This window comes from Prosopis cineraria, unplaced genomic scaffold (genome assembly GCF_029017545.1).
Source record: "Prosopis cineraria cultivar Desert tree isolate PC_DT_omini unplaced genomic scaffold, ASM2901754v1 PC10, whole genome shotgun sequence".
Classification (NCBI taxonomy): Eukaryota; Viridiplantae; Streptophyta; class Magnoliopsida; order Fabales; family Fabaceae; genus Prosopis; species Prosopis cineraria.
In genome coordinates this window covers 6,418,028-6,473,744 of record NW_026555341.1, presented here as the reverse complement: position 1 = coordinate 6,473,744, position 55,717 = coordinate 6,418,028, and the positions used below count along the sequence as shown (strand labels likewise).

Genomic DNA, 55,717 nt, shown 5'->3' with positions numbered 1-55,717 from the left:
TGTCTTCTCTCTACAGTAATTAGTCTATAAGTTTGGCTAGACTCCGCTTCTCATCTTTGTTGTTTGTCGGTGATCAATTAGAGGTAAGTCTTCTTCTACCCTAATCATTGTTATTTTTTGCGTGTGTTACTTCTCAGCTACTCGTGAAGTCTATGGCAAAATCTCCCTATTTTCCTTTACTGTTATACCTAGTCTCTACTGGAGTGCATCAAAGTCTACCCCCATACAACATCTAAAATCATGCCATAAATCATTGTTATTTCGAATAAAGAATAAATGATATAGAGATATTTTAGCACCCATACACACTTTTACAGTCTTAAAAAAATACTGTATCTTCAAAGAAAATCATTAATCATTAAAAATATTGTGGCTATTAAAACTAAAAATTCAACATCCTTCTTGCTAGATGTCAAGCTGAGCCACATTGGGAAGATGTCCAAAGGTCTTTTGGCACCAAAGAATCAACTTCTTATAAAAAGATTTAGCTTAAATCAAGATTATTGGAGTAATATCTGACACATAAGTTTAATTTAAAGCTATCAAAAAATAATATAAATCCTTATTGTTGAACTTATTGAATAACCATGCTAATAAACTGGCTATACTTTTGATACATTTGAAGGAATACTACCTTAGTTACAAAAAAAAAAAATCAATTTTGGCTAAGGAAGGCAATATCAGAGTATGGCAAAAATTTGTATGTTTTGCAATTGTTGGATAAAAGCCTACTTTTTATAGCATGAATACAAGCCTAATTCTCTCCACCATATATATATATATATATGAAAGGGGACACCCTAGGGGATAATTTACATAATGTTGGATATAGAATCAAATTCAGCTCTTAAATGTGGAGAACTTACTTGAGCATATAATGAAAGAAAACCTATATTAAGATTCATCACATGCACAAGGGACTTTTTAAGCAGAGCACAATAAAATCTACTATGGACTATAACGCAGATGTCTCCAAAGATGAGGAAGAATTAAGCTAACCTAGTCCTACATAGAATTGAAGGTTAATTTTTATTAATAGAGTGCAAATATTTAAAGACATAACTTTTGACCAATCAAATAGTGAATGGTTTGAACAACTTCAAGAGATACGTTGTTATAAACTTAGTGTGTTTCCAAATCATTTTCACATTAAAAATTTCTCCAGCATTTTCCATCACAATACAAAGCAAGATCACAATGTTGATCTTAGAACTTATAGACCAATTCTAGGATAGAACTTTACTATTATTAAGACTAGCATTATATATTTACAAGAAAAAATTACACGACACACAATTTTCAAAAATAGGTTAACAATCTCATGTCAGATATGATCTAACAGCATGAGATATTCTCGCAAGAGTTTATATTATGACTCATACAACTACAAAACTAATATTACCTCAGTAGAATAAACTTTTGCCTTTCTAATTGCAGGTTTTTCCCTAGATAAAGCTCCTTCACCAAATAGAGTGATAGCGTCTAGGTTTAAAAGCTTTAAATGAACAAAGGATGGCTTTACAGCAATTTGCTATTTTTTATACACTTAGGTGTTTTTCTTTTGAGCATGAGCAGTTACATTTTCAAGGCTGCCTCTTGATGCCTCGAGAAGTATTATCTGATAAGCTTTTATATGTGAATTCTTTCTTGTGTCTTGACTTTGCTTCCTTCAAGGGCATAAGCCTATTTACTATGCTGAGGGATTTGAAAGATTATTACACATTTGAAATAGCTCTCTACCTTTACTTCACATTTGAAAGATTATAATTTATAACTTTGTTAGCTGAAATAATAAAGAACAAGAAAGCTGCAATGAAAAAGAAGAAGTCTGGATATGACAAGTTTAAAAAAGAGTTTTTTAAAAAATGAAGGAAAATACAATGGTTTTATATAAGCTAATAATTCAATAAAGACAAAGTTGGAGTAGATTATCAAATGCTGAACAAGAAAGATACAAAAAGATGGCTTTACCATATGGAGTAGGAAAAGATGATTATGCTTGATAAACTTGGATATAACATTGCAAACAGTGATTTCCTCTTTTTGCCTATACTCGTGTCCAATCATTAGTTTTGTTATTATGCTAACCTCAAGAATAAAATTTTTTTTATCCTTAATTCATTGGCTAGGAAGTTATATAAAGAGAAAATTATGATGGTTGGATTTATGATATAGTTTTTTTGATACTTTTGTATTACCACTTTAGGTTACCTAAATTTTCAAATGGAAAATGTTATCCAATGTTGGGAACTGTTTATAGAAAAATAGCATAGTAGAGTTATTATAAGCATGCCACGCCTAAACATATGAAGATAATTTTCAAATCGAGATGATATTTAAAGAGTTCCCAAACAAAGTAATGCGCAAGTAACTATGAAAATAACTACCTTTTTATGTATTCACTTCAAATAAACATTTTGCCTTACCTTAACCGCTTATATTTGTAGAGATGACTGTGAGATATATGTCATAAAATACTGTGCAAAATGGGATGGTAGAAAAAAGAAAAGAGGACTCACAATGGAGAACTTTTCAAATGTATGTATATGTGATCTATAATTTTTTTAATTTTTTTCTTTCAATTATAAATGTTAAACTTAAAATTTTCTCATGTTTTTTTAGAAACAATTGAGACAGTTTCAAGTGGATGTGGTGTGGTGGCTGGTTATCACATAAAAAATCAAGTGAGAAATAAAGCTTTTACCTCTGTTTAGTGATGCGAGTGTAATGTAATTACAATGTCTAACAGCTTGTACAACTATCCTTCCCTAACGCGACTATGAACTCTATTGTTAACCTCTAATATTGAAACTCATTAAGTGTAAATAGCATCAAGGATTTGCAATCTTATAACTTAATTTTGCAACCAATTTGCATTTAATTTGCATCTGTCTTTCCTTATTTTAATTGGGAACTCAATTAATCTTTAATGTTCAAACTTAAATTCACAAATTTGCAACTTCCTTATGTAGATTTTGTAATTTCTTTTCACAATTTTAAGTTGCCAAGCAATCAAGTTATACATTGTGAGAGAAACATTCAATAATTTGTAGAGCCGTCAATTACGGGCTCGACCCTTTTAAGATCGAAAAAATTGAAGGTTGAGCCACTACTTCGATCTTTAAAAAGGTAAATCGTACTTAAAAAAGCTGGCCCTTTTAAGCCTAAAAATAAAAGGGCCAGCTTTTTTAAGCCCTAATACATTTTTAAAAAAATAACAACATAAAAATAGATTAAAAAAAGAAGACACCACATCACTTAAACTCAATACTTACTCTTCAATCCAGACAGTAAACACACACATTATTATTTGCTTACTTTAAATATTTTTGCATTCTTTAAATACTTTAAAGTTATGATTTTGGTTTATTATTTATTGTAAATAATGAGGATGAAAAAGAAAGATATGAAAAGCTTAACATATTTGCCATTGATGAGGATCCACAAGGAAAATGATCAAATTATATTGATGTTGATGATGATGAAAATCATCAAAATTAGCTAATGATGCTACCAACATGTAATTAATGTCGAAGTTAATTTTGGGATGTTATTTTTTTTATCAGACTTAAAATTTTTGTTGTGTGAATTGATTTTATTTTATTTTTTTAGAGTTAATGTGATGTACAATAATTTTGTTAGGATTTAAATATTTTTTTAATTTTTAAATTGAAATTTTTTTTACAAATAGGGCCGGGGCCCTGAGGCCAGGGCCAGACCACTAAAAATAGAGTCTTGAGGCATAATTGGGCTTAAAAGGGCCAACTTGTTTAAGCCCTAGCTCTAATTGACACCTCTAGTTATTTGCAACTTAGATACCTAATTTTACAATTGCCTTAAGATAAATTTGTAACTCCTTTTCAAAATTTTAAGTAAAAGACTATTGAATTCTTAAACTTGCAATGAAACCAAGTTATCATTCTATGAGATAGCTCTAGTAATTTGCAATTGAGATTCCCAAATTTACAACTCTCTTATGAATAATTTGCAACTTCTTTTTAAAATTTGGAATGGAAACACTTCATTAAATACTTGAAGTTGCAAAACAATTAAGTTGTTATTCTAGGAGATAGCTCCAAAAATTTATAATTGAGATACTTAAATTTGCAACTCCGTTAGGAATAATTTGTAACTTCTTTTTGAAATTTTAAATGGTAACATTTTATTTAATTGTTGAAGTTGGAAAGCGACCAAGTTGTCATTCTAGGAGATAGCTCTAATGATTTACAATTGAGATACCCAATTTTATAATTCCCTTACGAATAACTTGCAACTTCTTTTTGAAATTTTAATCAGAAACATTTTATTAAATTCTTGAAGTTGCAAAGCAACCAAGTTGTCATCCTAGGAGATAACTCCAGTAATTTACAATTAAAATACCTAATTTTGCAACTTCTTTACAATAAATTCACAACTCCTTTTCGTAATTTTAATTGGTAACACTTTACTGAATTTTTTAACTTGTAAAGAAACTAAGCTATTATTTTAAGAGATAGCTCTAGTAATTTACAATTGAAATACTCAATTTTGTAATCTTCTTACAAATACTTTGCAACTACTTTAAGAAATTTTAATTGAAAACACGTTAAATTCTTGAACTTACAAAGAAATCAAGTTATTACTTTAGAACATCACTCCAGTAATTTGCAACTAAAATACTTAATCTTGCAATTGCCTTAGAAATACTTTGCAACCTCTATTTGAAATTTTAAGAGGAAGCACTTTTAGTGACCATATAAAATATGAAATGTACATATAAGCTACATGTATTAATTCCTCTGCATATATTAGTTGTCCACATACTTAAAAAGCATCAATTCTATTCCATTTAAATCACAATTCAATCATGATAAAATTAATCCAACTAGTCATTCAAAAGACATTCCTTCTCTAATCATTCTTCCATTACAACTCCCCCTATCATAATGCATTGCTCCATGCATTATTTTGCAATGTCTTCACCAAAATAAAAATAACATTTCCTTTAAACAATTATTTTCTATCGTGCCCATTAATATCAACCTATAACAAGCAAAATAAGATATCATAACATATGACTCATAAATAAGTTACTTTTTGAATCAGCGATTTTTGCATTAGTGACAACGTTTTATCTTAAAATGTAAATACTGAATGATAAATTCTTACACTTTCAATTGCAAAATGTTAAATCTTTATACCAAATCTTTAGAAATGTAAAATAAAAAAAAACCTTTTATATTTAGTTGCAAAAAAACTTTCTTTTTGTTTACAAATGTCATTTGCAGGAAAAAAACTGTAATATGGAATAGACTCCAAGGATTTGCCAAAAGAAAAAGCCATATTTGAATGCATCAGTCAAAAAAACCAACATAGCCAGTTCTAGAGTTAGAGCTTTATGTGAGTCAGTGGTTATGGCAAGTCCACCTCTTCCATGTGCAATTGTGTTTTTGGTTAGATATTTTTCAACGTGTCTTTCCTCTACTTACATGCAGGTCTCAATAATAGTAGGAAGGAGCTTTACTTGAAAGGAAAATGTTGGAGCTGATATGATATGTTGAATGTTGATGTTATATTCAATCATAGGGGTATTTTAGTCATTTTTATTATAACTCAATTTCTCAAAAAAAAAAAGTATGGGACTTCATTAGCCTTTTCAGAATTACTTGGGACTTGACTGGATTTAATTAGTCCCTTATGAATTAATTGTCATTTTAGTCATTGATATATAAAAGTTTTATCATTGATATACAATATTACATCATTTATAAATATATTAAACTAGTCATAATATAAAATATAATAAATATTGGGCTGTTTGCTTGGTTTAGTCTTATAACAGGGACTATATTTGCAAAAGCCCCCTAAAAATTTAATTATTTTTTAACTTTATCCTTATAAATATACATACTTTAATAATATATTTTCTCTCTCCAATATTGAATAAAGGTCAAATGAAAAAATTTGCTATAAAAATTTAATTAAATGACTTATAAATAGTAGAAGAAAAAACCCCATTTACACTCTCCCATTTTGCTATTCCTTGTTTTTATTTTTTCGTAATAAGTGAGATGAATAATGGGTTAGTATTCACGCAAAAGGGATATGGGCCTGTTGATTCTTTCTATCACTTATTAAGCCCATTTACACTCAGGCCCATTGGTCTCCAGATTTGCCATCGGTTTTTTTTAAAAACCATATGTTTATTCTTTTTTTTCTTAACGATATAACCCATACATATACTCACCCCCCCCCCCCTTAAAAAACACGTTTTTTGCCAACACATGGCTCTCTTTTTTGGACCAGACTACACATGGCTTCTTGAATCTACATGCGGACCTAAAATAAAACCATGGAAAAGCACTGTTGTCTTCCTTGGATAAAAAATAAATTAATCTATTTTGATTACTGTCAGATATAAGTAAGTAGCAACTCTAGCAAGTTGCAACATAATTCTTATCGTCATTTCTAGTTAATAAAAAATCTATGGCTATAAGGACAAAATTGGTTTTTTTTTACTGGTTATGATGCATTTCCCACCATGGTTCCTGGCTAGCTTCGCCGGTAAGCTTGGTTCGCTGTCTTGATTGTGAGGCCTTTCATTATCCATGTCAAATTCGTCTCGAGAGATCTAGTAGACACCTTTTTTCTTCTTTATTAAAAAACGGGTTAATAGTTAATGCCCATACTTTGACGTGGAACGCATGAGAATTTTTTTTTTCCTCGCATTGAATACTTGAATTGAAATACCAGCCTATGCTTTTCTATGAAATAACCTCCATGCTTGTTGGCAACATGAACAAATAAATAACCACAACACAACTTTCGGGTAATAGTAGTATTTATAAGTCTTGGGTAACATGATTTATATTTATCATATTTCGTGCAATACATAAAATTTATATCTAAAATATTATCATAAAAATCAATTTTTAATCTATATTTGTTTAGTGATTTTAATCAAGCCTTCTAAAAGTAGCGTATTTTCAAAAAGTGTGATTTATTTGACTTTTAAATTAAATGGTGATTTTTCAAGATCTTTTATCATAATTTTTCTGAATATAAGTTTTTTAAAATAAAGAGAATTAAAGAATAAAGATAGAAAAGTATGCAAGACTTACAGATGATGGCAGATATGATATTGACAACAATAAAAAGGAAGTTTCAATTTGTAAGGGGAAAAGCGTTGGTATATTGGTAATGCTATTCTCTTAAAAGTTGACACTTCAATAGTTACTGAAAAACTTCAATGCTCTATGGTAAATTCATGGTGCTCTGATTGAAGAAAAATGTGTTTGGTGAAACATTTGGGTTGATTAGAACTTGAGTTTGTTAAAGTCTTGTGAGAAATTGTTTGTAGCCTTGTAGGTGTGAGTGATAACTTCCTTTTTTTTATAGGCATAAAGTGGCAACTTTCTCCACGCTTCACGCTTCACTTTCTAGAGGACATTATGTGCAATTTTCTTCAAAACTTCCTCCACTTTTATTTTCTGAAAATATATGTGAAATGATCAAGTCTCCTTTTCAACCATCTCTTTTTTGGAGACTTGGTGTGGAGTTTGGGCCACAAATTTAGATTTTAGACCAAATGTTAGGGCTCAAACCAATAATCATATTTTAATCCAAACAATATCATTGTTATTCAATTATAGTAATGATTAGTATGTTCTTTTTAAAGATAAATTTCACTATTCATGGTGTATCAATTATTATACGAGATTTTCACTAGGAAAAACTTGTCTAGTTATTATTAAATTGATTTGTAAACTAATGATGATTACGTTAGGTCAAGTAGCAAAGATTTGATGTACTTACATTTTCTTCTTTTTTTTTCACCTTTTCTTAAAAAAAGGGGCTCAATCTATGATTTCAACACATCAATATCTTGCTAGTAGAAGATACATGACTACATGAGAGCGCATTGGTTCATGAGAATTGCAAATGAGCATTGAGAGGATTCAAGTACCCTTATTAATAGGCCCTATTTGTCACACAAGCTTGAATTTGGAGAGATTAGCATGATTAAGGAGTAGGATTAGGGCTTTAAAATTATGTTTGGTATGGAGTAATAATTGATGGAAATACTTTACTTCATTTTATCTTACAATTAAACATGTGTTATGAAAAGGCTAAAATGCCTCTCATAATTAATAAACACAAAGTTGCCCTTAAACCTATCTTTTTTGGGACTCATGATTGAACCTAACCCCCTTCCCCTTGCTGTAGATTACCTTGTTATGGAGCTCGTTCGTGATGGATCTAGGAGCTTATCTTTATCTATGATTAAATTGAAGAAGATGATGATGGATCTGGAAGCAAACGCAACGATAGAGTTTGTCCGATGACTTGGAACTAGATTTGGGCTTTATTGAATTGAAGAAGATGAAGATGGATCTGGGAGTAAACGCAACGGTGAAGCTTGTCCAATGACTTGTTCCCAAATATGCACTCTCTCAAATTGAGGAAGATGATAATGGAACCTTGACTTCTGACTTGTCGTTAACACTGTTGAACTAAGTTCTAAGATAAAGACAAAGGAAATGGATCAGTTGCCAGACTAGTGAAAGAACACAATGTTGGATTTGGCACTCTAAACCATTGAAATATGAAGAAGATAGGGTGAATGGGAGGCAGAGATAAGGACACTTTAGTCTTTACAAAAATCAATTCCATTATTTATTTTGTAATATTAGGGGGTGATGGTAATAAGTAATTCCACTTAAGTGGGATTAGGATTGAGATTAAAATTTTTATTCTCACGTATCAAACACTAAAACTTGGGATTAGTCAATCCTAAGCCCAAGTCTCACTCTCTTATTCTTCTATACTAAATGAGGTCATAGAGTTATCACCTTATGGAACATCATCATCTCAAACCCATCCCCACCTTTACCTGCCAAGAGAGCTCATTCAATTTAAAACTAGGCTTAAATTAACTTTCACATAGGATCGATCATGACTTTTATCTTTAATCAGTCCCACCTCCATGTTTAAAAGTAAAAAATGATGAAAGGAAATCTACAAGTGGTAAGCCTTAGACTCTTTTTTTTTTTCTTTTAATATAAGGCCATGATAAAAATCATGCTAAAAAAATCAAAATTAAGTAATGTCAGACGTCATAAGACTTATACAATCAACAAGTGAATTGTCAAATAAACTAAAATCAAAATTACCAGTTGACATCTCGTGGGCCATTAGGTGGGCCGCATTTATTGGCTAACAAGATGTACTATCATCTCCCCCCCCCCAAAGGCATTGGAAGGGTTCGAATGAAAAAAAAAAAAAAGATGGATGTATTAAATCCCTAATTACTTTGCCGATTCACTCTCTAATTATTAATTAACAATAGACTGGACAGAACATAATTTACCTTTTATTCTTATGAGAGTATTTTACGGGACCAATTCAAGTGGGCTCTAGATGCGTGGGAGCAGGGGGGGAGTAATGTCCTTCGTTGTCAATGGTGGGAGGCATTTTGGTCCATTTGCATTTCGTTTAGGTTTTATAGCAGGGCCGAACAATCAAAACTCATTTGCTTTATTTCCTAAATCTGAATTCTGGACCACTCCCCACTAAGCCTCCCTGACCAAAAGCAGACTGTTGATTTAAATAAAAAAATGAAAAAAGTTAAATAAATAGGCTCCCCCAGACTTTCCCTGCTAAACTGTGACTCTGTTCTAAGCGGTCAGGACTCAGAGGTGTACTTGATAATAACAAAATGTAATAATAAAATTATCAATACCAATATTGAATAATACTGGAATACCGAGAAAAAAAATCAGAAGGTACAAGAATCTAGAGAACCAAAAACAAACTAGTCCCATCCTATTATTTAATATAAGACATTTTTTTATAAAAAATTTTGATTTAAAATATAAAATATATTATGATATTTAATTTTTTTTAATTTGATCTTTTTTATAAAGATATTTAATATAAAATAAAAGTATATATCATTTTTTAATACTATTAAAAAATTTTAATATACCTAAAATATTAAAAATGTTACCCACGACAACCCATATTAAAAAAAAAAAAAACAAAGACAACCCATATGGTGGTGACACGTGATGCACAAGCAACCGGATGAGGTGGCTTTACTTTACTGGCTGTAGCTTGCCAAATACTGAACGAATTAATTGACGTGGTCAAGCCTTCGTACGGACCATCGTTTCTTTAATTTTCCATTCCCAAAGGCCAAAGCCCCTTCCTCCCTGCATCTCTGTTCCGCAATAACTGGCAACCGACAGAGTTGTTTGCTGTTTTCTGATAGCAGCCCGCTCTCCAGTCTTGTCCCGATGTCTGTCACCGGTAGCATAAGTTGTCAGTGCCTTCTGCCACGTGTCGCCACGGTGGTCGATAGCACCGAGCCATTGTGAAAAGCTCCTCTGCGGGGACGGATTCACGTGTCTGCGAGCATTTATTCTCTGTTTTTTTTTTTCCTTGATTAGGGAAGGTTGGAATTTTTCTTCCGGTGCTTGCCAAAAGAAGAAAATAAATTAGGTTCCGAGACTTGCCCTTTTCCGAGAGTCGTCCAGATTTATGGTTTGAGAATAATGCTCGTCAAGTGCTTAGAGGCAAATATATTAGAATAACTGAATAAGATCAGAGGAGGGTGGGTGGAGCAGGCAATCTATCACTCAATCAATCAGCCCTCCTCTCGCCTTGTATTCCGTCTTCTCTCAGGAAGATTTTTCCTAGGGTTTCCAAGACAAAGCTAGTCACTTTCGCAAGCCTTTCTGGTTTCTGAAGGCAAGTTTAGTTTGGTTTAGTTATTACTACTTTCTTTTTATTGGCAATCTTATCTCATCTGGGCTCTGCGCGTTTATTTTAGCAAAATTTTGAAAATCATGTCTCTTCCTGCACACACACACACACACACACACACATGAAAACTAGAGCTAGAATATTTCTTGAAACTAACGCACCTATTCTGGTTTTTTTGGTTTCGAAAATCGTAAGCAACTAACCAGATCCCACTTATCTCTGTCCGTTTCAGTTGGAGATATACTGAGAGTTCAATCACCTTTGCAAGAATCGTTTTATTCGCAGATTAAGAGGTCTGGGGTCTATAAGGATGGTGAGGGGAAAAACTCAGATGAAACGGATAGAAAATGACACGAGCAGGCAAGTCACCTTCTCGAAGCGAAGAAACGGGTTGCTTAAGAAAGCTTTCGAGCTTTCTGTGCTGTGCGATGCCGAAGTTGCGCTCATCATCTTCTCACCAAGAGGCAGGCTCACTGAGTTTTCCAGCTCTCGGTATGTTCTACTACTGCCAACCCCAAAACGACACCTAGTATTACCAAAACTAATTAAAAACCAATTTATTTATCTGTTTCTATCTATTTGATTCAATTATCACGGTTCTTAATTTATGATCCCTAATCTATGTCAATTGTCAAGTCATGCACAGTGACAAGATTATACCAAGAAATTTTGATATTATTGATCGATCGGTCCCAGGTCCCATTATTACGCCTCGAAAGGAGCCTGTACACTAAGCTCAGCTCCTCCTTTGTAGGTCAAATCTTCTCCAGTCTCCGAGTCCACATTTGATTTAACTTTTTACATCCCTGCCTATCACAGGGATGAGGGAGGGGGGCCGGGGGCTGAAGAGATAAGAACGTAACAATGAGACATTATCTCTTATCTCATTTAAAAACTATACTTTAAAAGATTTATTTAGTTTTATTTATAAATTACAGTGTAATTTTTTAAATAATAATTAAAATATATTTTTAAAATTATTCTTTACAAAAAAATGATATGATATTATTTTTTAAATTTATTATATAAAAATATATTTAAAATTTTACATATTTTTATTTTTTATATTTATTTTATATTAATATTAATAAAGTTGGTAGAAATAATTTATAAAAAGATTTGCATAAGTAAATTTTATTAATCTGCACTGTCAAAGCTTGAAACGGAAGGTGGGTAGATTAGACGAAAAAAGTGGAGAGACCATCTCCAGATTAGACAGCCGTTCCCAAGCTTCATTATACGAGCACGTAGGTACCCAACTTTATGAAGTCTCAAAATTTCCAAGCAGTCGCACGGAAGAATTGGTATCTTTTTACTCAAAGAATAGTTGCAGTTGACCCCAACCCCTCTCCAGTGTCTTAACCCTTAAGAAAATCGCGGGGGCTCTTTGGCCTTTCGAAGTTTTTAAAAGACCAATTAACGGATTATTTGGTGTGTAAAACAAATAAATTTATGAATGAATTTCACTTAATCTTGCATTTGAAGAGCTTAAAAAAAGATATAATACTTTCAATATTCAATTCACAATATATTATTTTTAATGAATTAAAATTAAAAATCCTATTTCTGCCAATATAGTTATCAAATTCCTTTATTTATTATATCAAGAAGGTTTGAAATCTTAAACTTATATTCACATCTCACCTTACCTTTGCTTGAATTTAAATTCTTGTTCTATATGTTTTGCTACAGTAGTATTGATATATTTTAAAGCCAAATGTCATCCATATTACATTACATTATATAACCAACAATAAAAATAATTTTCCATGGTGGTGATAATTTCTCACATTTTGTATGATAAATTATATATATATATATATATAAAATTATATATATATATATATATATTTTTTGGAAGTATTTCAGAATGAACTGGTGTCGTTGCAGAAAACCGGTTCTCGATAGATGCAACAGAACAGATGGACATGATGCAATGTAGTTAACTATTCGAGTGAATTGTTCTTTGATCACAAGACTTTATTTAATTAAACTAACTTAAATTTAAATTTAAACTAGTAGGCAAATTGTTGGTTGTTCAAGTCAAGGTGCGTGACACGTATAAAAATAAGAGCTCTTGTCCTTGCTTTACCAGGAGTCAATATTATATGCCCATATCTTGTCGTGGGTAATTACTTAATGTTCTAAGATAATTATAAAAAACTCTGTCTCTTTCTTTTACAGCATTTCCTGTTCCCTGTTATTTGGTAAATTAACCTTGTACGTGGTGTTTAATATATGGGTGCGGTTTCCATGCTTTTTGGTTTTGCAGCATGCATGCGAGGTTAAAAAATATATGCAAATCCAACTTCTTTGGGATTTATATGATGAAAACCTCCCTTTGCCTGCTGGCCTGGCCTAAGCTTATATTTATATACCTGTCAAATCATTTTTTAACAATTTTTTGTTCAATGATTTAACTGCGTAACAGTGTCATAGGAAATTACTTAATTACTTTCTCTCTATATAATACCTTGTACTTAAGTATCTATATCTATATACTATGCATATGTATAAATAAAATGTATAAATGCAGTATAACTAAAAATCCATGCAAGTCACATAGGTATATTATAATTATTTTATATAAAATAATTTTTGCGTAGGTTTTGTATCCTACTATAGGAAGAAAAATGAATTTTTGAGACACCTTTTCCTGCTGTCTTGGAGGTGCTTCAGTGTGAATAAAACGGTTGAACGCTACCTAAGGAAAGTCAAGGACCGGGATCTTGGCACCAGAGGAAGCCAAGCAAATACGCAGGTTAGCCTTACCTATTTGCATTAACCGTCTATTGAAGATCTATAATTTGATTCTGTACATTCTCTCATGAAAGTGGTTAGTTGAATGCAACAGTCAATGAGTATAAATGTTGGGTTGAAATGATGCGTTTTGGCACGAGTTATTCATTTTCAGCATACCGATACAGTAATGACTGTTTTATGTTACAGCTATTTCTATATCATAGCATGTAATTATTTGTCCTATTGCTGTTATATACTCCCTCTCTCCCTATGCATAATTAGACAATTTTACCTTTGTCTTGAAAAATAGAATAGATTATTAATTGTATGTTTTTCTACCACTATCATGATATTAATTATGATATTATCGAGGGTAAAATTGAAAAATTATTGTGTTTTTATGTGAGTTCAACTAAATAATAAACTTTTACTGGTATGTAAAATTTAGTTAAAAACACTTTATATATAGAGACGGAAGGAGTATATTAATTATCTTAATTTTATGTTTAGGTCTGGGTTAGTTACATATTTGGCAAAAGATAAACTGTAGCCGCACTGAATATTATCTCCGAAAATGATCTCCTAGAAAAAATGGAAAAAAGATGATAATTGAGGTGTAAAACGCAAAGATGCGTTGAGCTGGATGCCAATACTGTCTCAAATTTTATGTGGCGGCCACCCATCAAGTTGTGAACATGTCTTTTAACTAGAATGGATGAATTAGGTTATATATTTATGACTCATAATGCAAAATTTAGTATTAGTCTATGAATGGATAATTAAGAAAGGCTTGCATTTTCGTGATAGCTCGGATTAACTTAATAAAATGTTATTGAGTACTATTTTACTCGTTTAAGTTTTGCAAACAGTCGTTTTCTGTACTTTAATTTTACTCATACGGAAAACCGTAGAGCCTTCCTCGAGGATGGGGTGTCTCTTTTTTCAGCTTTGATAATCCAGCGTTAATTGGAGTTACTTGTTCGACTATTTGTTTTCCTCTTAAATTTTGATGGCATGGAAGAGACGCACTGCCATCACGTTTGATTGATTTTAACGCATAATTTGATGGCATGTTGATAGGGACAGGTCAGTGCTTTTAATTCTTTGTTGTTTGCATGTTTGCATTTTAAGGAAGGTGCTGTCAACATGACAAAGAAGATAGAGAATCTTGAAGTTCTTAAAAGGTTCAGTTCTCATCAGCCCTTTATGAGTGTAGCTGGTCTCATATATATATATATATATATATGGGAATCACACGAACCAATGGTATTTATCATACTCGCAGGAAGCTTCTGGGGGATGGTCTGGATACGTGTTTCATTGACGAGTTACGTCAGATAGAGAAGCAGCTGGAACAAAGTTTAACCAAAATTAGGGCAAGAAAGGTACACTGGATCGCCTCATTGCAATTATTTCCTCTGGTCAGCTTTTAGATCAATTACAGCTGTTAGCATTCATTAATTGTTTACATAATTATTTGTTCGACATGAATAGATTCTAAAATTTAGAACGGCCAAAGGACTTAATGGTCGTAGTTTAATTTATCACTTAATCCACAATTTGACCACTTTAAAACTAAGGCTGAAACGCTTGACAATCCTGCCTCAGAATCAACTGTTCAAGGAACAGATCGAGAAGCTAAGAGAAGAGGTAATGCCGCTACTTGCACGTGCGCACGTATTTCCTCCTTGTATATATGTTTCAGATTATTGCTCATTGAGATTATATTCTCGATGTTTGAGCATTCTCCAGGAAAAGCGCTTACTAGGAGTAAATAAAGAGTTACGGGAACAGGTGAAATTCTTTCTCCCTTCTTATAGATTCTAACTTTCTGGGCAGAAGCATCTCTGACTAAATGGGAATCAGTCCTGCTTTTCTTCCACGTTCATTATATATATATATGCGCCCATTGACAAGTCACAAGAGAATCGAAATCTCAAATCCTCCATCTTTTGGGTTAAAAGAGAGCTTAATATTGTTTGGAATGTTTTCTCGATGTTTCGTTGTCACAGTGCGGTGATGAGTTACAGCGGTGGAATTCGCCTGAAGAGCAGGATGTTGAGCACTTGAATGAAAAAACGGATGGCGTGGAGACAGATTTGGTTATAGGACCACCTGAGAGACGAATGCCTTGAAACACGTCAGATATATATATATATATATATATATTATACGCGTGAATGTTTGTGCTTAATAATTCTTCTCTGGAAGGGTAAAAACTCACCCCAATAACCTGCGGGAATTTTCATGTGTGTCAGTTTTTGTTGTTGCACCTCTACCCTACATGTGAAACAGTGAAACCAAATAATTTCTGTTTACTATGGAGAACAAAAAGTGGTTCTTGAAATGATTGATTATAAGACTAACGGGGCTAAGGCCGAATTTTTACTGAAATAATTGTCTAGGTTCAGTAGTTCTCTTTGCAAATAAATTTTTTACTGACAAAACGAAAATGTTCATAGGACAAGTACATGTTCGCATGTTTACCAGATGTCTACTAATTTATAAGTATAGGTTTATATATTTACAATAAGAGGTTTACATATTCGTTAATTGTAAATCTGAATTTGTGTGTTGATATATACTTGTGAATATGTGAAACTGTAGCTATAAATACATGAACATGTAAATTAGTGAACATGTAAACTTATGAATATGTGATTCTTCTTTTATAAATATGTGAATCTCTACTTATAAATAAGTAAACGTCTAGTAGCAAATATATAAATATATACTTGAAAAATGGGGACATTCTTGTGTTTTAACTGGAAATCTTATTTTTAAAGGGTCTAGGCAATTATTTCAAAATTGAAAGGGCCTGTGGTGTGATTATTTCGCTTCAATAGACCTTAAATATAATGTATGGAAGCGGACATCATCTTTTTTAATTCTGTTCCTTCTTTTTGTGTTCCAGATTTCCTACAGGACATGAGGTCTTTGACCTCTAATTAGGTTCTTGCTATTTGCTTTCAAGTTTCTGTAACTTGCCTTATGATTAAAAAAAAAAAAAGACCTTAAATATGATTGTCCAACAATAATTCATTAGGACTCGTAGTATGAGGCAAGCCACGTTGAAGGGTTGTCGTGTGTCTAGAATACTCCAAAGCTTTGTGTAAGGTTCTAGAGTTCTGCTTGTACATGTAGCAGCGCTACTAGTCTGGAAAGGCTAAAAGCAATACATGAAAGGTAAGATGGGACTGGAGGTTTGGATAACTAACTTATATTATCGTTGTTGGTAATCTGAATTTGCAACTTTCGGTTCTGAAAATCCTACGTCAGTCAATTGCAAAACGCCGAGTTGTGTCAGTTTTTTCCTGGCAGTCGAGAGCAGACCATGTCATCCGCTTCGGTACACTCACCGAACCAAAACATTAGTTTCGTATCCGTGTTTTATCTTATCAGCGATTGATAATAATCTATATAACGCAAATATATATCTTCATATACAAGTGTCCTTCCTTAATTTTTTTTTTGGTGAAAAATAAGACCAATCTTAAGAAACGTGTAAACATACACAAGAAAGTGCTGACATTCATGTTTATTTGGTTTTATTGTGACACCGAGTTTATCAAAATTGTCCTTGTCTTTTTGTTGTGGAGACGATGACCTTCATACATAACTTCGAATAAACAAGCCGGTTCCCGTAATCTCATGGCCGACTCGATCATTTCCTTATATTATGTGCCGGTACTTCAATATGTATATACATATATATGTATATATTTACTCAATTTATTTTGCACGACTACTTCATTTGTTCCATCCTCTTATTGTCGTATATCTTTGGAAGAGTTCAATATGTATATGAATAACAGAAAATTTAGCTCGAGTTTTGGCAGACAGGAAATTAGGTTTATATTGAATAATGGTTTTTTTTTTTTATCGAAATCCCAGGGATCTTCTACCTGTCAAAATCTGATTGGCTGTCTTTCTTAATGTTATTTTTCCTCTCTTTTTTTTTCCTTTCCAAACTCTGAGACAGTACTGGCAACCAAATTCACAGAACATGTTTTTCTTTTCCTTCTAGGTTTTATCTATAAATATATGGATTTTTCAACTGTACATGTGTCCAGTGGCTCTATAAACCAAATGTTTTTCTAGGTTTTCCTTCTAGGCGTGTTTATCTAGGTTTTTTCCTTCTAGGCTCTGAAAAATAATCTCTCTCTTTTTTGAGGGTAAGTTTCGAAAAATAACATGCCTCATGTCAAAGCAATTCCTATTAAGTGCTAAATACAAATTTTAATGAAAAAAATTTAAGCAAGGTATTAAATATGGGTAAGAGGGCAAGCAAAGTTAATTAGTCAGATATCCATGTACAAGAAAAATTAATAGTTGCATACTAATATTGATGCAAACGAGGGGTCAGGCGGTCAGCATTTAAGGATGCGTTGCCTTGAATAGTAGTGGAAATTAGGCGCCAGCACTTCAGCATTTGAATATGCAAAACTTGTGTATTAATGGTAATTAACGGAAATTAGGCGTCTCTTTTTAAGAAATTGTTAAACTACATTATACTCGTTTTTTTTATTTTTTCTTTTTCAAATATGATGTTGCCTTAATTTTTGTATCAGTCAAATGAACATTATGCTACATTTATTTTGGAAATAAAATTACTTATAATATTATTTATCGTTGTATTAAAATTTAAGCGGTAATGGGCAAGGACGTGTAGGGTTCAATATTGATACTTGATAGTATTTAAATCTCAAATAACCCTGATCTAATCAAATAAAAAATTTCAGCTTAACTTTTCTATTGTCATCTCATATCACACAAAATCACAGCGATATATTATGTGAGCGAAAAGTTTACATCTGTGGCCAAAAAAATAAATTGAAATGTTAAAAATGAAATTAAAAATTAAAATGTTAAACCAGTGAAATATTGTCGTCGTCGTCATCAATATACTCCCTCGTTGTAACCCAAAATACCCTTTTCGGGATATTGTTGAGGATGCCAGATTGCATTTTCACAGAGACTGGAAAATTTATTCAAGTTACGTTTATAAGGATAATATTTTAGAGGCTAACTGCCTTGCCAGACAATTTCTTACAGGATTGAGGGAAATTTTTGTCTCTTCGACCACTATCACCACCTCTTCTCCAAGAGCCGGGGGTTGATGATTGAGGTCTTCCCATGTTTTGTTTTGTACTCCCATGCGAAAAAAGGCAAAGCATTCACCTCAATAAAGTAGTTGTTAATTGTGTTAAAATTAACACCATCTTATCATATTTATCTTTATTTAATAAGGTATTTCTCTTTAAAATAAATATAAAGTAATTTGTTTATTATAAGTACTTAAAAAAAACACATTAATTAAAACTTGAAACACTAAAAATACCCTATATTTTCTAACAAAGGGAGCATCTTGTTTTCTATTAGTTTTTTGTTGTTGAATCCATTAGTTCTTATTAATTAATAGAGATTGCAGTTTCTGTTTAAAAATATCCCTGTGATATTATACATAAATAACCTTTCTAGATAGAATTATTTATCAATTTTATAAGTCAGTTTTTCGCAAAAAGTTATATCATTGATTACTTTAATTTCTTCCAATTTCACTATTACATATTTTCTGTAAATAAAATAAAATGTTATATGAGAATAAAATATATATTTTTAATTATAAGAGGCTATAAATACAAAGAAGGTACACAATTAAGTAGGATCTAGAGAGGATCTCCTTTCATCATCCACCACCTTAACACAATAAAGGGTGGTTGATCAAAGGTAACAAAAGATTCCAACACCTTCCTAGCATTTCTAGCTAGAAAATGAGCACAAAAATTTGCTTTCCTAAACATAAAGTTAATCGATGCAATCCAAGATCTATCCAACATCAACCTAACATGATCAATGATGTCCCTATATGGGTGCTGTAGTTCAGATTTATGGCCTCTACACAATTTGTGAAGACTTTGATATTTCTATATCTTAAATCCTACAAATTTGCAGCCCCTTTAGAATTCCCATTATTTCAATTGAGGTAGCGAGCATATAATGAATACATATGTTAAAACCAACAACCTAACTAGCATTCCCATCCCTTATGATTCCTCAAATTTACCTAGTCCATTGCAAACAAAACTGTCAATATCTAAACTGACTTTACCCAACTTAAGTCTAGTCCATCTCTCAACATTCCTTTTTGCCTGCTTTCCTAATGTGTAAGACATCTGCAAGATATTAAGATTAGATTTTACTTTTTGGAATGTGGCAAGGCTTGACCCTGTTCTATCCACATCCTCATTGTAAAAAACTTTCTTACATCTACTACATCAAATATCTTAGCAAACATACCCAAAAAGAATGTGCCAAGTTACTTGTTTAGGAAAATGCTTCCTAACTTCTTGCTTTAAATTCCATAACAACCAATCGTCCTTGTTAAGTGATTTAAATTTTGCCCATGGTTTTGGTTTTACTAGCTAGGTCCACTAAATTTTAGCATGGTTGCAATCTGGAAGGAGATGTAACACATCCTCACTTGAGTCATAGCCAAAGGGATACATGTCTGAAGCTGCAAGTCCTCTCTTAGCTCTCAACTTCATTGTGTGCATCCTGTTGTTTGCCACAAGCCATAACATCACTTTAATCTTCTTAGGTCCATTTCAATGCCAAATCTTTGCTTTAAATTGCATCCTTTGGATTGTCATTACCTACAACAAGAAAATCATATGCAAATCGAATATTAAAATTACCATCATTTGATGGTTCTAGATAAACACATCATCTCCTCTCTCAACTCTTGAAATGGGGGTACTATATATCTATTGTATGACATGATTAGGAAGCCAAAATTCCATTTTTCATACATCCTAAGCACCATCCACAGTAAGAAAATAAGCAACATACTCCTTCAGGTCAAAAAAGCTATTAACATCATATAAACAAGAGGGATCCCACAAGGAGCCCAGGAGTTTATCCAGAACTTTGTATTCAGTCCATTACCAATTCTTGATCTGATGCTATAACATCCCAGTTTTTAATCGATTGATTAATTAAACCTAATTAGGATAATTAAGTAAGTTAATGTGGTGTGTGGCCATAGAGGTCTAATAAATATATTTGATTGTACTTTAGCCTAATTTGTGGGTCCAGTATCAAGGTGGGTCACTCGGGCATCAAAAGGAGAAGAAAATGAAGAGTGATGTTGTTGTGGTGCACAGACACTTCAAATATGAAAAAAGACCTCTTTGTGCCATGCGCGTGGCACATGTTCAATTTCTAAAATTTATTAGACACGAACCTGAGACAAAAAAAGAGAAAATAAAGAAGAGAACAAAGAGGATGCACCAAGCTCTACTAGGGCTTACTTATGGACAATATTAGGAGCATTTTAGAGGCTACAAACACCCAAGGTAAGTACCACACTCATTAATCTCTCCACCTTTTCTACATTTATGAGTTTATGGTTAGGTTTTGATAGTAAAAGTAAATTTTCGGTCCATATAGGTTATGAGTCTAAATTTATTAACTTAAATAGAATTAATGGGAGTATATTAGAGTATTTGAATATAGGTATAATGAATTTTGGTGTCTTGAGTTGTTGGACACCATTAATGTCCAAAATTTGCAATTAATACGGGTAGTTGAAAAAGTATGATGCCATTAATGAGAGTTAAATAGCTTATTAATGTTATTGGGGACTAAAGATAGATAATAAATTTAAGAGATAGGCTCAAACTCACATAGAGTGAATATTGAGCAATTTAGAAGTAAAAGGTTGAGCGTTAATGCTTGAGTTGATAATGTTAATGAAATTCAACTTGGTTGATTATAGTTTTTGGCTCTTGGTCACCCATTTGGCTTAGAAATTCAAGCTTGAAAGTTATAACATTGAGGAATAAACATTTAACCTCTTAAAGGTTTGAGGTAACTGGGGGAATCTTATTTTGGGTAGTTATATGTTAATTTGTTGTAAATTAATTTCTAGTTGTGAATGTGGCATGCATGGTTTAGTTTTCAATGTGAAAAGTATGTGTTAATTCTAATGAGTGTATGAACACTGAATGTGCATAATGTTATTGTGGTTGAAAATACAAATGCCAAATCAAGATGTTTTTGAATATGAACATGCATATATCTTTAGAAAGATGAATGTGATGATGTGTTATAAATGAGCAATTGTGATTGAAAAAAAGTAGGTGTAAGTGTTATAAGCAAAAGATAAGAAATTGATATGTACTTGGGTCGCGTACAGTCGTGAGCCCAATGTGATTATGGTGATAATCAGTAAATGAAAATAAAAAGGTAAAAATGAGTAAGTATTGATTTTGACATGATTAGTGGCGGGAGTTCGCCTAGGGATTGAAAGTAGAGAAAAATCTATATAGCATCTAGGCTGCCCTCCGGTGTATAGGGGTATAGCCTTGTCCCGTAGTTTGTTGAGGGGTTGTCCCATAGTTTGTCGAGGGACTAGAACCTAGCTATCTCCACCAGTTCAATGAGAAGCATAGTCTAGAGTATGAGACACCCCATAGATTTGAGAATGGGAAAAGTCGTGGTTCGAGAGTGAGTCCTGTGATCTTTAACTGGGTCACACCTCATAATTGGTGAGCTTGGGTAGTCTAGTCACGTGGACAGAACCCTAATCAGTGTGATAGCCCATGGTTTTGGTCTGAAAAAATAAAGAGAGTATAAAGTTAGTTAATCATTGCCTAAATAAATATATGACATGTCACATGAGTTAAGTTGTGGCAAGTCACGGGAATAATGGGTCGCGGTCACATATCTGAGAATATGGTGATAATGTATCTAATATATGTGAGATAAAGAAGTTATTAAATGAATAATGACATGTTATGATAATTGCAAGCATCTTTTACGTACTTGGTTTCTTATGCATGTACTTGATTTATGATTGATATATAATTGTATAGGATAGGTTTTTAGCTTTCTTACTGAGTGACTAGACTCACCCATTCATTTAACACTTTCAAAACTCTGGCTCTGGTAAAGAGAGGGAGAAGACTCAAGAGGCTAGGAATTAGTATATTCCTATTGTATGCCTCTAATTTTGATTTATTCTGTGTAATAGAATTTGAATGCTAATTCTAAGATGCATGCCATCACACTTGCATTATTTTGTTATTGCAAATGTCTGATTTATATTTTGGACCCTAAGTATCTGTGTATATTGAGTCATATATGTTTATAGAGCCAAAATACTAGTACAAGTATAGAAATGATGAATTGAACATGTTTTGATTAGATTGGGTGAAATGCAATGTCAATTTGCCTTTCCCTTTGTAAAAAATGGTTGAGGAGTACATTTTTGTTATACTATTATTTTAGTACTTGTGACGTGTTATACTAGTAGTCCTAAATTCAAGGAAAAGTTGTGAAAAGTGGTTAAAATATGTTTGGATATCTAACTTTCTAGTGTGACTTATTTTGAAAGTAAAACTTATGTCATTAGCTAGTTCATGTAAAGAGCTTTCGTAGATACTTAGATCATGTTACTTGGACGTCGGATGGAGAATTAGGGGGCAACGAAAGTTTCCCAATTCTACTGTCAAATGACAGCAAAATCAATTAATTTTTTGTGCAACACACTACAGTGCACGGTGCTTAAGTCGTGGCTCGTGGCACAGAGAGCAACATGTCATGGTGTAGCGTGCACGAGCCACAGTGCACTGCTCTGTCACACATTGTAAGTCTTTTTTCACTTGTTTTTGATTTCTTTCACTCCTTTGAGATATCCCATGTTTTCAAAACTTATTTTTACTCTGATATAAAGGATTTTGATTGATTTAAATTCATTATTATTTAGAAAACTTGAGATCCCTTAAATTTGAACTAAAGCCTGATAATCACCTTTTTAAGTTAAGTCTTTAATTACCATGAATTATATTGGTTAATTCTATTTAGTGGAGTGAGATTTTACAGATGTCTTCCACAAAGCGTTCCTAACTCTTATAAATACTTCTCTATGTCAAAGATGCTACCCTTTTCATCTTAACCACAGGTACACGTGCACTGCCACACTTATATTTTGACTTTAAAATTTGTACCCATAAGGCATTCTGTAGAATTCTCTAAAACAGTTTAAAAATAAATTTGTAACCATAAGTCTTGTTTTGTTTTTCAAGGTCTTTTGTACTTAATCCACCATTCTTCTTGTCACATTGAATTTTATTCTATGAAATTAGATAGGCTTTCTTTCTTTCCTCATCGGCATCTCAAAAGGAGACATCTACATAACTTTTCTAACTCTAACAAGAGCTTTTTTAGTAGTAGCATTGATTGCATGTAATAGATAAGTAGTGCCATAATAACAAATTTGATTAGAATAGCATGCCTGGCTGTGTTCAAATAGTTCCTTTTCCAACTCGAAAGTCTTCCTCTAGTCTTATCTAATATCAATGAGAATAGAAAAAAAGAGGCTTTGTTGTGTATAAGTGGGATTCTCAAATATTTTCCCAAATCTCCTGTAAGTCCTGCTTGAAGTAACCTGCAAAAGTGCCATGCATTGTTAAAATGCATATTAATTACCAGAACAACACATCTTTCTTTTGGATCTATTCATTCTTTGCCTTGAGGATTCATAATTCGTCATACACCGATTTATAACCTTAACCTGGTTTGTAGAAGCTTCCGCAAAGATCATTTGCAAAGAATATGCGAGATATCTTAGGTCCCTCTTTATTAAGTTTCATTGGCTTCCATTCTCTAGCATCAACCTCATCTTGTATTAAATGGCGCAATCTCTCTATACATAATGTAAACAGATAAAGAGATATGGGACCCCCTTGATAGAGACCCTTAGATGAAGTAAAAAAAATCAAAAGCTTTACCATTCCATAAAACTTGGAAATTGGCAGTACTAATACATGACATAATTAAATTACAAAAATCATTGCCAATCCTTAACATAGATAAAATGTCTCTTACAAAAGTCCATTCAACATGATCATAAGCCTTCTTAAGATCTACCTTCACAGCCATAATTCTTAAACTCTTCTTCTTCAAGTTTTTCATCAAATGAGTCACCTTTTGGGTCACAATGATATTGTCATTGCTCTGCCTCCCTAAGATAAAACTTGATTGATGATGTCCTATACTACCTTACTCATGAAAGGCTTAAGTCTGTTGGCAATAATCTTAGAGATGATCTTATAACTAACATTGTAAAGAGAAATTGGGCAAAAGTCTTTCAAAAATTCAGGTTTATCCATTTTAATAATTAGTACATGATAAGTCTTGTTTAAGCCCTCCACCCTTTGAGGTACATCAAAAATCTCCTTCGCCATCTTACATATAGTAGACCCAATATGACCCAATTGATCACGAAAGAAGAACGCTTCTATCTCATCAGGATCTGGGGCTTTAAAACCTCCCATCTTAAACACTACTTCCTTAATTTCCAAATCAATCACTTTTTGTTGTATCTAGAATAATTCAGTTGTAGATAGCCTCGGGAAGCTTTGAATAGTATTTAGCTGTCGTACAAAATCCATATTACTAAAGAATAAATCTTGATAAAAGTTTTTAGTCACCATTTTCAAGTATTTTTGATCAATAATCCATTGACTGTTATTATTTTTTAGGGCTTCAATCTTATTTCTCTTTTAACTAATGATAACCGATGCATGGAAGAATCTACTATTCTTGTCTCCCCATTTTAACTAATCACATCTAGACTTTTAAAATCATAACAAGTCCTCTTGGTCACAAGTATTATTATAGTCATTCCACAACTCCTTTTCGATTTGACACAAAGATTGACTATCCCTGGAAGATCTTGCTTTATCAACCCCTTCAATGCGTCTTAGAATTTTTCTTCTTCTAAACAATATTTCCCACTCTTTCCTTATTCCACACAGTAGCACACCAATCTCCTTCAGCCCAAGCGTCCCTAACTATATCAGTAAAGCTGGGTTCTAAGGACCATACAGCCTGACATCTGAATTGAGGCTTGAAATGTTGGCTCTGGGAATCATTCTTCAATTTTATTAAGACTAGTCTGTGATTTGAGCCAAATCTGCAGAGATGATAAGCTTTAGCATTTGGATAGGTAAGGCTCCAATCAATGTTGCTCAAAGCCCAATCAATTTGCCCTTTCGTCAAATTTTTTTGCCAGGTATATCTGTCCCTTACAATGCCAAGGGGAATAAGTTTGGATCTGCTCACACAATCCCTAAATTGTTGCATGGAGGAACAATTTGGTTCAGGCCCCCCATGTTTATCCAAGTCACTGAGATATGCATTGAAATCTCCCACCACTAACCATTGTTTTGTGACTCCTAAACTAATATTACTTAAGTCATTCCAGAGAGATTTTCGTAACCCCTGTGCCGGCTCCCCATAAATAGCAGTTAATAGAAAATTGGACCCATCCTCAAGATTTACAGTTTCACAGTGTATCAACTGAGTAGAAGAGGATATATGCTGTACAGAAACACAATTTGCATCCCACAATATCCACACACCTCCAGCATACCTTGAAGCCTCCAGACGTATCCAGTTGGAAAAACCCAGTTTATTAACCACTCTATCAGCTTTCCTTCCGCTAACTCTAGTCTCAATGAGTATCAAAATTTTCACAGGATTCCGTTTAATTAAATCTCTAATTTTGTTTGGGAACGTTCTAGCTGCCGCTCCCCTACAGTTCCAAGAAATTAAGTCCATAAATATAAAATCCAGCAGATAAGAGGCGCCTGGTCAGACCTGATCATCCCGAGGCTCCTCTTCATCACAGTCGACGAAGTTCTCATCCCGCGCCACTTCTTCCAGAACCATGAGCAGTTCTTCGTTAAGATTTCTTGGCTTCTACGCGACTTTCTTCGTTAAAATATTTTTAAAGACGACGTATTTAGTAAGGATAAAATGAGAAATTTTTTTCTCTATAAAACAAAATCATCGATAATTTAACTATTTTTCATTATTATTATTTACGAAGAAATAGCAAAAGTAACTTGCTAAAAGACGGTAGAGGGTGTATGTATAAAAGTCAGTGAAATTAAAGAAATTGAAGCTTTGATTAAAGGTTGGGTTGGGGTCGGGAAGAGAAGGCAGAGAAGGAAGAGGGCACGTGGAGAACTCAATCAACAGAATCGTGTCGAAGAGTGATAAGTGTCATCACCCCAATGGCTTTAAGCAACGGCAAAACCTTCCCTCCTGCAATAATATCTCTTCCCTCCTTCGTATAAAAAGCGTCTGCCTCTTTGCCTCCCACTACACGCATTTTCATGCACTTTTCATTTGTTCATTCATTCTTTCTCTAAACCTAATCCTCAAGCAACGCCACGAAGCTTTCAAGTTTCAACTCTCTGCGCGGCACCATCTTTATATATATTTGCTCTCACTTTGTATGCTATTTACTCATTACTCACCGGCCCGCTCTCACATGGCTACTCTGTCTACTGCTCCGGTTCTGCCTTCTGAGCTCAAGCCTTCTTACTCTAAGCTCCCAATCTGTGTTTGTCCTCACAGAAGACTGCCCATCCGCAAGAACAACCAACCGTTTGTTCCTGTACGTTTTATCCTTTTCTTTTTGTTTGGGGATGGTTGTTTGGATGGAAATATGCATTTCTATGTTTGTTTACTGTTTGGTTGGTTGGATCAGGTGGCTAGGTTGTTCGGGCCCTCCATGTTCGAATCTTCCAAGTTGAAGGTCATGTTCTTAGGCGTAGAGGAAGATAAGCACCCAGCAAAGCTTCCGAGGACTTATACCCTAACCCACAGTGATTTAACCTCTAAGCTCACCCTCGCCATCTCCCAGACCATAAACAACTCCCAGGTATTTGATTCATTGTTTCTTGATACTCCTCTGACACTCTGAAACACACAGAATAAATTGTCTCACTTTAACATAGGAAAACAAGATAACATGATGGTTGATGTGATGTCCGGTTTCAGAGGAAAGGGGGACATTCGATTGTCCAGATTTGTCAAGAGATTCAATTCAACTTATGGTTAGAACTTAGTGCGAGTTGAAAATAAATGTGGGAAATGGCGTGCAGTTGCAGGGGTGGTACCAAAAGTTACAGAGGGACGAAGTTGTGGCACAGTGGGTGAAGGTTAAAGGGAACATGTATCTTCACGTTCACTGCCATATCAGTGGAGGCCATTTTCTGCTAGACCTATTCGCCAGGCTAAGATACTTCATCTTCTGCAAAGAGCTTCCTCTGGTGAGTTTTATTTACTATAATATCACTCACTTACCTTACCCTAAAAGAAAACACAGAATGAAGGAGGATGTTGGCTGTGTTAACATTGTACAGGTATTGAAGGCCTTTGTTCATGGTGATGGCAATTTGTTCAACAACTATCCAGAATTGCAGGAATCTCTGGTTTGGGTTTTCTTTCACTCAAACTCTTCAGAATTCAACAAAGTGGAGTGCTGGGGCCCGCTGAAGGAAGCGTCAGCACCTAAACCCTCAAGTGGGTCCCACGAAGACAACGAGCAAGAAGCTTCTCCAGGTAATCTGGACCTGCCACGGCCATGTCAGGAAGATTGCCGCTGTTGTTTTCCTCCGGTGAGATCAATCCCACGGTGGCAGGAGATTGCCCCTCTCAATGACGACTGTGATGGGACCCAGCAGCATCACTCATACGACTCACTCAATTCTGGGAACCTCAAATAAAATGATGCGTCCTTCGCTAGGTTACCTATCATTTGATTGGTGGTTTGTAGCCAATAATGCTGACAAATTCTGCTTTCTCTTGTGTTCAAGAGAAGGAAGGCAGAACTAAAAAAATTAGTATATTCTTGAATGTAGATATTCTTTCTTAATCTTTGTCATTTCCTCAGCCTCCATTTTTATGAGGCATTCGAATGTTTATAGAATCCTACTGTTATTGGAAATTATGTTTCGTTTCTCCTTCAAGTTATTTGTTTTCAAGATTTGAATTATAGATATTGAGCAGTGAAAAAATCCGCTCTAGTAAAACGGCAATAGCTGGTATTGGCGGCGGAAAGTGACTGATTATAATAATAAGAACCGTGACAGAAATGGAACAATAATCAATTTTTATTTTAATAGAAAAATTATTCTTCCAATTCGTATATTTTTATCAAATTTTGAATCAGGTTCTTATGGTTTTTTTTTTCCCTTTTATTGGATCATTTTAATTCTCATTGTTAAAGATTTTAATCCTTCCATCCCAGATACCGTTAGTTTGTATTAAAAGGAGATAATGTGACATTAGATAAGCTTGGTAGCAGACAAAGATTGTCACGTATATGTTGGGATTTTGACCAGGAGTGAGGAGGTCAAAGTTGAAGCAAGAAGGTAAATTGAAGACATAAATTGATCCAATACCATCAATCATATTTACCTTTTGAAAGTTATTACTTTCATGGCGTCATGGGTGCGGCATCAGTGACAGTGATGATGGAGGAGGAGGGGTCGTTTGAACTGAAGTAAAAGAGAAAAAGGAACCAAGCAATGAAAGAGAGAAAAAAGAGAGGAGCGTACCGAATGTTAGGAATGAGAATGGAAGTGGAGTGGCGGGGTCTTTTAAGTTTGGAGAAGCTCCTGATTTGAAGGTTCATGGTGGATCAACTGAAACTAGTGATGGCTTTCTGAACAGGAGATAGAAAACGAAGAGGAGAGAGGGAGGGGGGAAATATGAAGAGCGAGAAGGCTGTGCCCTTACTAGAAATCTTTGTTTACTGACAAGACATAATTCAATGCCACGCGGCATCTTTTTTTAATGCAAACTAACGGTGTTTGTTACGGAAGGGCTAAACTTGTGGTAAAATTTTCATTTTAAAAATTGAAGATTAAATTTAAACATGTCACCTTCAAGTGTCGGTTCCTCACAAAGTTTAAGACAAAATCAGATGGCTGGAAGTCATGAGGTATTTGCCTTGTTCTGTTTGGTTGGTCCTTTGGGGCAGTGGGGCCTCCGTTAGGGCTGTTTGGTTTATGTGCGTCCACAACCTTGGGAAACAAACGACAAACTATAAGGAAGATGCGTGAAAAATATTGTTAGGAAAGGAAGCAGAAGGACCTAACGAGACATATGAAATTAGGCAATCGCCCGGGCCAAAAATTTTCACCTTAAAAAGACAAGATTAGATACATGATACTTTCTGGGGGGAACATAAGGAGAGAGAAGATACATATGAAATTTCATTTAATGTGATTAGATACATCAGAGCCCATTCCAGGCGTCTTTATGTTTCGACATTGAATGTGTAGTCGTAAAAAAGAACAGATAGTTTGGCGTATTTCATGCCAGACATGGTCGTCTAGAGGAGACCAATTATAGTGTGGTAGAATATATTTCGAATCTGTAAATTCAACATTGTTCATTATCGTCTAAACTTGAATTCCAACTTAATAAATAACGATTTTCCTCTGCGCGTGTTCAAATGCCTACGCTACCTGGCCATGCAGGAGAAAACAAAATTGAATAATAGATCTTGTTATTTGATATCGGGTTCTGCCTTCTAAACCACGAGATGCGAGTATAACAAAAGTAGAATACCAGCATCAATGGAAGCAGATATTTATGTTAAACATATCAACTCAAAAGGCAAGAAAGAAATATATACAGAACTTTTGGAAGTTACAGATGCGCTAAAGTCTCTCCTCTATTTAACTATTTTAAATATACAATGCAAGGAAGCATTGTTAAAAAAAAAAAAAGAATTAAAAAACTATATGGGAACAACAAAGTTGCCCATAACTCCCTCCTCACCCCATCTGCAAATCTAAGAATTCTTTTTTTTTTTTTTTTCCCTTGAATAAGATAGTATGAAACTTATGGGACTGGTACTTTGGTAGAGACATTTATCATTAGCGGCTATGTTGCAACTTCTGGATCCCTGTCAGACTTTCAAATTGGTCAGGCAGATCTCTCTTATTATGTCTAGCAAATTGCACAACACTGTTTTGAAGTCTCAGTCTGCAGTTACTGAAAGTTTGAGCTAAGAAATATGCCACAGGAGAGCTACCTAATAATAGTTCTTCCGAGGGACGATGCACCGATTTCACTGTCAGTATTCTGCATAAAAACCCGAGGGTCCCATATAAATTGTTGTGGATCTTTTTGTTGCAATTAAGCATGAATCCCAAACAATTAAGAGAAAAAAAGATACAAGAAAAGGTAACAGCACGGAAGAATGAACAAATTTTCAAGGGGATGCATCAGAAGATCATTCACTTTTGCTTATGTCATATCAGTCATCATATACTCGATCTAAGTCAAGGTATTAATTTGAAAAAAATAAACTTTTGAGGCCACGAAGATTGGGAATGCTGAACAACTGGAAATCCAACTCAACAAGCCAAATTTTAAAATAAATAAGAACAAGATGATGCCAATTATATTATAGGGAGAATTACAATTAAGTTCCATACAGAGAAATTAATTACTGCAAAATTCATTAACAGCTGAATTAAAGTACATTGACAACACGGTTACATTGTCAATGTAATTTAATTCAGTTGTCAATAGATCTTACAGTAATTAATTTCCTTATGCAAGACTTCAATATAATTCTCCCATTATTATAGATAATACACAAAGCCACTTTACCAGCCAGTAATATCTATGGAAATTCCAATACAGTTGCAAGATGATATGACGGACTCATATCTTCACATCCATGTTCAAGAGGTACATAAAAAGAGCAAGGAACGTGGATAGCAGAAGTTATTCCCCGTCTTTAAGTAACTAATTTACCTGAGATTTAGGAGACGGAAAGACATTCCAAAACCTAAGAGTTTCATCTCCAGCCCCAGTGACAATTGTCTGAAACAGTAAAAGTCATGGCAACCAGAAAAATAGCACATTAAAATCTAGCAAAACCCCATTGACTCAATCATAACTACTCAGTCAAATTGGAAGATGTGGTAAGATGAAGTACCTGCCCATCAGGAGAGATTGCAAGATAAAGAACTCTATATGTGTGGCCCGTTAGAGTTGCCAGCTGCATCGAATGACAGATTGCGTAAATGTGTTTTGACGAAGCAAAATAAAAAAAAAGAGATGCCCGCTGCATTGCAGAAGATATAATTTGTACCTTTGACATGGAGGGGTATCTCCAAACTATTATCTGGTTCTGGGAGTAGCCATGCGTGCTTACCAGTTCGTTGACATTTTTTGACCAAACAAGGTTGCAAACCTGTCAAACATTAGGTTTGATGATAAGTGCATTTGTGTAATTCAAAAACAGTAGTAAGGCGGGTTGGGGCAGGAAAAAAGGAGAAAGCCGGGGGGGGGTGTCCTTTCACCCCTTTCTCAATAAGTGAAGTCCAAATATAAAAATAAAAGCAATAAAAGATTCATATTTTAAGTCTAATAGTGATAATAATGCTATCAATTCATATTTTGGGAACTAAAAGCAATAAATAATAATGCATCACTTTCCAATGGCCATCAATATAAAAATAAAATTACTACATGTCTCGTATCAAAGTTCATAACTCCAGGATACTTGAGTTCCAAGATGTAACAATGACTTTCTTCTTCTTCTTTTCTTTTTATATATATAACTTTAACCTGTTTAAAGATTTTCAACGTAAAATATATTGCAAGACAATTTATTTCTCAGTAAATATCTGAATAAACCCCTTTAAAAAAGAATTATGTTGTCCACCTAGCCATTCACTAATCTTATAACCATTTTGTTTATTCTTTCTTGCACATTTTCTTGTACCCCACTCTAGTAGGACTAAACCTTCAATAAATGTCATTGGAATGTCTCATTCATCGCATTGATAGGTTTTGGCTTGGCAGTCTGTTGCACTTTCAGCTTTAAATGAGTTACCAAAGTTACTCTCCAACAAAATAAACATGTATTTTTGCAGTAATTAGTGTACTTCTCAATCCTTTCATATTTCCACAAAAAAAAAAAAAAAAAAAAAGGTCTTCAACAAGAACAAATTTAGAAGGCATGAATGTGAAGTATAAATACAAATGACAAGCAGATAACCTGACTTCCAGTGTCCATACAGCTTAAATGTGAGTTTGTTGTTGTATTCCAAAAACGAATACATCGATCAGCAGTTCCCCCACCTGACGCAAGAAGCCCATGAAGATGAGGAGACCATGCAATAGCTTTAACAGCTGCTGTATGCTCACAGTACTTGAGGACAGGATGGGTTGAGTGTGCATTCCAGACAAACAACTGCAAATATATGAAATAAATTAATGCTGGAGAAAAGGTAAAATAACAGAAAGAAAGGTGATTTGGTGAAAAGGTTAGCAATTACATACTCTGTTGTCATTTCCTCCTGACGCTAACTCACGGTTATCATAAGACCACTTCAGTCCACAAACCTTTGAAGAAAAAAGAATTAGCTTCAGACTAAATATTGGTATTGTGCGACATGTTTGTTCAAAAAGAAAATTGGTGACCATAAGTATGGTGGTCATTTTTAGCAATCCATGCCAAAAGTTGGTTTAGCATGCATTGCTCTAGTTTCAGAAACAAACTGGCATGAACCATAAGCAATCAAGCATTTTGTATCGGAACAAATAAAACAGAGACCAAGTCCAAAATTCAATTGAACATATGAAGCTGAAGAAAATAAAATAAAAATTCTAACCTCAGACTTGTGCCCTGATAATTTACAGACATAATCTTCTTGTGCACGTGTATCTCGTTGATAAATATTCTTATCTCGGCCACCAGAAGACAAAAGAGAAGAACTCCAGGCCAAGGCCCCAACACGTAAACGATGACCCTCCATAATTCTTATTTTCTTGCATCGAGAAGCATCCCATATCTGCATGGAGAATAGTTAAGAGGTACATATCAAAAATTGATGCCGAAAAACACTCTTTAAGGCATAAAGGTTCATAGAAACACATAATCATATAGTGAAGTTTGAGGATTGGTGATGAGATGACAAAATACTGAGATAAAACCGTGGAAAAAAATAAAATTAAGCATAAGACAGATTGAATTCATGGTTTCAATAGCAGAGTTTCAGAGGTAGCAGTGATGAACTCGCTGCCATCCCTAAAAGACCAATTGAGCAATACCAAGAATACAGCTAAATATGATATAAGCACAAAAAATGATTTAACAAATAGACATTTTTAAAAATTAGATAGAAGACAATTGAATGTCAGACATCAAATCAGGAACCAAAGTTGATTACACCCACTGTATCTGAAGGCTCAGCTTCCAACATAGAATCTATACAAATAAGGGAAGTCAGGCTAGTGGTACCAAGTAAGGAAAGTCAGGCTATACAAATAATGCACAAATTGCTATACCTCATATTTTCCAAAATAGATGAACTGACATTATGAGATAAAGATGGAAGAATTCATTGGATCATCAGTTACACGATTTTCTTTGGATTGCATTCTGTTTATTTCCCCAATCAACTCACATAACACATAAACAAATAGAGGCAACCAGTTTTTTTAACTACATAAAAAATCACAATTAAAAGGTCAATCAGGTGACACAATATCAGAATAGATACACAATTTTTCATATAGTATGCATTTGCCATCATCATATTTTGAGCATAAGGTCTGATTTTGATTGATGGGGCAAAAATAAATGAAATATTAAAAAAGAAATATACATATCCAATCATTTGTTTATGTGCAGTATGATAAAGGAAGAAAAGAAATAAAAAAAGCAAAGGGAAAGGACCTGATGTTTAAGAACAAATTAGGCAAAATTATATCTAGATCCCACAAAAGAGAAGTTACTACCGAAAAATCCCATAAAATTCACAAAATACTCTCAAATCTCAAATTTTGCGCAATGACAACTTGATTAAAGATATTAACAACTAAGCAACAGCCATTTACAACTTATAAAAGAAAATGACAACTTGTAATAACCATTGTCAATACCCTTAATCAAGTTGTAAATACACAGGACTTGGGACTTGGGAGTGTTTTATGAATTTCATGGGACCTCTTAGTAATAAATTTCCTTATGTGGGACCTAGATGTAATTTTTCCAACAAATTATACTTACTTAATGATTTTCCCCTTTAAGAGTGGTTGAATGGAAAAGGAAATAGAAAAGATTTTAACTTCTAATTTGTATGCCACCAATAAAAAGAAAGTGGTAAATAGCTCTTTAGCCTTAGTTTTTAAAAGGTTCTAAATGAAATTTTATGAACTGCCAAATCTGTACAACAGTTTTTTTTTTTAAAGCAAAGAAACAAGCTTTAACTGAAGTGTTAACCGTAGTTTCAACCAAAACAATACCACTGAACCAAAGTTCACACCCTACTACCAATGATCATAACTTTTAAATTGCATAAAGGAACACTATCAATTGAAGATTCAGAAACATTGAACGTGGTCATCTTCTTCCCAGAAAACACATGAATTCTTACAAACCGAAGCCAAGTTGCCTTCCCAAATAAACACGTGAATGATATTTCTTTCTTTAGAGGTAAAGTATCACACCAATCATCAATATATTCTGCCATCATTTTTTACACCTTACAGGTTACAATGCTCCCTTCTCTTTGCATTTCTTCTTGTTCGCCGATGGCGTGCTCACCACATAAAGGTTGAGGATCAGAAGAAATAACTAATTAGCCATCACAAAGCTTTGTGGTTATGTTGTTAAGCTTAGGTGCTTGTTATCACGTTATTGCCATTCATTTACAAGCCCTTCCTTAAGAAACAAATTTTTGACAACTTTTCCTTTCTCTTTAGCTTCCTTCAGTGGCAAATAAAGATGGTACAAGCACAATATGAAGTCAAGTAAACCTTGTAAGGAATAATGTGAGATAAAGAAAAGCAAGTGATTAAAGAAAATTAGTCCTGAAATCGCTATAAATATTCATGGAAGACAGGGCATGCTAAGATACCTAATATAATTGGCACAGAAACTCCTACCTGGACTTTACCATTGCTAGTTCCAACCGCAAGATGTGTACCATGATGAGCCCAGCCAACTGAGCAAACACTATCATCAATCCCCAAGTCACATAATTTAGTTACCTGCATAACGCATGTCAAAATGGAGTTGAATCACAAAACAATTTTTCATTTTGCATAAGTAAACAACAATCAGCTCATAGGCGTATTGGCAAACACGCATAGAAAGTTGATGCACTGAAATTCAGCAGATGCACTTCCCTCTAATCATATACAAAGAGAAAGGTATAAAGATCGAGTGCGATTTTCAATAGAAATGTAGAAAATGTTTAAATGGGAACCAGGACTCACCTTGCTGCTACAAGCATTCCACAAATAAACACAGTTACCCAGCCCCACAGCCAATACATTGTGCGAAGACCAATCCACAAGGTTCAGATAAAAATCGTCTTGCAGGGCAGGAGCATCCAGAACCTAGTTCAACATTATAATCTCCATAAACTCCAACAACACATTTAAAAAAACTCGTTGAGAAAAACAACTAGGACAGTGAATTTACCTTGTAAGGCGACCGGGGAACCTTCCGAGGAGCCTTAACAGGGCAGGGATTGGCACCTGGCACCACATCATCATCGAACATAAACGGCGAAAGAGAGTGCATAGACTGTCGAGTCTCGGTTTTGTAACGAAATATATTTCGGTTCGGTGGGTTCATAAGTGAGCTTCTTTTCTCGGGAGTAACCGGAGATATGACTCCGACATCAGGTCCAAATAGCGCAGTCCGCAAAAGGGTAGTATAGGCGCTGGAACTGTCTTCCCGTCCCTCCAGCGGTGAATTCGTCGGCGTCGATATATCAAAGAGAGCAAATTTAGAAGCAGATCTGCTCGGTATGAACCTATCGGAGTAGATTGTTCTGGAAGGTGACTTATAGTGGTTGGAGTTTATCATGCGGTCGACATGACGAGAAGGCTTTAGGTTGTCAAGGGAAAAAGAAGCTCGAGACATGTCAGGATGTGAATTGAGCGGAGCAGTCGGGGACGGAGAAATTCCTAGCGGTGATTGGCCAGTAGATTCGTCCATGGGGGCCAACGCGAGCGAGGAAGCTGAGCCCCTTGAGTCCAACTCTCTCGAACTGCTGGATCCGATGGGCATGAGTGATTCCCCGGCTGTTAATTTTCCCGGGAAATCCAAGGAAGCGTTATTCCGGGGAAAGATTACAGCTTTTTTTTTTTTTGTTTTTTTTTTTTTTGCCTCCCTCCTTTCGCGAGATTTTTTTTCCTTTTTTTTTTTTTTGTTCCCCTCAGAATGTCAGCTGCACATTGTGACCCCTTATGCGTGACGTGAACTCTCTACCCCTCACACCTCGAGACATATATACGTTCAATATATAAATCTACCCTCCCCACCCCCATTCACAATGACACTATTTATACTGCATCTCAGGTAATTTGTCTTGAAAAGAGATAAAATTAGCCCTCTTTAATTGCTTATTTTGTTTACTTTGTTTCATGGAAAATTTTAACTTTTTATGGAAGTTTGTCTGCTTTCCTGAATTAAATAAATCATGGAGAATCAATTCATCAGATTGTTGCTGTTTTTATTGTCCAATTCAAGAAGCTTAATTAATGCTAAAGATAAAAGTGATGTAAAGTATGAGCATATAATTAAAAAGACCACATCAATGAAAATCCAATCACATTAAACTTACCAAAAAGTATAAAAAGCATAATAAGTTGAGAAGAGAATATATGTTTTTGAAAAAAAAAAAATATAACTTTTGATTCCTAAAATTTTCTTTAATTATCTAATAGTTTTTAAATTTTAACTCGAAATAATTTAATTTTTATAATTTTTTAATTTAAAATGAGTTAATTTCTATAGTTTTGTAATTCAAAATAATTAAATCTACATAATTCTTTAATTGAATAAATTAAAAACTGAGTTATTTTAAGTCAAATTTTAGTAACTAAATTTTTTTGGGTCAGTTTTTAGTGACTAAATTAATAATAAGAAAATGTAACCTTCGGTCTTCAAATTTTTCCTCAATCATATAAATTTAATATCTATAACTCAAAACAATTCCATCCTTATAACTTGTTATTGATGTAATGCAATTTAATTTGTATAATTTTATAACTCAATAAACTACAAGAATCAAGTCACATTGAATTAAAGTTCAATGACCAAATCAATAATAAAAAAAATTAAAGAACTAAAAGTTATATTATTTAATTAATAATAAAGAGAAAATTTAGAAACTAAAAATTATATTTTTTATTTCTTTAATGACAAAATAAAATACATATTCATCCACTCACAATTTCATTGAAGTTATCTTCCCTTTACTAGATATTTTTTATCTTTCAAGATGTAATCATTATTTTTTTAAAAGTGCCTCTATTAAATAAATTATTTTATATTTATTTTAGAGTTAAACATCTTATTAAATAGAAATAAATATGAAAAGATAAAATTAATTTGAATATAAGTAACTACTTTATTAAAAGATAAAATTTAATTAAAAATGCTTTCTATTTTTTAACGGATGAAGTAACAGTTTTGTATTTTCTTAAAATAATATGATATGTATTACATTATACTTAAAAATAATTTGAGAGAAGATACTCGTTTATTTTTCTTGAAATAATATATATTCATTACATTACGTTGTACTGAAAAAACAATTTAATCTAACTTTTTCCGTAGCCGTTAATATAAGAATTGCTATGAATATATGGACAGATATAATATCTCTATTCATATATCATAACAAAAAATATTTAATAGAAGAGAATTAAAGATTTTTTTTTTTGACAATATAAAGTTTATATGAGTTGAGTTTTAAGAATTTGTCGGGCTAGAACATGCCTTCAGGCTTAAAAATGCCTATAAAAATATTTATAAATTGTCCAATAATAAAGGTCTTATATTGGTAATAATATTTAATTTCATGACCTAATAAGTTATGAATAAACACCTTATCAAATAGTCCAACTTCGTTGATAAAATTAAATTTTTTTTCATAGATATAGTATACAAATAATTATTTGTAGACAGCATGGCTGCAAAACAAATCCGGGGAGAATTCGCAAGCGACGGTTCGGTTCAGGCACATTTCAGCGTAGATATCCATCAGATATTTAAAAATTTCAGCACTATCACACAATTTGAGAAGTAAATAGGGTCAAGATTGGAATATTTAATGTATAAATATAAATAGTATTCTATACTGGTAAAAATAAATAAATATTATTTTATAATAGAAAGATAAATAAGAAATCTACAATTAAGCACCGATCTGATGCTATTCGAGAGCAAGGCACGTCCGTTCATGTGACGATATAATGTCTGTTTCTTGTGATGATAGACTAATACTGGCAAAACTATCATCGCACTTGTCTCTAGTGAATATATATAATTATAAGAGTTAGAATTTTCTAAACTCTCTCTTGATTCATGTACACATCAATATTAACAATATCATATGAAAAAATATATATGAAACTCAGTTTTATTCCCCCTTCCGGGAGTTACTATACAAGGGGAATTATATATGCCAACTTATTGACGTAAGTTGATGCTGATGAGTTGTTTTAATAATAAATGCTTCATACTTTTTTTCAAAAAAATGAAATTAAAATAATTCTAGGGGGGACAGGGGTTTTTTGAAAATCATATATGTCCAGCCTGTTATGAAAGATTGCTTATGGTTAACGTGTTGGCAAAGAGAAGCATCTAAGTTCAGTGATCGTCAAGCTTCCCGACCAGATGACTTGAAACAGGTTGTCTAGATCTCATCCATGTTTACAAGACAAAAATCAGATTTGGAGTGCTTATTAATTATGGAATTGTGTGAGGGAAGTAATTTCTGGCCAACCCTGCGCATGCACAGTACAGATTATAAACTCTTCTACTAAAATTCTAATTCTAGCTACTGACATATTTAATGGTATGTATTTCAACGGTTCTACCATTGATCACTAATTAATATACTATATCGAAGAAATTAACCCAAAGCTCTTCATTAATTTAATAGATAATACCAATCACGTCTCGCAGCATGCGGGACATTAATTGTATTGAGACACAATTGAGGACCTCTCGCACTATTCAAACAGATCTCAAGCGACGAATACTTGATTTAAAGACAGATCACGGATTGAGACAATTAGAGAAGCTTTTCTAAAAGAATCCGATGAACTCTTGTAAAATTATCAATCGTTTGAGAGTATAAGACATACATGAGAATATTATTGTAGGGAGGAACAACATTTCAAGAAAACGGGAGTGTGGCGGGAAGCGAAGTGTAGGAAGTGAGATTGAAAGACAGAGATCGGGCAGGCAGTGATGCAAATGCCTGGTAATCCCTCCACTCCTCACGAACCGTACTCTGCGTACGAACCAAGGTGCAATGATTAATCATCGCTTAATTCCTACTTTAGCTGCCTCAAGAAAGCATGTATTTAAGTGGACTCTGTATGATCACTCGTTAATCTAAAAGTTTTAAAACCATGGGTCTTTCTAGTTAATACTTCTTCTAGTCCAATTTTATCCATGTAAGGTTTGTAATTTGGATTAAGTCACACTATACATCCAAGCACTTCCAACACAGTTGATGTGATTTTTATTTGAGGATGAGATGTTACCTGCGATACAGGACGGGGACGACACGCCGGATGGTAGTAGGGGATTTTCATGAAGGCGGGCTCGGACACGTCGAAATGAGTGGGAGATGCGTTTCACCAGCCACCATTTGTCAGAGGATTGGGCCCACTTAGGAGGGCAAGTTAATGGTTTGGTGGCTGCGTGATATTTGATATTATTTCTATTTTAAATTATAAAATATTTTTAAAAAAATTTTTCTATCTCAAAAAATATAACATTTTTAATAAATTAAAATTTTATTAAATGTATTAATTTTAATATTATTCTTTTTCTCTTTATAATTAATTTTTATCTTTTTTTTTAATATATTAAATGATAGATTTTTTTTAATTTTATATTTTTATTTCAAAAAAAATAAGGTTGTGAGATGTATTTCAGAAGATTTATTGATATATAAAATTTTATTTAAAAATATTTTATAATTTAAGATGGCGGGAGTAATTAAGAAGTTGCCCTGCACGCGTATCCATTGTTGAATAATGTGGAGCTCAATTAATGCCACTGTGTCAGTCCCGTAACCCTTCGCAAACAAATTTCCATGCCCACATGCTGCTCCTATGCTACATTAAAAAGAAAGGATTACTGTCATAATAGTAGACATGCTGAAGATTAGATACGTGAATGTATAATGTTAATTATACCCATATCGGGGCGGGAGCAGAAGCCCATTGGCTTGGTTGAAATATTCCTGCAGGCTGCTGGTGCTTTTCCGATGAGTGGGAGCAACAATGAAACCAACAAGAAGCTACAAAATTGATGGGCGGAGGACATGACTGAGTAAGCTATCTCAGGCCCTTTATGCTCATAATGACACATGCATCGCATCGATATACATGTCTGTATGTATATCTCCCCAATTTCATTGGAGTAGCACTTAGCTTTCGTGAGATCCACCAACATAAGGTTTTTAACATATATAAAAACAGTTTGAGTCTACAGTTTGAGTCCTGCATTTCTATTCATCCACCGAGCATATATTGATTTCAAATATCATTCTCCCAATGAATAACATTCCTTATGAATGTTTAAACTATGAGTAAATATTTGTCCAAAAACAAAAAACTATGAATAAATATAACATTAATTGTGTAACTAAGATTTATTCAAAGTTGAAATTCAATCAACATTGACGTGTTGGCAAAGCATGTACATGCCACATACATTGAACTCGACACATGATTTCAAGCGGAATTATTATTCATTTCTAGTTTTTTGTATTTGCATTTTTGTTTTCATATGAATTGTAAAGTACTTTTGGTCCAAATACAAATTAACCCTAATGTCACAATTTACGATTTTTCAAGAAGTTAAGATGGTTTAAAACATTTTAGAATCTTTCAAAAGACTTTTGATTATCCTTAAGATGGCTAGAGTGTGCAAGACAATTTTAAAAAAATCTAGACAACTTTAGTACAAATATCTTGAGATAAAATTTAAAAAATTTCTTATAAATATCTAGATATTTGTTGTAAAATATCTTATAAAGAATTTTAAAAAATCAATGTCAACCATAGGATCAAATTAATCTCCACCTTCCATTACTAAGTGGGAATTACATCCCAAACATAAGAGAAAATCTATAAATACCTTACTTTTTTTCATTTGTAACCATCCTTAAGTCCCATTATTGAGTTTTCAAGGCAGTATAACTCTCATACTTCCCAAGCTCTTTCAATTATTTTTTGCTCTCAAGATTTTCAATCCTCAACTTTGCCAAAGCATCCTCTTCCTTAACAAATCAAGCTTATTTAACATCTTCCATCAAAGATTTAAGCGCTATGCAGGTCGAAAAAGTAGTCCCGTAACAATAAGCTGTAAGCATTAGAAACAACGTTGCTTCTAATTCGGTTTACAAGCATGCATTGGCCAGCACGAGCTGGTGCTCGCCTATTGACTCACTTTCTAATAAGATTCGGTTTTTTGGCAATGTTGCGAAGAGTGATCTCTCTTGTTCCTTCATCTGTTCTTAGATAAGGCGTCTGATTGGATCTCTTTCTGGTTTCAATCAATCCCACCTTGCTGAGATAAGTGAAAGGAAGCGAGGAAAATTTGCAACCTCTTCTAACATATGTAAGTACTATACAAAGCCCGTTTCTTTAGAAGTTACAAGCATGACAGTAACACAAAATAACAATATGGAAACGCCATCTATGGTGTGTGTGACTTGGACGTCTCGATGAGTACTTTTCATGGAAGTTTCTTCCGTCTTTTATTAATGAGCTGTTCCCAGTTCCCGGAAGATTGGCACCCATGTGTGCAAGGTGTCCCTACACAACAGTCAACAGATCCAGGTCATGTCCTCTTCCCCACACCTGTAATGCGAACCAAATAGGCAAATATGCTCCAATAATGGTTGTTTTAGCAGAGATTTTAAATTAAAGTACGAGTATGCATACCTTAACTTAAGCGTTACTCCCTTCTGGTAATGTGATCAATCTTGTACTTGAATCATATACCATATCAGTGCCGCAGCTGAATCAACAAGTTATTTTCATTTTTTAAACTTAAGCTCTTCAGTTAATTATAGTATCATATAGAGTACAATCTTTAGCCAATTAAGCAGCCACTGTTTCATACTTACTTTGAGCATTTGACTTTGTTGGTGGAACCACCACTTGAAATTGACAATATAGTCCCAAAGAACGAAGTATTTTCGGTTCCACAGTTTGGACAGGGACCCTGTTTGTTAAATAACTGCTTGTAAGTATAAGTTTTGGTAAGTACAGCATAATAGAGACACCATTTCCAGAGTTTATACCTTTAAAATCAAGAAGTCTTTCACAATCGCATTCGTAAGTGACAGAGCTAGCCACACAATGAGGGGGACAGCAGCAAACCAGGTGAAAATGAAACTAAAAGGCTCAGGCAGCTGCATGTCAAGTCACATTCAGTGATAATAACATCAAATGCAATACAATTTTCAAAGTTCTGAAATACTGTTTGAATTTACATGAGATGTGAAGAATTCATCTTTTAGGATGTATAAAAAAGAATTCATCTTTTAGGCCCAGCTTTCATTTTTTCTGACCCTTCAGCTAGGATTAAAAAGTTCAAAAAAAATGTTTCATTGACAACCATATTCTATACTGACTACAATTGTCTTCTTCATTGTTCGGGTCAGCAGTCAAGACAACGTATATATTTTGAAATTGAAACGAGAAAAATACGACGATCATGAACAACAACAATTATAGTCAGCACATAAAATGCACTTCATGCCATTCAGAGGTAATTTTATCCATTCCTTCACTACAAATTATAGGAACTCTAATGATATCAACAGTTAGTCAGATTCTTCATATGAAAGTGGTGATAAAAAGGATTAAAAAAAAAAACGCAAGTACCAACCATCATATAATGCAATCTGGAATAAAAAATTTTACTACAAAGAATAGGAAATCTAATACTACCCACAGCTAATCAGATTCTCAATATGAAAAAGGTGGTAGAAAGGATTAAAAAAACTCGAATCAAATTGCATCCGAATGACCAGTTTCCAATGCTAGAACAAGAAAAATGACAACATACCTCTAGAAGATATGTGATCTCAAATCCGGTCAGATCATCAAGGAAGAAGAACCTAACATATTACAGGGTGAAAAAAAATATAAAAAAGAAAAGGCCGAAGGTCATGACCTCACTCACGTAAACATCAGTTGGACTGACAAGAAATCAAAGAAATACTTTGTTTGCCCCTCAGCATAATGAAACCTTTTAAGATATATATATATATATAAATGCCAACAAACCTTTTAAGATATATAAATAAAGGAAATGGATACCAGTGTAATAAACAATCTCTAGTTCTAAGCTTGTTATATATCAGATAACTAAATTGCATTACAAAATTTCATAAAAATATGATCAAGCTTATCAGTAAATAGTGCATGTGTAAGTAATCAACCACGTAACAAACGGGCATAGGTAGAAAATGACTGCCAGAAAATTAAAGTGTAAATTGGCAAACACTAGTTACATGGGCCTTGGCCCTTGGGCAATATGCAACACGACCCTTTCAGTCACTTTAAAATGAACAACACATTGTTAATAATCCTTTGGAAAGAGAAATTTATAAAAGAATGCATCAAACTCTGTTACCTAATCGTAGGTAAAGTTTGTCATTCAGAATTTCAGATTAATCAATGGCAGTGGCTAAGACAGGAAGTGGAAGCTTTTTGAAATGCATCACGAACCCACGCAACTCATGGGAAAGAAAAAATGCTACTTACAGTCCCAATGCAATGACAGTTGCCGGTACGTTAAGGAGGAACATCTTCAAATAGTCAACAGATAGGTCGCTGTAAACCTATTCAAGAAAAAAGATTGTAACGGTGATAAATAATAAAGATTAAGAAGAGTAGAGCCAAGTATCTACTTACCATTTCACATAAGCCTATAGCAGAATTCTAGTAAAAGTATGTACATATAAAACTCAGGCGATATTCTGCCAGTACTTGTAGCATAACTGCTTTTAGAATCATAAGTTCGATTTCTTTTGTTTAGAATCATAACATTTTTCATTAAGTACTTCGTGATTGATTTAATCAACAAGCAGCCAAGCACGATTTTCTACTATTAACAATCAGAACTCAAGGGATATAAGAATTTGCAGATTAGCGCACACCTTTTTAGTGCGAAGACTGCATCGTGGACCCTCAACCACTATTTCACTCCCTTCCATCTGGGAAGCAACATGATATCAGCAAATAATACGGGAAGAGAGAAGAACGTATATATTATAAAGCAATTCCAGCTCCGTCCCCAAATTTGTATGATCGGCATATCTACCATAAGCAAAACACCTCATAAACTGCAATACCAATTGTCTTTTTACTATGCAACTCAAATATCCTTCGACAGCATTGATATCGCAGGATGGCAAAAAGCTCCACCGCATAATTTAGAAGTACCGATGATTACTGCGGCTCTATGTACTAAAGGTTTCTATTCATAATGAGCATAGCGGATGTTTAGTTTTGTTATCATTCCTTAAACTCTTCAATACTTTTATTTGGTCAATAAATGCAATTTCACAAATTCCCCGTTCAGTATACCAAGGGTTTTTTTTAATGATAAGCACTGCGAACCTTTAGTTTCATTTTCAATTTATCATACTCTTCATCGCTCATGATTGGTTTTCCAGAAACATAAGCCATAGAAGCTTCGAGAAATTTTTGTTCATCAGAATCTGCGCAGAGAAGCAACAGAGTTATTTAAAAAAAAAAAAAAAGTTAAACAATTAGCAGAACTTAACTAATTTCAACAGATGCAATTTTTAGTAAGGATGGTCCTTACTTAGCATGACAACGCTACTTCCTTCCCACATAAGTTCTTCCTTGAGATTATCAAATTCCTCATTTGACATGATAGCCTTTCCCTCGTAATAGAATGCCTGTTGAAGCAGAACAGAACATAAGCCTTAGCTTCATCTAATTTTGTCTCTAAGAAGTAGTCGTTTCTGTTCTTTTATGTCCACTCATTAAAAAAGAGCAATACATTTGAACAAATCCTTTTTAAGAAAGATCGGGGACATACTTGCAGTGCTTGAAGAAATTCTTGCTCGAGTTCACCGACCGATTTCTTCTCTTTCTTGTCAATGCTGCAATACTGGAGGATTTTACCATCAACAACGTCATCTTCTTCAACCTGGCCTGAAATCCCGGAAAAAGAAAATCAGAGTTAGCAGACATCCAATCCGGAGACGTTAAGAAGAAATAAGAATTGAAGAGCCAGGTTGACCTTGTTGATCGGCGGTGGCGTTAGGGGGAAGTAGGAACAGCCGGCGCCGAAGGTACAATTGCCGGCCATGAAACTGAATCAGCCGATCTCTTGTAGTAGGAGAGGGGAGAGAATATATTGGAGGCAGTGAAGGTGGCCTAGGAGGGGTAGATGGACGTGGGCACGTCAATGTGATGGCTAATTTGCTAGCCATAAGGAGAAATAATGTGGTGATCGTAGAAACTGTGTTATGTGCAGTTGGGAATTACAGGGTAGTTCAATTTGGAGGGAAAGAGATAAGGCAAAGAGAAAATGTATGGTGGGAGGTGCGACGGCGCTGATTCCTTTGCGAAATATCACTCCAGATTTCCATTTCCATTGGCTACGTTCCACGTAAGATTCCGCTTTGGCATGGCTCTGCTTTGCATCAAGTCACAAAAAATCTGCCACGTGTTGCGAGAGCTTCCCACCTTGGTCACAGGATTTTGATTTCAAGGGGCCACAAGATGGGTCCCACAGGAAAACCTTATCGCCATCATTAACGGGCCTTTTGTTTGGGCTTTAGACTCAGTTGAATTTAAATACAAATGTGGCCTTTGTTCCGCTCACATGCTGGGTTGGGTTGGTGTCTTGTCCAAATGTTTCTTTAAATAAAATCTGGAAAATGCATTACAGAAGATACTACAAACGCTCGTAGCTTCTGAGGGATCTCCCTCGTCATACGCTTTCTTTTTACAGAGAGAGAGGTAGGAGATGATCAAAGATAGAAAAATTATCACCTAAACTATGCAAAAGTCTAGTCAAATGGTTAAGCATATAAATTCCATTCTCTAAGCAAATGGCATAACACCAAGAAACGGTCCCTAGCTATAATGCATATCATTATTGCGTCCTCAATGATTTCCTTGAAGGGGTGAGAGTTTCTGTAGCCTCTGGATAAAAGAGTAAAAGTTTCAAGACAATCACAACAAATGTCCACATTCCTGAAACTGTTTATCCTGCATAACCGGAGTTCGTGGATGATACCGAGCACTTCCACACCTGCAAGGGGAACGTAAATTAACTTACAATTGAATGCCCTGAATCAATTCCCACTCCACTGCAGCCACTATATCCATTAGTCAAAAACTGACTCATATTTCTAGTTTCACGGAGCCTCCCCTGGACTGGACATAAATCTACCCCAATTTTGGCTACATTGGTAAAACAGTAGGGGTGTTAAATTGGTTGAATCCCTGTTCGAGGGGGCTCTGAAGAAACTAGAATGCACATAATGATGTTCATTATTATTTTCCAAATCGAAAACTCCATTACACCTAGCTACCCTAGTGTCTTGGCTCGTATAACCGAAGAGAGTCGCCCACTTAACTTTTTTTTGTAATATAATCTTGTCCTGTCTTGTGTAGCAGGTTTGATCCTCTTAAGTTATTGGCCACATCCATAGAATCTTCCAAATGTTGTCCTTGCCATTCCTCATACTTGCAGAAAGAAAATTTTGTGCAAAGTAAATTTAACAGAAAAACAGTCATTCGTAGATGACTTCCAGTAGAATTTATCATCTCATCTCTCACTGCAGGGAGGGTGAGTACACGTGAGACAGGTATCGATATTTTGATGGAACCAGGCTTTCAATTTTTGCAGATCCCATTGACCCCGTTAATGGGAAAGAAAATGATATAGTAGCAGTAGAAATGAAAATGGGAGGGAGATTTGATGAAATGATATCACTGTATTTGGAATACTTGGAATTTGGAAAAGTGATGGATATTTTGACTCATTTTTATGTGGTTCGATGAAAATGAAATGGGATCAAATTATTGTAGTATCACTAGTATAACAATATATTAAAATATTCATGACAAATTATTTTATTTATTAAAAACATTTTTTATTCAAACAAGATGATGTGTCAATTTATCAATTAAAATTAACAAAAGCAATAGAGGCTCTCGTCATTAAAGCAAGTAGTGGAAATTTGAAATCCTAATTCTTATGTGTAAAAATTTAATTGGAAGAAATCTATCCATCTTAAGGGAAATATTATTTGTGATTAGTGGAACTTACTCCTTATAAAATAAAAAAGGCATTATTTTTTTTCCTTTGTTTTTTTTTTTCTGTTTTTGGGTTATAACCTTCTTCTTTCATCCATTCCGTAAAATATTCTAAAAATAATATTTAATATTTCCTTCATTTAAAAATATAAAGTATTTTTTGAAGAATTAGGTGTTTAAAAATATAAGGTATTTTTAGTCTTTTAAAGTATAATCATTGTCATTTTTTTAAAAGTGTCCCTATTGATAGTGACTTTATATTTATTATAGAGTATTTAATATGAGTAAATATGAAAAGATAGAATTAGTTGAAAAGTAGGTAACTATTTTATTGGGGGTGAGATTCGGTTAAAAATGTCTTATGTTTTTAAATAAAAAAGTATGTTTTTTAATATTTTCTCATAGCTAGATAACAATTTCAAAAAATTCAACATTGAATAATTAATTAAAATAATTATGATATTAATTATATTTTTAAATTATTTTCAACTAGTTTTTTTATTTCTTATGTTAATCTATCTAGCATTTACAACCATGCATTTCGATTTTTACGGCCTGGTTATGTTATTAATTGTGTGAATGCATTCTCATCAATTTATTTTTTTAACGGGTCAAGAGACCTTAAAAGCGAAGTTTTATTTCCAAAGTGAGGCGCAAAGCGTCATCTTCCCATTATTATTACATCGTCATCCACTGCATGTCAATACCAGCCTCGGCCAACTTGCCTTTTTCAGCTTTTGTTTTTTATACTTATTTTGGTACTTGCAGACTTAACGAGTCGTGACTTGTCTTTTTATTGTATATTTTAATTGATACTAAAATATATTTAAAAAAAAAAAGTATATCAACACCAGCCGCAAAAGCTCCGTTGACAGATACATTACGATTTTCTTACCTGAATATTGAGACGGACTTTCCCATGGTTCCTTCTAGAATTTCTTTTGGAAGACCTCCGAAAAACATACCACATAGTTGACTTATTTGTAATTATTACAACAAGTGACGGAGCTAGAATCCTGAATTAAGAAATACAGAATAATTTAACAAAAAATTAATATTTTTTAAAAATAATAATAATGATGTCAGGATTAAAATTATAATAATATAAATAAATTTATCATTATAAATAAATTTATCATTATTTTTTTATTTTAAAAAATTATATTGAGTAAGTTGATATGATTTTTTATTATAAATATGCTCTTAATATCTTATTTAAATTATTAAAATATTATATATTTAATAAGTTTTTAAATTTAAATATTTTTTATTTAATTCAACGAGGGTAAAATATTAAAAATAGAGGGTATGAAGATGTAAATTTAACATGCTCCACTAGTAATTTTTCTAAAGTGAGGGCCCCTCAGCCCAACGACTGATTACCATAATATAATAATATAATATAATAATATAATATTAGATGTGATAATGATTATTTTATTGATAATGTGAAAAGCACACCCTCAAATGGCTAAAAAGAAAAACACGCCCTAAGCGCAAAGCATTCTTCTTGGCTGTAACGGACTCAGGCAAAATATTCAGCAGAAGAAATGACCCCCCAAAAAAATTACGCAAACATTTTTAATAAAAACGTGGTAATAAATGGACAAAAATAAAAGGATAAATTAGTTCACTAATTAAAAAAATTTGTACTCAAAAATATGAATTAAATTTTTAAAAATTTAAATTTAAAAGTTTGACCAATTCACGTTATTTATACATAAGGGTTTATTATTTAAAATTTAAAAATTTATAAAAAATTTATTATTAATATATAATGATATATTATTAATAAATATAATAAATTGGTTATGATATAAAATATAATAAATATTAAATTATTTATTTAATTTAATCATATAATAAGAATTATATCTATAAAAGCCTAAAACTAAACAGGTGTATTAAGTTTTTAAGGAAGCGAATTGGCCAGAGGGTCGAGGCCGATGTGGCAAGAATACTCGAAGCCGACTTGACCGAAAGGTTTCATTCATGAGCGCCTCACCTACCCATCCTCTTTTTAAAAGAAAATACACTTCTCTTTAATAATCCACCGAAATTGTTGTTTCTGATTGGATCTGGGACATCCCAGATTCGGTTGATTTTTGTCTTTAAAGAGCGAGGAGCTGCAACGTGAGAAATTCCCATTGCCTTTATCGTAAGACATTTTTAATTATTTTATTAAAATTAAAAAATATGATCAAATTATTAACTTTATTTAAAAATAAAATAATTTTTAAATTTACCTCTATTTTAAATAAAAAAGTCAAATTTGTATTACATTTTCTTTTATAATTAATAAAATAAAGAAAATATTATCCTATCAAATGTTGTTGTGTTAAAGGCTGAAAAATTCTTCTAGAAGATGTCATCAATGCCCTATAATAGAAATCCGATGAAACAATACAAATGATATAGCATAATCCTCACTTTTTAGTTTAAGATATATTTTAAAATCTTTTTTTTGTCTTTAATATAAATCCAGAGCTAGAGTGATTGATTTTTCCTAACTTCATCCTCTGTTTATTTATTACCGTCTCAATTCTTAAACAACAATTTATTTTAGTTATTAATTACAAAAAATAATAAAATTAAAGAAATTCGTATTTTTTAAGGATATATTGGCTCAATAGCTGGAAAAAAATTTGTTCCCAAAAAATATGAACTAAATTTTTGAACATTTAGCAACGTGATCAGTTCTCATTGATATATAGAGGGTTTATTATTGATATACAAAGAATTTATCATTGACATATAATGATATATCATTGATAAATAGAATAAATTGACCATAATGTAAAATATAATAAATGTTGAGCTGTTTGCTTAATTTGATCCTATAACATAGGTTATATATGTAAAAGCTCCTATTTTAAAACAAATTTAAAGAGATACACACACACATTCTTTAATAAGTACAGAGTTAATTAAGTATATCTTTATAATAAGGATCGGGATGATTATCAATTAATAAATATTATTGCTATCCCATTAATTAGTGTCTTGCGATATACTTAGGAGTATTCATAGAACAGGGCGGGAATGACCTCATCTAATATATTGTCTTGAAAAATAAGAACAAATTTCTATCCTGTGTTTCATCATGTTCTAATAAAGTAGAAAAGATGTAGAAAAAAATCTAAATAAAAAAAAATTATTACATTACATAACTTGATAAGTCTATTAAATCATTGAGTTACAATAATTATAATTTAAAATAAAAGAATATAATCATAACTTAGAATTAATTACACAACAACCGTAAATTATCTCTAGGTTGCAAGTATAAGAATAACATAATTATTGAATTACATAACTTAAATAAACATGTAAAGCACAATATCAAGTTATTAATTCTTCCTCTTTAGTTGATATATTTGAAGTTATTAAATATTAATAAAAAAAAAATATGTATATTATCAACAATAATGGGTGAGCATCGATTGATTCGATACCAAAATATGTAAACCCAATCAATTGAACAATACTAAAAAATACATTGGATTTGACATTTTGACTCGGTCAATTAATTTAGTTTCGGGCTTCATGTTGGATTATTTAAACTTGGGGGCCAATTTAGTTATTCTTTCTACTAAAATAGACAAGGCTTATATATAAAATTGAGCCTGTAAAGTGATAGTAGCCTGTTTTAATAAGAGATTAAGGTTTCAACTTATCAAATTATATATTTACATAAAATTAAAAAGAATAAAATAAAATAAAGTAATTAACAAACTAAATGTAATTTATAAATTAATAAATTATATATATGCAAGATAATTTGGTTAGTTTAGTCTAATCAATTTTAAATCTTATTAACCGAATACCGATCAACCAAAATATTTTTTTAAAAAAATTGTATCAAATCAAAAAACTGAATAGATCAAATCAAATAATAAAAATTCAATTCAATTTTTAATTTCAGTTCAATTTTGCTCACCCCTAATCAACAAGCTATAAATACACTATTATGTATTAAGAAAAGGAAAGGAACAATAATAAGTATATTATATTTAGCATGGGACATCCCAAAGGTGGTCTTAAGTCTTGTCTTGTTTTCGGCTAGTCCTACAAAATCTTGTCTCATTTTAATTCAGATTGGAGTAAACCCATTCCGACATCATTAGGATGAAATCGATGTGATCAAGATGAGACAAGCATCAACATTCATAGGTACACTATTCATCTATTTTGTCACTTCATTAGTTTCTTTTAGCTACCAACAGTTCAATGATTATTGTAATTTTTAATGCATCAAATATACTCTCTATAATCTTAAATATAAGAAGCTTTTAACAAAAATTCACATATCAATAAAATTCTTATTCTCATAAAAATATATATAATTTTTATTTTTAACTTTTAGTCCAAATTTATGATGAGTAAGATGAAGGTTATAAATTCACAATAAACATAAAGAATCCAAGTTAATAAACACAATGGGCAATTTAAAATGGGAAAAAATACTACAAATACTAAATAGCTTATATTTTAAAATAATTTTAATATTTCAAAATATAAGAAACTTGGACAAAATAAAATTTTATTAATGATACTTTTTTAATATTATCCTTCTCATTATATTCTTTCTTTCCCTTCAATGTTATTTTGCAAATGGATTATTAAATAAAAGGTATTTTTAGAAGTTTCTATTTTTATTTTTTAAAAAAATAAGGTTATAAAATATATTTGATAAACTTTATTGATATTGTGATTCTATTTACAAATATCTTATAAATTATGATGAAAGGACTATGGAGTAATATTTATAAATCATACTCTTTTTGGATTTTATTTATAAGATTGAGAGAGAAGATTTATTTTACTCTATTTATAAATCAAATCATTAAATTTTTATAACAAATTTCTCCCTCTACATTCCATTAAATATTGGTGGAAAAACATACAATATTGAAATATGTATATTTAATATAAATAAAGTTGAAAATTTTTTTAATATGGACAAAGTTGAGAACTTGTTAAAATTTTAAATAGAGCTAATATGTTTTAAAGTTTTTCATGGTGATTTGAAAATTGAATTAGACTAGTTCAACCATCTACCGGACAACCTATCAGCTTATTTCATGGCTTTGGATTGTTTGAGAGGTTGGACCAGTTTGAGTTGCTCAAAATTGTGTTTGGAGCTAGGAGCCAGGTTCAAATGGGGATAAAAACATGTATATTTAATATAAGAAAAGTTTAGAACTTGTTAAACTTTCAAACAAAGTCAATAAGTTTTAAAAATTTTTATAGTGATTTGAAAATCGAACCAGACCAATTCAACTAGCGACTGGACAACCTGTCCCTCTTTTCATGGCTCTGGACCATTTTAAAGGTTAGGCTAATTTGAGCCACTCAGAATTGGCTTTTGAGCCAAGAACAAAGGTCTAACTGAGAATTGAAGCGGTTTAGAGAGAACCAAACCAAGAAAGGAAAAAGAAAGAGAAGGAGAAGGATGAACTAGAAAGAATACGAAAAGATATTTGACATTAAAAAAAAAAAGAAGTTTCACATCTAGAAGATAAAAGATAGATTAATAATATATAATGTTTAAGGTGTGTCTAACCAAAAAACTCGAATTATTTTGATGAAGTAAACTACCTATAAACATATTTAATATAAACAATTTAACATAGTATTATAAGCCATTCAATCAAGGGACCAAAAAATATCAAGAAAAAATGAATGAAAGAAAAAGAAAAAATTGAATAGATTTGAGACTTCTAAGACTACAAAAGATACAAGCACAAGTGAGAAAAAGAAAAATGAAAAAAAATGAAAAAAAAAGAAACATATATGATATTATTTTTATTTAATTATTATAGTTGAACTATAAAATTTGTGACCAGCTAAATTTCTTCCTTTTTTTTTTATTCAACACGCAATTTGACTTTTGAAACATTGATTTTCCATTACTTAAACAAAAACATGTTAAAAAGTTATTTATAAATTAGAACAGATAAGCATGTATGCCTCAATCTTATAGCATTCAGTTATTCCTTACTCTTAATTGATTAAATCAAAAATAATGAAAGATTAATTAATTATTAAGATAGTTATTGATATGATCCATTTAATGTGATCAATCAATAACTAACATAAATATCTCTTTTTCATTATTTTCACTATCTCTGCATTTTTTGAAAATTAAAAGGGTCTAATAAGTTATAAGTCTGCATGCATTCAAGATAATTGAGGAGCTATAAGTCATGAATTTTTCAAATGCACACATTAACTTCTCATTTTTCTTAATCCATATATATGGGGATACTAATGCAACACTTTATTCATCCGTTAGCTGACACTTTATATAGCTACACACGCACAATCTGTTATTAATTTATTGTGTCTTTAATTTCTCACAAAGGCACCTCGTACAAATTTTTTCCTAAATGTTTATGGTAAGGGAATATTTTATAATTAAATAGGTTTAAATTTTGTTATATATTTGATTAAGTTTATTATGATTACATGCCTATTTAATTAATATTTATATATTTTCCTCATATGATTTAATTATAAAATAAAAAGAAATTTTGATAGATAATCTATTCGCATTTTCTTTTATTTATTTTTCATGGAATTTATAAAAGAAGATGAGCCTGAAAGATTTTATATATATATATATATATATATAAACACACACACACTGAAGAGACCGACTGGATATGGAACGCACATGAGGAATTCAAGAAAATAATGAAAGCAAGAGGAGATTAGCACGATACGCAAGATTGGATTCAAATCTCAAATGTGATCAAATCCAATTATAAAGATAAATAGATAAAATAATATTTTTAGAAGAAGAAGGAATTACAAATGCAGATTATATTATAAATACTCCTCTTCATCAAGAGTAAAGATATCTAACCACTTCTTTAAGTGCCACAAAAAAAATTTCTAAGATGTTTGGAGCCTATAGAAGCATTCTGAAGGTTGAAAGTGAGATCATTGAGGAGTTATACAAATCATAATCATTTTTTCTACTCTTTAATTTTTTCTATAATTGTTTTTCATGATTGAAGATTTTAAAATGATATTATTTGAATTTATTATTGTTTGGGCTAAAATATGAAACGTGGCTCGCCAAAGCATTGGATAGGTCATAAAGCTATTTGAGCTAAGTTATTGAAGAGTCAAGCCCAATTTGAATAAATGGGTCGACCCCAAGCTTAATAGAAGGCCACGTTAGGATGAACATGTCGAAATCCCACTAGTTGTAAACATTAGACTGTTGGCACATAAATACACGGTCCCAAATGATCTCGAAATCTATGAGAGTTGTATTGTCATGCCCAAGTATTTCGGTGAGACGAGCTGTTGCCAAAAATGGAAGACATTAAGTAAAGACTGTGCTATGAGTTTCACGGGATCTCTGATTCTTCAGAAGAACATTCTAAGTCTTAAGGGAGAGACTACTATCACTCTAACACTATAAATAGAATACGAAAATACAAAAGAAAGGCACTTAACACTCAACAAAGACTCACATTTTGCATTCATAACTTTGTAGGTTTAACAGTTAGTTTTTAGCTTCAATTTAGATTTGTAACATTTCACATTTCGATAAAAATCAAAAAACACTTGTTTTACCAAGTCTTACATATCTTTTACATTTAGATGAACTGTGGTAAGGGGGTTTGAGATCCTTTTGTTATTAATTGAGACTCAGCATCTTTGGTACACCTAGTTATTTATTGTTCACGCACAAACAATTTTGGCACACCTGGTAGGACTTGCGTAACAAAGATGGCAAGGACGAGAAAGGACAAAAGGATTAATGAAACAAGTGCTAGTTCTCATGAACCAGAAGGAACCTTTGCACTCGCAGGGTCAGAGCAGTTGATACCTAATACTAAAGCAGCTGAATATCATGAGCACATAATGCTAATGTTGACAGGAAGCGGCAGTACAAGCTCTAGCTCAAAGCTAGAAAGTGGACAGGCAAACCCACTAATTATATCCAACGATCCTATAAAAGAAATGCTACGAGGATTCGAGACCAAATGGATAAACAATTGGAAGA

The 55,717-nt window shown here is 32.9% G+C and overlaps 3 protein-coding genes and 1 pseudogene across 12 annotated transcripts; 2 read left to right on the top strand and 2 right to left on the bottom strand.

Moving 5' to 3' along the window:
• Positions 1-10,200: 10,200 nt before the first annotated feature.
• Positions 10,201-15,885, top strand: LOC129323029 (MADS-box protein SOC1-like). 9 transcript variants are annotated; one of them, XM_054969566.1, is made up of 8 exons: positions 10,203-10,731; positions 10,979-11,238; positions 13,417-13,507; positions 14,569-14,672; positions 14,774-14,909; positions 15,097-15,138; positions 15,241-15,282; positions 15,501-15,885. In XM_054969566.1, the coding sequence occupies exons 2-8, from the start codon at positions 11,057-11,059 to the stop codon at positions 15,621-15,623; spliced, it is 720 nt and encodes a 239-aa protein (XP_054825541.1). In that variant the 5' UTR covers positions 10,203-10,731; positions 10,979-11,056; the 3' UTR covers positions 15,624-15,885. The 9 variants fall into 9 exon arrangements, with proteins under 9 accessions (XP_054825535.1, XP_054825533.1, XP_054825541.1 ...); XM_054969567.1 differs by having other exon boundaries at positions 10,213-10,731; positions 14,774-14,873; XM_054969560.1 differs by having other exon boundaries at positions 10,201-10,731; positions 14,575-14,672; positions 15,097-15,282.
• Positions 15,886-26,575: 10,690 nt separating this feature from the next.
• Positions 26,576-27,992, top strand: LOC129323139 (protein STAY-GREEN, chloroplastic-like; annotated as a pseudogene).
• Positions 27,993-29,849: 1,857 nt separating this feature from the next.
• Positions 29,850-36,580, bottom strand: LOC129322804 (protein FIZZY-RELATED 1-like). Its single transcript, XM_054969202.1, has 10 exons — positions 35,816-36,580; positions 35,608-35,730; positions 35,275-35,379; positions 32,997-33,176; positions 32,665-32,727; positions 32,381-32,575; positions 31,469-31,570; positions 31,313-31,375; positions 31,129-31,197; positions 29,850-30,447 (listed from the first exon to the last, which is right to left on the bottom strand). Exons 1-10 carry the CDS (start codon positions 36,407-36,409, stop codon positions 30,394-30,396), a joined length of 1,548 nt encoding a protein of 515 aa, XP_054825177.1. The 5' UTR covers positions 36,410-36,580; the 3' UTR covers positions 29,850-30,393.
• Positions 36,581-41,947: 5,367 nt separating this feature from the next.
• LOC129322842 (PGR5-like protein 1B, chloroplastic) lies at positions 41,948-45,965 on the bottom strand. 2 transcript variants are annotated; one of them, XM_054969271.1, is made up of 11 exons: positions 45,662-45,965; positions 45,458-45,573; positions 45,218-45,314; positions 45,010-45,110; positions 44,547-44,603; positions 44,152-44,228; positions 43,451-43,502; positions 42,681-42,791; positions 42,504-42,601; positions 42,319-42,394; positions 41,948-42,234 (listed from the first exon to the last, which is right to left on the bottom strand). In XM_054969271.1, the coding sequence occupies exons 1-10, from the start codon at positions 45,852-45,854 to the stop codon at positions 42,325-42,327; spliced, it is 972 nt and encodes a 323-aa protein (XP_054825246.1). In that variant the 5' UTR covers positions 45,855-45,965; the 3' UTR covers positions 41,948-42,234; positions 42,319-42,324. The 2 variants fall into 2 exon arrangements, with proteins under 2 accessions (XP_054825246.1, XP_054825245.1); XM_054969270.1 differs by having other exon boundaries at positions 41,948-42,189; positions 45,662-45,963.
• Between the last annotated feature and the right edge of the window lie 9,752 nt (positions 45,966-55,717).

Excerpts from the sequence above, each read along its gene's own strand:
- LOC129323029 (XM_054969558.1), top strand. The coding sequence starts at position 11,057 with ATGGTGAGGGGAAAAACTCAGATGAAACGGATAGAAAATGACACGAGC. Across the intron at positions 14,673-14,773 it reads AATCTTGAAGTTCTTAAAAG|GAAGCTTCTGGGGGATGGTC; the intron begins GTTCAGTTCTCA and ends TCATACTCGCAG. Across the intron at positions 14,910-15,096 it reads CATTGCAATTATTTCCTCTG|AATCAACTGTTCAAGGAACA; the intron begins GTCAGCTTTTAG and ends ATCCTGCCTCAG.
- LOC129322804 (XM_054969202.1), bottom strand. The coding sequence starts at position 36,409 with ATGCCCATCGGATCCAGCAGTTCGAGAGAGTTGGACTCAAGGGGCTCA. Across the intron at positions 31,571-32,380 it reads GTATGGACACTGGAAGTCAG|GTTTGCAACCTTGTTTGGTC; the intron begins GTTATCTGCTTG and ends AATGTTTGACAG. Across the intron at positions 31,376-31,468 it reads GATACCCCTCCATGTCAAAG|CTGGCAACTCTAACGGGCCA; the intron begins GTACAAATTATA and ends CATTCGATGCAG.
- LOC129322842 (XM_054969271.1), bottom strand. The coding sequence starts at position 45,854 with ATGGCTAGCAAATTAGCCATCACATTGACGTGCCCACGTCCATCTACC. Across the intron at positions 44,604-45,009 it reads AATTGAAAATGAAACTAAAG|ATGGAAGGGAGTGAAATAGT; the intron begins GTTCGCAGTGCT and ends GTTGCTTCCCAG. Across the intron at positions 42,792-43,450 it reads AGATCACATATCTTCTAGAG|CTGCCTGAGCCTTTTAGTTT; the intron begins GTATGTTGTCAT and ends CTTGACATGCAG.